The sequence below is a fragment of the Macrosteles quadrilineatus genome, unplaced genomic scaffold (genome assembly GCF_028750875.1).
Source record: "Macrosteles quadrilineatus isolate MER2022 unplaced genomic scaffold, UCM_ALF_1.0 Scaffold_8__2_contigs__length_117827958, whole genome shotgun sequence".
NCBI lineage: Eukaryota > Metazoa > Arthropoda > Insecta > Hemiptera > Cicadellidae > Macrosteles > Macrosteles quadrilineatus.
Window position 1 is genome coordinate 52,185,020 of NW_026542601.1, and position 52,133 is coordinate 52,237,152.

Consider the following 52,133-nt stretch of genomic DNA (forward strand, 5'->3'; position numbering starts at 1 on the left):
TTCCAATTACCTGATTCGTTTTTAAATTAATTCAATTTAAATAACATTAGGTTTAACGAGTACCTAGGTTTGCTGTTACAGGGAGGCTAATAAAGCGTGAATGTTAGTAGAATATTAATATCTTAGTTTAAATAAATAAGTTTACCAAGTATGATCAAAATATATCCATAAGCAAGCAAACTACAAGAGTTGACGATATCATCCATAAGAATAACATGGGAATTTTAAATTAACACTTTTTTGAATTTTCTCCGTAACCAATAAGGGTACAAAAATACATTAATATACTAAATTATTTGTTTTTTTAAGTTCTTTAAAATGGTTTAGAGAAAAATAGGAAAATTTTGTACTTTGGGGCAAAGATAAGAAAATCCCATCTTTACCCCATAAAACCACCATAAACCACCGCTTCCATGATCAGATCATGCTGGTTCGTGAACCCGTTCGAATGAATGTAAGTTTAAACGTTTATACCAAATTTCATCAAAATCGGTTCATTTTAGCTCGAGTTATACAAAGATCAAACAGTGACATCCGCCATTTTGGAAAATGGCGTCCAGAAAAGAGAGTCCCACTTATACAGAGTGAACACCGGTCAAAATATCATCTCTACTACTATACAATATCATCTAGCATAGTGTTCACCGGTAACCTTTCGGGGTGAGCCAACTTTGGAATTTTGGCCATTCGCCTCCCCACTATCTAAACAACTAAACATACGACTTGGGAAACTATACTTTTTGTGTCATTGACATCAGCTGTCATAAAAACCATTCGTATTGATACATCTGTTTGGTTTCTCGTAATCACATGTTATTATGATATAAAAAAATCACCAATATTCGGTACAAAGCCACAGAATGTTAAGTTGAAGGTCATCATGTTTTAATCCACAAACACGTGTGAAGTGTTGTAATTATCTTTGAAAATCCTTGACATTATGTCCGGAAGGAAAGCTAGCACGACGTACAATGCACATCACATTGTTCACAGTGTATCCACCATTGGCAGTTTATAGTCATGTAGCAACGTTTATAAGTGTTAAAAGTCCGATAGCTTTTATTTTACGGCATAGGTAAGTTTTATCATTGACTTTGAAGAGCGTAAGAAGAAATCTCATTGTAAATCATTCTACTTGGACTATTCAAAGTGAATTATACATAACATACTAACGACAAAACAATAGTTGTACTGCACTTCGGAAGGTGTAAGAACGAACGAAATATCAGAACTTACAAGGTAACTCAACCAACTGAGAGCATTTTACTCCTGTTCTCATGGATCCCAGGATTACAATAATTCTACTTTCAAAACGCAGAAGTTGCAGAGAATCCGTCACGCTCGACCTCTACAGACTTATCTTCCACTAACAACTAACTGGAGTAAAGGTTACGTCAGCTGCTACTAGGCGACACGACATGGCTGCATAAACTAAAACTGTGCAGGGATGAAACACGAGGAGCCTTCGGACTACTATATGTGCTTCCATAGTGAATATATTACCATGGTTTATATACTACACTACAGATGTAAGGCCTGCTAGCGTCGTGGTGATTCAAAAGGCGAGGGGTGAGTATACTTCAAGTCATAGCGCGAAGTGAGAGTACTAGTTTTAAATGACTTAAAATGACAAGATTGTGAACAAAATCATGTATAAATAGCACTTGAGCATGATAACATTATTTACTATTTTGTTGTCTATATACAGGGGTTAGAAAAAAGTGTGGAGACCCCCTGTTATTTTTTTAACGGCCCATAATAGAAAAACCAAACTCGGCACACCATTATGGCATGTTAAGAAGTACTTTTTGGGCATAACCGCCACTTGGTGTTCATCCCCAAAATGGGGGATTTTGGGGGGAAACTCAAAAGTTTCAAATACAAAGACCCATCGATTGACCCCTAATTTTGAAGGTCCTAGTAAAAGAAAACCATCAACGCAAATTAGAGGTCTCTAGCTCAGTTCAGTAAAAAATTGCAGCCAATTGAAATTCTCATAAGTTCTCAAACCCAAAATGGGGGATTTTGGGGGAAACTCAAACATTTTAAATGATAAGCCCCATCGAGTGACCCCTCATTTTGAAGGTCATAATAAAAGAAAACTAACAACGCAAACTATAGGTCTCTATCTTAACACAGTAAAATATGGCAGCCAATTGAATATAAAATTGCAAGCTATTTCCGATTTCTAAAGATTTCAACCAGCTTCCATTTTTTACTGGATTGAGATAGAAACCTCTAGTTTGCGTTGTTAGTTTTCTTTTATCAGGACCTTCAAAATGAAGGGTCACTCGATAGGGCTTATCATTTAAAACTTTTGAGTTTCCCCCAAAATCCCCCATTTTGGGTTTGGTAAGCAAGTGGCTATTAGGCTTAAAAGTACTTCATAACATGCCAAAAAGGTGTGTAGAGTTTAGTTTTCCTAGTGTAAGCCGCTACAAAATTTACAGGGGGTCTCCAGACTTGGAAAGCTGTAAGTTAAATTTAACTTCTGAGAATTTCAATAGGCTGCCATTTTTTACTGGATTGGGATAAAGACCTCTAGTTTGCGTTGTTGGTTTTCTTTCACCAGGACCTTCAAAATGAGGGGTCACTCAATGGGTCTTTGTATTTGAAATTTTTGAGTTTCCCCCGAAATCCCCCATTTTCGGGATGTACACAAAGTGACGGTTATGCCCAAAAAGTACTTCATAACATGTCATAAAGGTGTGCCGAGTTTATTTGTTCTAGTATGGGCCATTAAAAAAATAACAGGTGGTCTCCACACTTTTTACTAACCCTGTATATAAAATCCAATGTATGCTTGTTTGTTTGTTTGTCCTTTATGGACTCCAAAACCGGTAGACAGATTGTAATGAAACTTTCAGGCATTATTGAGCATTATTCAAGGATGGTTTGTGTGAAGTTTGGTGCAGACCCGTCAAAAGGGCTCCGCCCCAGTGGCTCTGGGGTTTCCCATGTTAACCTTATGAGTACTCATATTTAAATGGAATTAAAGAAGCTTAACAGCTGGTTCAACTAAACAATTTGATTCTGTGATGTTCAATAGCATTAAAAATTTTATAGGTTTACCAACAGGGTGCAGCACTATTGTTTTTTTATATTTATGACAACAGCTAATTTGCAACCAAAAGTGAGTAAGCGTAGCAAACGAACTTCAACCTGGAGGCGAGTTAGCGTAGCGAACGAGCTAACCTGAAGGTGAGTACTAAAGGTGAGTAAGCGTAGCAAACGAACTTCAACCAGGACGTGATTGAGCCATGCGAACGAGCTCATCTTGAAAATGAACGAGCATTGACATAAAACCACATCAGGACAGGACGACGTCTGTCGGGCCAGCTAGTATTACATATTTTAGACTGTATTTAATAGCATTATTGTTCGTAATGAAACCAAATCTGTTGTAAATCATTTGTACGTACTATTTTTTTACCTCCAAACAAATTAAAACCCACGATCAACACTAGGTCCCATGGTATGTATATTATATGATATCTAACAGCAATTTGAGATGTAATGATTGTACACGATAACAACAGCTATGGGAAGGGTTCTAAGCGCGTGCGCAGCCCGCTAGACACTATACAATTTTCTATCTATACTAAGTGCCCGTCGGCGTTTCCATTGATTTGTAAACTATGTCTTATTGACCCCTCTCCGTAAGTATTGAGCTAATTTCAACGATTAAATGTGAGTGTAGGATGAGTGGCGCGAACTTGTAGTCTTGTTAGTGACTAAAGCCGACTTATTCCTTAGACACAGCTGTTAAGCTGTTAAGCTGTTAGCCCATATAGCTAATGGCAACTAAGGGAGCTACAGTTTATAGTGGAATCCGAACCACATTTTTCCCTTGATTTATACGAATTGGTATAATTTTCAGGATATTACTGCGGATAGCTGTAGTACTCACTCGTGCGGACGTTAATCCACACCAGGGTTTATGGCATCCACAGCACATGCCTATAAATATCCACAATTCGTAACCTCCTAGTAGCTGGATTACAGGACGATTACCCGACCAATTTATAATGTCATGAAATGTTGATTATTGTTTTAAAAATGAATTAGTTTAATGGCTAAAATAGAGATAAGAAAAATAAAATTAATTTTTTAATAGGCGGACTGTAGCCTATTTTGTATTGGTGAATTTTGTTTACACATTAAAGGAATCACTTACTGTTCTTGGTTAAATCCTCTTTAGGTTTAATGCACATTTTATAATAATTTTTTTGAATTTAGTTTTTCATAGTAACACTTTCTTCATACATCTTATTTCAGTTCATTCTGCCTTCTTTATAATCTGTTCATAGGTGTTTTGAATTTACAATATTTTTACCTTGAAGAGCAGGCCACCCTTCAGTATAAGAAGACTAGTGCTGCGATATAACCAGACAGGGTGGTAACTAGGAGGACTTCGTCGTCTTAGTATTACCATAATAATTATCTTAGTCTCGCAGTATTTTTTGTTCACTTTTTGCCCTAAAGCTGGTTGTTAGAGTAAGTATTTATTTAATAAGAGAGTAAGAGAATGACGGGGAGCATCATGGCCCACAATTTACAGTGTATAACAGACTAGTGACTGACGATGGTGAAGAATCTGAGGGGAATTGAAGGTTTCGTTTTACTATCGAGGTTATCTTAATTGGGGCATGTTGGCGGGTCGAACTTCCTTTTAAAACAGAAATATTTAAACAAAAGGTATATGAAAACAATGAAACATTGAAATAGTTTAACAAAAAATTAAATTTTAGGACTAAGATAGAAGTAATAATGAATAAAACATACGTGTAAACTAGTATCGTTGAACACTTTATTAGGTGCGTATCATTTCAATATAGATATTACAAAGTATACAGGTAATAAGCTATTGTATTTCACAGCAGTTAAATTAATAAGAATTATAAAACGAGGCTAAGGTGACTCCAGTTGTTGGTAGTTAACCTGCTTCCCAGCTGCAGGCTGCAGCGGGTGCAGTTTGAACATGTACAATTTACTAATTGTTCACAGAACTACAAGCCAGCTATGTAACATCGTTGACTACAGATACTGCAACTGTACTTCTTACCTTAGTGTAACATCTACAGCTACCGACTAAGATTAAACATACATCTTGGAAATATATCATCTATGGCAATTTGAGGTCTAGCTCCGTGCGGTCTATTTGAAAAGCTTGTCTGTTGTTTACAATACAATTATTTTGATTGAAACAGTTTTAAAATCATTATATTTACTTATGATCTATTGTCTGCATTCTGTTATTCTAACCAAAGTATAAAGCACGTATGGTAAATTCTACCCTAAAAATACACAAACATGTTTTTGAACATCGCCCCATCACCAAATCAACACTAGGTACATACTGTAATTTATTTTTTGGAGCATTCTTATGACTAAAAGCGAAATAGGTAAAGTTTTTATCAGCAGTCTTCGTTAATCCAAACATACAAATTTAGACCCCTCAGAAACAGGTTTGGAGTATAACAAAGGAAAACATAAAAATGACTACATCAAGTCATGACAAATTTACTTTCTGCTATGGCGAAACAAGAACAACCACAAACAGGGAATATCAACCAAAAATATCAAAACTCATCTTTCCAAGTTTCATGCATAATTCAGCAAATTAGTGAATTCCCCTATAAATGTCCGAGAATGTCAGTGAAGGTGAAATGTCGTCAAAGGATTCGAACCGGTCACAAGTAGGCGGTGATTCAGGAATCTGCATTCCGCGGTGGTCCCTTGACCGAGTGATAGTGAAGGATTCCTTGTATTTAGCTGCGTCAGATAAAGGCTTCACGGGATTAGATTTTCCAAAATGATACTAAGAAAGTAGGGTATAGACATAGGCAATATTGGTCTAACCCCTAAAGGGATTTTCCCTTTTCCCACCATGTATTCAGACAATTCGAGACAATCTTTTTGGGTATAGTCTTGCAAGAGTTTTATGTCACTGGTTTATTCTGCAACGTTTGTTCATCGAGTACTTAAGAATTTGAATTCAAGAACACCTTAGTTAACAATTAAAAGGTTGCCGGTTCGATCCTAAGAAAAGTCAGTAGTTTTTTGATGTTTCGAAACTAGACCCAGCTGATTCTGATTATTTAGATTCAAATCAATGATCTTAGCTAAAGTAACAGCTGATTTTAGCCATTAAAAAGCTATACGGATCACCACCCCACACTTCATTCTACATTATGAAGGATGGGTGTAGAACTAGGAGGATTTAAAAAATCCTCCTAGTTCTACACCCATCCTTCATATGTAGAATGAAGTGGGAGGTGGCGAATTATGAATATGGGTTAAATACGCCCCTAAATGGCGTCCCCATCTCAATTGGTAATAATAATAATATAATTGAACTAAACTGCTTCAGATAATAAAAGTAATCTAGACACTTTTGAATTAATTCATTTGTACTATTTGTACATCCAGTTTACATCAATCATCATTTTTCCTGTACATTATTTTTAAGTCCTGCAAGAGTTTTCACTGAACCGATAAATTTTAACTTAAAAGGATAGAAAAATATGATTTTAATCAACAACAAAGCTACATCCATCCACAATTCTACACTCATCCTTCATTTAGATTAAAGCCCGTAGTGTTGCCCGTCTAGTTGCGTCTCTTCATGTGGTGAAGGTAAAACCCCAAAAATAGCCGTGGTAGCTTACGTGTTACAGTATTTTAAATACCGGACATTTTGTCATAATTTAAATCCAAATCTCAGACTCCACCAGCTTAAGATAATCACAATAATTCTAGTGTGTATAGATATCTAAACGAAACAGGTTAAGGTTGAAGGTCTATTTACTAGTATTTCAGTATTTTCTAACTATAATAGATATGCCTGCCTATTACATCTCCTGAAGAACGCGGTCGTCTTCCGGATAGAACTGCCATTTGCCATCATCATTCCGCAACAATATGACGGTGAGGAGGCAGCCAAATGGTGGAAACATGGTAATTCTCCATGAATATTCCTAGCTCTTAGACAATGTGTTGTGTAAAGTATCCGTGGATAGAACTCTTACGAAACTATCGTATCGTCGATTGTGTTTCTAGCAATAGTAAGTTGAGGTCCGATTTCTGCCATGGTCTGCTTTCCCGAGTGCCTTGTGGAGGATTCGATTCCCATTGCTGTAATTTTAAAGTCCAAATTTCAATACACGGTATTTCAAAATTTATGTCTGAGTTTTTATGATAACTGATATCACAGAAACATCCTTGTAGATTTACACAACTGATTAATTCATACCGAAGGACTATCTTTGCTCTCACACCTAATGCCTCCCTTGTCCAGTGATTCGTGTACCCTACTATAGTCCAACCAAAAAAACTTCCGGTCGAATTTTCATAATGAACACTTTGTAAACATATATGCAATAGGGTACCACACACTCGATATTTTAAATACACATTAATGAGTGGATTCGAATAATTTATTCACTGTGACCATCTTTGAGACTATAATTCGATTCCCAGCCTTCGATCATTGAAGGTTTGTGTCAATAGATTCTGAACACAAGTGCGGAACTATGACCTTTAACCTCCGTACAAGTGCAGACGACGCTGTAGGCAGAGTCCCGCCTTCCCGCCATTCTCGTCCAAGGTTCCCGTTAATTGTTCAAGGTTTGAGGTTATGTTGATGAGGGATGAGTCGGTGCTTCGGCTGGCTTATGAGTCAAAAGAGACCAGTTATATATGTCAATACCTTATGACAGCACGCTAACTCAAGCCAGCTCCAGCTATACTGTTATCCATCAAAACTGCATTATTATCAGGGATGAACTTGTAAAAGATAAGTTTAATGGTATTTATATGAAATTATTCTCATAAAGGGCTACAGCACTTATGCATAAAAGCTAATGGAATGTTTAGAAGCCGAAAGCAGGAAATATATTGGTAGGCTTGCCATAAAAAGGTTTGCGATGATTTTGTCCTATGCTTGTCCACTTTAAAACTGTATGAGTCAAATATACAAAAATTCTTACAGTTTGTTAATGAATACGATGAGATTTATGCTTCAAGATAGACTGGCTACATAGCAATACCCAGTAGCAGCAAACCCGACGATCCAAGAGAGTATACTATGATAACTTGCCTCGAATTAGCCTTATGTTGTGACCAAATACAGGGGGTTTGGTCCATATAGATTTTCCCAGTGCAGCGGTTGAACACAAGTCTATGTTTCGTGTTTGCATGTGAAAACTGTGGCTTGTACAAAATTAAAACTACGTCTTATGGACTAATTTCTTAGTCTTAGAGCATATTCCTAGCAGGGTGTGATAATGACATATTATATGTGATGAACCCATGGTACCTAACTGCAAGAGTTACTTCTACGACTGAACATTTGTTTAACAAAAGTATCACACATTTTGTTTGGTTCCGGTTCGAATATATTCTTATAGCATCAGGAGATTGTCTCAAATTAACGGGAATGACTTTCTAGACCAGATAGTTTTGGGCTGTTGGGTCATCAAATAAGGCTTTGCTTCTAGGTTAATGGTCCAAATTATTAACCTATTGGCAGCATTTTACTCATGGAAACTTTTAGCTAGCTCCTAAACATAATTTCATTAAATAGTTTACTTAATTTACTAAAGTAGATAATCACAAATACTATGTCCGGAAATGCACACTGCAAAGTATCATACGATAACTTACTTAATCTTTAACATGCTCATACATTTAGGTATTATCAGGAACATTTCGTCAAATTGCTCATCTAATTTGGTTGCAATTTGTAACATTTTTAGCTTAAACCATAGACAAATTCTATTTGTCTATGCTTAAACTCACCATCAACAAGTTGAAAATTGCAATATCATAATTATTCGCCAGATTTGTCTATCTAAACATGATCCCATTATACTTTAAGGAGCAATTCTTGCATAGTTGTTTATATGAATTTTCTATCCCAAAAACAGCTCTGTGGATTTGGATGAACATTTTCTATATTGATGTACTTGTATCTTATCTACATTTCCACTTCATCCCTTACAACACGTTATTATGGAACATCATCCGTCATCCCTTGCAAAGTTTAAGATTGATCTTACGAGGTTTAATATTTTAGTAAAGATCGATTATTACGTTGCTTTATGTTATAACATTTTTTAAATTATATATGGTGAAGTGAAGGAATTCAGAGGGGGTCTTAAATATTTACACGATGTTATTCATATGGTCTATGCTGACTCCTGTTGTTCTTCAGCCTCATTTGCACAAAGCTAGGAGAAGTTTCATGCAGTTCGTGGTGTGCCTGAAGAAGAGAGATAATTGAGCTAACTGGGACGTCCTTACAATACTATCAAGAACTGCGGTCAAAACTGTAAGTCAATCACTGTTACGATGAAAACTGATGAACACTCAATGCCGGCCTCGTTTAGCAAATATGTACGATCTTCTACGCACTCCCCAGGCTACTAATGCACATTTTCTACAGTACTTCGAATAACCTTTCTGTATGCACTTCTGTCAACTGGCAGAACTCACCATGGGTCTCATCATGGGGCTTCCTACAGAAACACAACTACAAAATTCATACTTGACCGGAAGGTTATTTTTCTTTTACGACCCTTTTTAATAACATTTCCAGAGTTAACTTCCAGTAGAGGCCGGAATAGTGGTGAATGAAGTAGGTAACATTACGTTGGTCTTTGTTTTGATATAGTTGTGTCTAATTGCGATGGTAGCATGACGGGAGCTTGACGCGAGCTCGGCGGGAGCTCAATGGAGCCCTTTATTTCCGGACAACCTCGTAACAATTATTAAAATATCAAAATTTGAATATTATGGACTACTCATTGGTTCAAGAGGAACGATTCCTAAACAAGTCCAGCAATTTTGGAACAAATTCAATTTTGAAAATCAAGTGCTATATCTAATATCTTTTACAGCCATACAATTTTCTATTAACATTAAAAGAAACCACCTTCATAACGATAACCATAATTAGGTAAACAAACTTGTAAAATTGTTATGGCGTATTATTCTTTGTTCTACAGCAGACTACAATGTGTAGTAAGATGTCAATTTTTAAAATAAATTTGAATTTATAAAATTATATGGTTTGATTTTATTCCCATAGCTATAGAACTGGAATATCAATCATTTATACAACCACGATACGTGTGAAAAAAAAACAGTTTTTGGTATAGTTAGGTGGTTATGTTGCGTTGACATTTAAGTATTAATAATTGTCTCTTCAAAAATCAATGAAGTAGGTGCTTTAGGGTTTTAACTATAAAGAATTTCTTTGTAATTTTGCCTTCCACTTAGCAAGAGTGAAATCTCAGCTTTGCTCACGAATACTAGAACTTAGTTCGTAAAATCCACCGTTACGAAAACAAAAAGAACACAAAAGGAATGTGTCCGTGGAAATAATGGATATGAATAATCTGAGTGTAGGTTTAAGTGTGTTTGATTCTGAAGCAATCTGTGATGTTTTCAAAACCAACACTCAAACGTTACGAAATAACTCCATTATCATAGACAGCAGTCTACAATGCTATCATAATGTTTCTCGTATTTTTCCTGGTATACAGCCTATATTAGCATAATTGTTTTCCAAATGAACTCAAAGAATGTGCATAGTTTGGTTACAAATCGATAGTTTGCTTTACATCATAGTGTCGGGTTGAAATTATGCCATTAGATTATCTTGTATACTAAAAAACTTTTGCAAAATTTATGACAGCTAGCCTGGCCATACTACTGGACCGAATTACACGCGGTTGGTACCAAATAAAAGATATTTTCCTGTAGATATGCAGAACCCCTTTATAAATGATAGGCTTCCAAATAAGCACAAAGAATGGATTTAAATAAATAAAAAAATTACATGGGTCTTATGGGTTGCCATGTTGGTGACGAAATACAGTAACAACAAAATATGAAGAGAAGATCTAAACAAATGGAAGAAATTCCAATCACATGTTTTATTTACAGCGCAGGGTGAAGAAGAAGTTTGCTCAGTACATACTTTTGGTCAAGTTTTCGATCCCGGGGCGAGCTCTCATTTGGTTAACCTAAATATTAATTAGAAGTTCTTTTAGTTTAGTTTAAAATTAAAATACCACGACTTTCTCGCCTCACTTACTGAAACATAATGTTTAACACTCCGATTGCAAGTACAAACCTTAAACCTAAAGTTGTTAAAGAATCTTACAAACCTACAAAGACTGGTAAGTTTATTACGATTGTTTTAAAAACCACTGGTTCGATTCAGCTCTGTTTTACTGAAAATAGTATACTTATCATAACTAGAGTGCCTAAAGAAGTGGCTCTTTTCGACACGAGCTTGAATTTAAGAGGATCGAAAAGAAACTTAAGACTTGTTTAATAAACTACATTTTACGTATAACTGCACGATTCTGGTAGCCTAATGGCTTTACAAAACGAAAATTACGTTTGGATGTTTACCTTCCAAAGTTGCTTCCGAATCGTTACGCTGGGATTAACGAATATGTCATTCTAACATTTGGTATCAAACTTAATCTGTTTGACCTTGACCTTTAACTGCATCATATATTACTCTGCTTTCGTACTTAAAATTTAAAGTTGAAATTACTGATCATTATTTATATTTAAATTATTTCAGAGACGCTAACTATTTTAAATTACAACATAAGGTGACGAATAACACAAACAATTTTTAATTACTAAGTTATAAGATATTGATAAGTCAGTATTATTATTACACGAAAATCTAGGTCAATGTAAACAAATGGGAAAATATTTATGCAATCGTACCCAAATACCGAAAGGATAAAAAATGTAACTACTTTGTCCTCACGACACATGCATCGAAAATATACTTTTTGCTGCAGTATTAACACATTTTAATCGTAAACAAAATATCGTAAACAAAATAATTATAAAAAAAAACAATAATTACACAGTTCTTCTGTTCAAGAGCCAAACAATTTTTAGATCCTCTTATTAACTCGTTTTCCTTGAGTGAGACATTATTTGAACATAAATGTGGTAAATTGAAGTGTTTGTCAGCAATGCTAAGGTCGTCAACATTCTTTAACTAACTGTTGTAAATTGAACACGTTATTAACAGTTAGTTGTCTCTGAATCATTAAAATAAAAATATTTCTGTTAAAGAAAATCGTTTAGTACTTAAATTGATGTAGTAATATGTTGGTGTGTTTATGGGTAAATAATAAAAAAGTTAGATCATAAATGGACCAGATATATTTGTACAGGCATAAATAATATTTTCAGAGTTAATTAGTGCTTTTTGCAATGGGAACTAATCAATAACGAAAACCCAACCACTAAACGACATTTAATACTTCCCATTTAATAGCAAATAAGTGTTAGGTAAACTTTAAAATTGCGTGTTATACATATGTTTTTACGTGTTTACAACCGTCATAGTTTAAAAAATACAGGTAGAAAGGGTTGTCATTAGGTTTCTGATCTTTGCTGGTGGCTAAAATGTTCTTTTACTATTTTTGTACCCCAATTCTTATTATTGCTGGTGGCTAAAATGTTCTTTTACTATTTTTGTATCCCAATTCTTATTATTGCGTCAAATCTTAGATTTTTTATAGTCAATTATAATTTGAATTGTAATTAATATCAAAATTGCTAATAATTTTTTTTTACAATATTGAGTTAACAATCCTAACAAAGAACTGATGATATAAGTTTAGAGTTTAAAAATGGAATTTGTCTTGTGAATACACACAGTTAATCCTATATTTTTTCAGCAAGAACGAATAAAAAAATAACTGTCCCGATTATTGCAACTGCGAACTAGCAAAATATACCTTATGAGTAAATAACAACAGATAATAGGGTAAATGAACGTATAAAATGAGAATTACAACATTTTTAATATAGAAAATATCTTATAGACCTACATCAAAAGCTTCAAAATACAGCCCAACTACTGTATTTGTTTACAATATTACACGATCATAACAATGTCTTGAAAAAAATACTGATTAAAAAAACTCTAAAAACTCTGATACTTTAAAACCTAGTCATGTGTAGCCATGTACAAATTTCAAAGCTACCATTGCGCATTGCGCCACCCCGTTACATTTAACTTGTATTCACCAAGGCCACAATACTGTTTACGCCTTTTCAAACACGTTCTTTCACAAAAATCAAACCAACGATTCACGATGTTAGATTGAGCTGAATGCCCTTGCTGTGCGTCATGTCAGGGTGATTTCATGGTTTCATGACATGCCTGTGCCTGGCTCGTGACATTGATAACGTTGATAACACGTAATCTGGCGGCTATCGTGATAACTACAGCACGAGAAATGACTTCATTATGTCTTCCGAAGCTCAACCAACCCAAGGCGTATACCAACCCACCTGATTCTGTCACCACTAAATCACTTCAATAAGGACTGTATGTACATATTTAGGAAAGAGATCGAGTGTTTATGTATCGTGGCTGAGTGAGCCGTAGGACTCACATAATATGTAAGAATTCAGGAGGCACTAGGGCCAACACAGGGAGGGAGATTTCTATCTTGTACAGGGTATCTTGTAATACCCCGGGGCCCGGAGGCCCTGGTTTGAATGCCAACAATCCCTAAACAGGCCTAATGGCAGTTAGGTAAATGATAGGCTAAGATCTGTGTTTCACATCATCTTGAGTGACGTTATTTGTGTACTTATTTTAAAATGGATATGAATGTTAATTGAGTGTCGAATGAAACAATTCAAACTACAATACGTTATTGACTTTTCTAAAAATCGAACCGGTAACCTTCTATTTGTATGTGGGCACTGTAATCAACCTGCTTTTCCAGCTATATGACTGAATGATCCTTAAAAAACCACTGGTACTCAAATCCAACTCCTTTCTATACTTTCCTCTTGTTCATTTATTTAAATACGCAGCATTATAATATATCTGTATAAATTTAATATCAAAGTAGGCCTATGTGTTTTCAAATTTAAAACTTTCGAAATATTTCACTCCATAAAATAAAAATTTTAGCTCACTCTGGGTTGATAATTCAGTTATGTTCTATTTGAGAAAAAAAAAATTACAGCTGGTAAGACGTCTACCTAAGAGTTAACGGAAGTAGCTTGCCTCGTATCTTGCTTTTGGCGCTTACCGCATTATTATTCCAGATGCTGTTAGTTGTTAGTACACTATCCTTACTTCCCGTTTTTACTGAATGAATTCCTTTCCTACATGAATCTTCTTCTACACGACTCAGAGAGGACAAGGACCATTCCGAGGAGAGGAAGGAAGAAGAACTCATCTGCCTTGAGTCTCCAGGAATCATTCCCACTTACCTCAATAATTTATTCATTAGCTGTCGTATCGGAATCAATTAATAGCAGACTTGGTGTAAAGTAGCGTAGATTTACAATCAATGTTTACCGAGCAGTTGGAAGTTTAGGCCAAGGCGAGGAGAACAGCTGATTACCGATGATTAAAGGAGTGTTTCACCGACCTAATGACAAAGATATCTTCTGATTTGCCGGCGAGGAAAAGATACAACTGAAAACTTTATGGTTGGATAGCTGAGTTATACAGGGTGACAAAAAAGTCTGGAAACGGCTTGATATCTTTTTGAGTAAATTCGTTAGAAAAGTCAAACCTTTCACATCAACCTATATGTATGAAAACTACTTTTTGCAAGCATTACCATTTTTTTACCTTCACCAGGGGACGGCCCATGAGGAGTAGGTACATAATCTTTAATGTAAGCATAGGTTGATATGCACATAATTTTAAAGGTCTGGTCAAGTGGAGTTCATTGCCGGAAACCGCGTCAAAAAAGGTTTATCCGTTACAAAATGGCGGCATTTCAAAGCTCTTGCGGAATATACATACACAGGTCTTATACTCATAGTCAAAATTGGCCGGGAAATCTGAAACCCGGTTAAATTTATTTTGAAGATTGAATAAACTTAGTCTATGAGCTAGTTGACTTTAAAATACAATTTCAGCTCTCAAGATAATGTTTAATACGAGTATTTACCAATATTAAGGCCTGTAAAGGTATATTCCACAAGAACTTTGAACAGCCGCCATTTTGTAACGGAAGAACCTTTTGAGACGCGGTTTCCGGCAATGAACTCCACTTGACCAGACCTTTAAAATGATGTGCATATCAACCTATGCTTACATTAAAGATTATGTACCTACTCCTCATGGGTCGTCCCCTGGTAGAGGTAAAAACATGAAAATACTTGGAAAAAGTAGTTTATATGCATGTAAGTTGATGTGAAAGGTTTGACTTTTCTAACGGATTTAGTTAAAAAGATATTAAGCCGTTTCTAGACTTTTTTGTCACCCTGTATATTTCCTCCCTTGACAAATAGAGGTTGCAGTATAGATCTTTGGAAAAGTCAGTAGCTCAAGCTGGGATTTCAATATACATCCCTTCCCTGGTTACAGAAACAGCTGATCTTAAATGAAGCTAATACTCTTTCGTTTAGCTTTGCCTTGATTAGATAGTGATGTGACGGCGTGGCATGGACCTGATCTACTTTAAAAGTTTGTAAATTACTTAAAGGATGTGTTCAAACAAATCACATAAAATATATCCGTATGTAAATATCCATACGTTTAATAACAAAATAATAGTTTTTAATATACCATTTTGATGGTGGTTAATTTTCTTACTAGTCCAACTGAAAGTTCTCTGCCTTGTACAATTTTTGTTATTCAAGCCAAACTTAAATTAAAACTTATCGTACCTAAAGCTTATTTTACAAACATCACAGTGAATAAACTAAGGGATAAAATACAATTTTAGACACACGCTGTGAGCGGTTTTACATACGGCGGAGGTACATTCAGCCGTTTTATTTTTATTTCTAACAAATAAAGCTAACTGATGGGATGTCTACATCAGTATCCAACAGTCAGCGGCTGCATCCAAACCCGGTTTCCAAAGAGTTCGCATTCTAGCCCAGCTCGGATACAGCCTTGCTCTTCCATGGTACACCCGAGTATGTAGGTGTCTGATGAAGGGGGAGTGTTCCTCGGGGGCCAAGGTCGTGTCCTTGAGATACCATTATCACTATCTTGACCTTGAATGATGAATGTGTGACGGCATCTGCTCTCCATACTGCCTTCTCATCCCACTCTCCGGCTGTCTGGGGTCTCAACACTTCAGTTCTTACGCAACTTATGTTTATGTACGATTGAAGGATTTATTTTTCATCGGTACGATTCTAGTACACCTGTTTGATAAGTTTGAGAATAAACCTATTTATAAATTAGGCCAGTATTCAAGTTTATCATAATCAATGCTTATATGTTTATCATATTATGTGTTATGTTATGTGTTTATTATGTTATGTTTATCATAGCAACACGAAATAGATGCATACTGTTCTGTTAATACTGTTAATACTGTTAATGCATATTCCAGGCTGAAGTATCCCAGGACCTAGCTTTGCTCAGTTGCCATCGAAGGTTAAACAGTTCAAACAATATAATACCCCCACCGCAGCAAAAATTGTTTCTTGACCATACGTCAATAGTATAGGATGAAATAAATAAATTTGCCAAATTTTATCAATATATATCCATAAACAATTAACTACAACAATTTTAATTTTCTCCATAAAAATAACATGGGAATTTTAAATTACACTATTTTTTAATTTTCTCCGTGACCGTTAGGCATACAACAGCGCTTCAATATACCAAATTATTTCTTTTTTTAAGCTCTACAAAACGGTTTAGAAATAAATTGCAAAATATTTTGTTTTTAGGGTCAAAAATGGGGAAACCCCATTTTACCCCATAAACCCTCGTTCCCATGGTTATGCTGGATCGCGAACTCGTTCGTATAAACGTAGGTTTACACGCTTGTGCCAAATTTCATGAAAATCGGATCATTTTTGCTCGAGTTATCGCGCTAACGGACATATATATATATATATATATATATATATATATACAATATATATACAATATATATATATACAATATATATATATATACAGGTAATATCATAGATAAAACATTCTCCCTTATTGTTGGTTAGTCTATAGTAATATGCACGTTCCTTATTTGTACTCTTGGTAAAATAAAAAAATATATAACATTAGGCCTACCAACACAAACATATCTATGAATTTGAAGGCTGGCAAACCTTCTAGATTTTTATGATAATACCGTCAAGATATTTGCTGCCACCCACTCACACTAAATTAATACCTGTGTCTTTAGCTGTCTCACATTTCTAATTTAATCTAAATTTAATTAATTTACTAATTTCAATGGTCTCTCGGTGGTCTTGCCGATTAGCACTCAGATTTTGTTAATATAAAAAATAAGATAGTAATAAATAACCTGGGGTTAGTTTTAATTTGCTGATTGAAATTGTTTGAATTTGTATGTTCATTCTTAAGCAAAGAGTGATAAACGATATTTTTCCAGAACTTGGGCGATTGAACGTTGTTTGAGAATAATGACCAAGTAATATAATTAAGATTTGATCCAATTTTACAAACCCACAAACGAACAGACATAGCTAGTATTAGAGTACATAATATAAATCAAAGAGGAGGAGAATGGTGCAAGATGATCTGTGTAGTTTTATTGCTAACTACCATGAGCCATTTTCAAAATTAAATAAAACTCAAATTGTCAAGGGTAGCTGGGCCCAGTTTTGAACAGTTAAAAAGCTACTGACTCTCCTCGTGACCGAATCTTTAACATTCTGATTGCCAGGTGATCAATATACTCAGCCACACAGCCTAATATAACCAGCATTGAACTTAAAATTACAGGACAAGTATGTTTTATCATTTTGAAAAATCTGAAGCGTGTTTTAATTTGTGTTTCGTGTAGGTTGTTTGAGTGTGCTAATGTTGATTAGATGGATAATAGATCATTCTGGGGTAGAGTTTACGATTTATACCCATCGGTTACTAGTAACATACAGAGGTGATAGTGCCTGTTTTTGTCTGGGTTTCATAATAATTATGTTTGGGTGCACCCATATTAAAAAATTTCTTCTCATATTTTAAAGTAGATTTTAGGTAAAAATATTATTATAAACTCACCTCTCATGAAAAAGGTTTTTGAAATTAACGACGAATCTAACCAAACATCAATGTCCAATTACAAAACATTAGCAGTTTATCTTTGCATAATCAAAATATCTACAAGCTTAACATTGTAGCTTCTAATTGAATTACATTGTATACGGTAGTACTGTATATTATTTTCAATGGCAAGAGGCTATATCTCATTGCCTAGAGATTCATCAGCCTTCAGTAATCTTGGAAGCAGCAGTACTTTGCGATTCCCTCAGACACCTTCAGAGGCAAGATTGCGAAGGTGGTAGTTAAGTTACATTGTAGCTGCACGACCAATCAGCTATCAGCTCTCAGATATCCATCAGTCCAATAGCTGTGACGTCATAGCTATTAGTGTATTGCAGCTCGTGCAACTCTGTTATTCATGGAGAGCATTATATGAAGTTATATAAAATAAATAGTTTTTAGCTGAATACCTTAATTACTATATAAATACAAAGAAGTGCATCATTTACGTTTAAGCGAATTTCCCATTTAAGGTATAAGCTATGTACCCGTAGGTGGCCCGGTAAGACCTAAACCCGGGACCGATTTAATTTTTCGTTTTATTGTCCCCACAGGCCGAAAACACCATTTGTTTACACTTACATTACTTAGTATTGATATTAAGCTAGTCATACGTTGCACCAAGTGCATCACTTTTTGAGTAGGCCTGCAGTGATTAACTTATTTCCCATATAGGGAATAAGTTATTACCGTGGGTATCATGGTATGACCTAATAATGTATATAACTTTGTAGAAAAGTAACTTAGCTCATAGCTAAATAGTATGACCTGGACCAAAGTCCGATTGTCTTTTACATTTTGATGTCCTCGGCTAGAGACCGAAAACGGCATTCGTTCGTGCGTGTGTGTGTCCGTTAGCGCGGTAACTCTAGTACAAATTATCCAATTTTGATTAAATTTGGTACCAAAGTGTGAACCCACGTTTATTCAAACAAGTTCGTGATCCAGTATGATCGGACCACGGACAGGGGTCCTTCGGGGGTTTGATGGAGTAACAGATTTTTTTTTCAATTTTTGACCCTTAAAACAAGATTTTGCAATTTCTTTCCAGACCATTTTGTAGATTAAAAGAACCAAATAATTTAGTATATTAAAGGGTTGTGTGTGTATGTCAGGTTACTAAATAATAAAAAAAAAAAAAACACTTTAAATTTAAAGTTTCCATGATATTCTTATAGAGAATAAATAAACTGTTGTAGTTTGCTTGTTTATGGATATATTTTTATCGAATTTGGCAAAATTGTTTATTTTATAAATAACATTTCAATAAAAAAAACACACACACACACACCTTTTACCTTCCCTGTAATCAAAAACCTAAGAACTCATTAAAATTAATGTTATTTTCATGGGAAATGCATCTGACAATTTTAAGGGAATAATATAGTGGAAAATCAAGAATTTAAATGGAAAATCCCTTAGTCTGCAGGTTTGCTATGGCTGGGTATTTTTTAGATATTTTCTTGCCGAGGATGGAACTAGATCCCGAATCGTCGTGATAATATTTTTTATCTGGATAAGAAACTCCTGTTTTCATCATTCGCATTACCCAAACTTACCATGAGCAAAGATGGACTTCAAACAAAGATCAGACACATCAATTAAGAAATTTTACCCAAGCCTCCCTCAGCATCCTCTATCCTGTACCCTCGTGGTCGCAGACGCTGGTGACCTTGAAAACGAAGAAGCTCGGGTGAAAGTGGCCAAGGTCGGGAGGGGGGGCTTTGCCCCCTCCTATATATACTAAGCTCTACGTTCTCGGCGAATTTTATCAATTGCTGTGTACCCCTGTTAGTGTGTGTGTCGGTTTAATATCATTTAAATGTAAGTATCGTGTTTTATTTACAACATTAAAAATAATGTTTATAATAAGGTTTTCATGTAAACAAACTTAAAAATTAGGATTTTAAAAATGAATTTGTTTTGTTGTAGCTTTAAAAAAACGTATAAATACTGAGGAAAACCTATTTTCAAAATTGAAGTTTTATTTTACGAATGGAAACTATTTTAATCTAGTTTAGATTTATTTGCATTCAGTTACTATAAATATTTTTTTCCTAAGCATAAGAACTTCACTTTGTTTCCCCAATCATTGAGGTCACATTAAAAACCATTATATGGACTATACTGTTACTGATATTTTTGCAATACTTGCCAACAAATCCCTAACTAAAATCACATGTAGAAATCATAATTATAACTACCACGATATGTGAATTCTCAAAATAAACAAATAGTTACTTAACTTATTCAACTAAAGATTAACTTGAAATTAAATATGTACTTTTCGATAATAGTAGTACAGTAGTGTGTCTTCAGGAATACGTAAAGTCTTTAATTCACACCATTAAATTTAGATATTCTTAGTTAGTAGACTTTTCATCATATTTTGAAATGTAAAGCTTGATTTGGCTAGTTTGCATGTTCAGAAATAAATGTTCATAAAAGTAATAAACTTAGATCTAATACCAGTCACGTTGCGTTTTTCTTGTATAATTTTAAAGCTAGTGTGAGTTAAGTACCCGATGAAATAGAAAGAAGCCATCAATGAACTTAAAGGTTACTTGGGATGACAAATCTTCAAATTGTCTTCAGCTGATACATAAGTTATCTCCATAATTTCTTTTCTATTGGTTTGTACACTTTGCCTTGAAGTGTATTTGATTACCAAAATTTTAACAGATTTCGCTTTGTTTTACAAATTATAGAAAAATTAACATCGATATTTAGGAGATAGCATTCCGACTAAAATTGGGACGATTATGTAATCAAATACCAGACGCCGGCGCCAATCCCTCCTTTGATATTTAGGAGAATGTTGATTTGTCCGGTCGTTGTGGGATTTTAATATCCGCAAAAGTCACAAGAAAACACTTACTATGGCTTTAGATGTTGACCAAATAATTCAATTTTCACAATTCTTATATTAATTATTCAAACATAACCCTCCCAAAGTGGAAGACGATAAGTATAGTTTATTTCTAGAGTTTTGTTCTGATCTTTCTGGATTTAATTTTTTGTGATAGTTTTAATTTTATCTCACACCTACTCCTTTCCTCATATTGTTTTAACCCTTAAGCTTTTGTATCTGGTTTGATTTTGTTTTGCATGATTATCATCATCATCATAATTTCATTGAGATAGGACACTACGAGTTTGTGTGTAAAATTGAGAGAGATAGACTGTGTAGCTAAGATCAGGTCTTTAGTTTGATATGAAGAAAATAATTAGTTCGTTTTAACAACCAACTCTCGTAGTAATAATTTTCTTAAATATATTAAACTACCTAAATTATGCTTCTTTATGTTAGGAAAATCGTAATTACAGTAAATAATAACTGTATTGTATAATGCAAATATACAGTTTAATTCTTTATACTCAAAGCCCATAGCCGATAGAGACATCAACGAACGGTCAAACCGATATCGGCGCTAAATGTTAAAAAATCAAATAACTTTTTTTATTTAATATTAACGTAGTTTAAAGTTAATTCAACAATGAATAAGTATAATAACATTCAATACAGGACAACAACTTAGACCCATGAATACACGTAGCATAAGGTTAAGTTCAAGTGAAGTATATGTGTCTCGTATTTAAGTAACTGTGTTAAATTTAATTTCTTAAATGCTTAGTGTTTTATGAGTAGTCCTAAATACTACATATACTTTCTTTCAATGCATTTAAATATATGTCCATGTTTATGTTTTCATTTAAGCTTTGAATGTCAACTCGTAAAAAGGTATTTAAACTTCAGTATTACAGTTTATTTAAAAAATTATTTAAAAGATTAGCTACATAGGCCTAATTGTTTGTAGTTTAATTAAGAACAAAAGTAATGTTCATTGTATAGAACAGTTTATATTCTGAAAATTAATAAAATAGTAAATATTAAAAAAAAAATTAAATCAAAAATTCTACCTATTACAACTGGCAAAGAAATTCAAAATGAAAATGAATAACAAGTAATACTTGTAAATATAAAATGTTATATTACGTACACCTCATTTCTTTGGTAATATAAAAAAATAACATCAATAGTTTTAATAACAGTGATTTATTTTTTTACTATTACAATAGTAATGGTTAAGTATTTTTAATGTGATCAATTTACTGTTTTAAGGCCACCCAAGACAATGAGTTCCTAACCTTAATTAAACCCAATAACAAATCCAGTTGTTCTAGAATCAACTTCATTTAACAATTTTATAATACTCGTTCAGGAGTTACCATTTTTGTGCTAAGCAAATTATGTAGAATTGTATGAAGCTAGAGTGTTAAAACAAACTATGAAATTGATTTTAGTTTTGATTCAACACAAAAATCAGGTAAATTCCTGACAATTTTTATCGTAAAACTAAAAGTACCTTCAATGAAAACTATTTCAGTTTAGAATTATTTGGAAAATGTAGCCTAGTGTTCTTGGATACAAAGGGACGGAGAATTTTTAAATCCCTAGAATGTAATATGATAACTCAGGAGCTGTCTGATTTCGTAGCCAATATGCAAAAAATTAATTGGAAATTTATTTTTTATAACATCTTATAGTTAGTTATATTTCATAACTAGTCGGAATACTTGATGAACTGTATCAGCGATTCCCGCAATAAATTTGTTTATTTGAATCATCAATAAGAAAAACTAAGAACAAGCTTATTTTTTACTAAAGACAATTTATACTTGTATATCCTACTTTTAACAATGATCTCTATACTTAGTGGGTTACAAATTAAATAAAATGAGTAAAATAATACATTTGTGATAAAAGGTTTGTTTCTGTGGTATCTGCGGTGTGTAATACTAAACCAATTTTGAGCATCTTTGTACCATCAAATCGTTAAAATTATTTGTTGCCGATTGTAGAACAAACATTTCAGTTATTTACAAGTTTAAAATATGAAAACTGCAATTTTTCCACAAAAGTCGAGAGTGGCTTAATAACGTCGAACCATTAATTTTGCAATTGTAATAATCCTAAACATGTTTATGCTTTCGTTTTGATATCGAACGAAATGTTATAACCTTGATTAACTCTTAGCTTCATAGCTTAGTTCAAATTATGCTACACAAAACAACCCAAGGTACGAGTATTTACATATTTCTGTTCTTTATAATGCTTAACAGCACGGTTTAAAGTATTTTTTTTTAGAAATAAAATATACATTATTTTATTTAGATCTAAACAATGGTTCCTAAATTTAAATTAGCCTACAAACAAAACAAACACCCAACAATTAAATCAACTTTTTTCGGTTCTAACTTTTTATCAAATACAACTAATGAATCATTTCATGCTGGGTAACTCAGTGGAGATAGGGCTCGCTTGGTAGTTTGTAGGTCTTTTGGTTCGATCATGGTTCTTTTGGTTTTCGTCGATGGTTCGAAACTGGACCCGCTGTCCAATCAGAAACGCAGCTGTCTCATAAATTCAGCACTTATCGTTCTCAACTTCACCTTAATACACGCACCTTGGTGTGTTGGTGTCGTATCAATATAATATCTAACGTATATTAATATTCACCGCCTGCCAGTGTCTATGATTGCCCAAGTCACCAACTATCTGTCACGTGACAGACTTTGCCCATTTCTCCACAAGACGGATGACATCGTGATCGTCGCGTTATTCCCTTTGTCTCTTATCTAACTTGACCTTTATCATCTCCCCACTACCTCTAGCGGTCGTTAACTCCAAAGTTCAGAAGGTCGTTTCTCTTCTTCCGGTGTGTCGGGGTTCGTCAAGTGTCTATTCGATATTTTGTAACCAAATTTTCAAAATGGTAGATTTCGATTTTTTAAGATTTTCCAAATCCTTAAGTATTGTCTTCGACCATGAGTTGAAGATGATATTTTATTACCACAACATTTATCGTAACAAGTTTGAGAGCAGCAGATTCGAACAGTAAACAAGTGCGTAAATGGTTGTACAGACCATTCATTGTAGCCACACCCCATTGTGTGTTCATTGTTGTGTTTCATTGTGTGTTCATTGGAGCCACTTATCTGTGTATTTTGAGGTGGACGATTTAGGGTAGAACGGGTAGATTGTTGAAGATAGTAGATAGTGTATGGGATGGTATATGGTAGAATATAGGAGGCGGATAGTGGAACGAAGAAGGTAGAATGTAGAGGATATAAGGAAGGGTTGCATGTTAAGGTAAAAGGTGGAAAATATAAGGGCGAGGGTGTAAAGTAGATGGTAGAGGATAGAAGGTGGAAGGAGGAAAGTATGGCAGGCGCAAGTGTGAGGAGGATTGACCTATGATGTAACGGCCACGGTAGCGCCGGTTCCCATGGTTGCGTGGTAATACCACAGCAACGGATAATTAAGTCAACTCCTTATCAATGGCTCAATCGCCATTGTAGAGGACGCATATTAGAAAAAGTCGTGGCTACAACAGCCTTCATTTGTCTACGATTATTTATTATTTAATTCTACTGGAGGGTACCAAAGGGAATGTTGAAATATTCGTGCGGTGCTGTGGGTGTTGTGTGGAATTTTGTGATAAGACTGTGATAGACTGTTAAAAAGCTATTTTCTTGTTAATGTGGAGAATCTCTTTATAAATTAAAATAAACTCAAATTAAGCACAAAACAATGAATTTAAAATTATTAGGAATTAACATGGGCCTTAAGGGTTGCCATGCCGGTGACGAAATAACAAAGAAATATGATCAGAAAAAAATAAATGGAATTAATTCCAATCAAATGTTTTATTCACAGCGTGGGGTGAAAATGGAGAAGTATGTACATTACATAATTTTGGTTGAGTTTTTGATCATTGGACGACCTCTAGTTAAATATAAAAATGTTGGAACTTGTTGCCATGTTCATGTTATAAAAAAGTTTTGGCCTTAAAAAAATAACCCCCTACTTTTGCAATTAGTAAAATATTAGTAAAATAAGTAGTTTTGCAATTAGTTGCTGTACTGGGATTAGTAATTTCAAAAGTGTTGGTAGATAAGATGGAATTATATGTGTAAAACAGCGCATTACACAAATAATCACAGCCTGCTCATACGCACAAGCCGATGAAAGCAAAAGTTATCGTTATTGGCAAATAGCCACCAACAACGAATTATATTACCTCGAGTTTCACCAACAATTGTTCGCCAACCGGAGAAAGCAATGAGCAACTTGTACGAAACGCCACCGTTTGACCTTCGTTCGACTGTTAACGAAGAAAGCGGACGTTTGTTGGATTTTAAGTGATTGTTTTGTAAAGTGTTTGGTGTTTTGAATCGTGTGCTAAGTGATTCACTAGGAATTTTATATTTTTTTTATACGCAGTCTAAACAGCGGCGTGTGGATTCCACGAATACTAGAAAAATACCGGTATGGATTATAAACATAAACAAATGACGTTGTTGGCCCGAATTCTATACTAATAGCATTGAACATATGTTTTGGCAGTTCCATTTAAGCAATGTTAAATAATGTTTATTTTCGGGCCAAAAACGTCATTTGTTTATGTTTATGATCCATACCGGTATTTTTCTAGTAATCGTGTGTGGATTCTAAGGTGAAGATGAGCGGAGGATGTGTATTGCATTGATGAGATGACCTTCACTGTTATCACTGACGGGATAAGAGATACGCCCAAACCAAAGTCACGTAAAGTCTCCAGTAGGTCTGTGAGCGAAGAACAATGGCTACTAATTAAGGCCAAGGCTCTTACCCGCTACTTAACGTAATACTGTGTGAATATTATCTCAAACTTGGCCAGACTTTTGGTTAAGTGGCAGCATTGACTGTAGATAAAACGTAGGCCACTTCCTTAGAGATTTGTCCTCTTTGAGACTCAGCTGGAGACTGTTTTAAGATTCATTTATAATATTTAACCCTTCAGTGAACAGATGTATTCTATTACTTTATTGATAGTTTCCTATCTTTAACATTATTACAGCCAGATAAGAGTGATTTTAAATTAAAATATGGATTGTTTTATATTATTACTAAACAGTTAAACACACATTTTAAAGTTTACCGGATAATTGAACAGAAATATCTAGTCACCATCATCACTCAAATATGTAACCAATATAGAACATAAAAGAGAATTCAGGCTTATAAATAAGATAAAAGTATACTTGCGGAATCCATAATCAATTTTTAGATTAAACACATGCGACTTCTTAAGTAACTAGACAAACCTTTTCATAGAGTAAAACACATCCAAAATATTCCTTAGAGATCTATGGTGCTTTCTGTTCAAACGATACGTAAAAATAAGCATGTTTTGTCCTAGTATTATCTGCATTGTCTTTGTTAGGAAATGCAACAGTATTAAAGTTAATATGCTAATACAAAACGGGATTTCTCTGTAACAACCTTTTTTTTACCAAACCGAATTTAACGATCGAGGTGTCATTTTTCAGCTTATAATTCAGTGAGGAGACGAACGGTAACGAAAAAGGTAATTTCCTTTAGGGCTTCGCCTCGTGTTTTATTTATTTCTAGAGTTAACTTTCATAAAGATGTACAACCAAAACATTTAATTTATTTTAAATCTTTTATCGTCTTTATTTCTCTCTTAAAAACATATAATTATCTTTGAAAGGTGATTAGCTTTATTCGTTATTATTTATTATTTCGATATTGTTCGTTATATTATTTAGCCTTATTTATCTTGAAAGGTAATAATTATTGTTTTTTTTTCGTTTTGCCTCGGAAAAGAGTTATAATAAAATAAGGGATATGTGCGCGGGTCCCTCGTTTCTGATAAATCTATGAGAGAGTATTTTTAGTCAGTTTCAGCGTTAAATAATTATGATTAAATTAAAACAAAAAAATCAGCCGACAAATGAACCAACTGACGCTAACAGTAGCCTACATCAGCGGGAGAAATTACAAGAATATTCTTGTGTTGCACAACTCAGTATTTGCCCGCCTTGCTATAACCACTTATCCATTGTCCACTTTATGTAATGATCGTACACCTGTCGTATCACTTACTAGCGGTTACATGGTTCAACGAAACCGTCAAGTCATTGTCACTCCTAATGTGCTGTACACAGCAATACAGTACTATGTCCATTATCCTTGGTTCCAAGCCAAGAATTCCACTAACTTCCTCACATTCGAGTTTTCAATCTTGTTGTCAGTTTGGAGTTGATGTATTATGTGTTTTGTAGTTTCTTTACGTCGTGAGTAGAAGAGGACGTAGGAGAGAGTCAAATGGTATAACGTTTGCAAACATTAAAGTAGAATCGTTAAAGGCGAAAAATGTATATATTTTCTTTTCGGATGGTTTTCGGTCAGTTTTATTCTTATACTTGATGTCACCATTTTAATTATTTTTTTCTGAGCTTTATTCCAGTATCCAATTAAAGGATGTCTGTTTTCAAAATGTTATTGTATTTTTTATTTGTTTGGTATAATTGGTTTGTCTCAATTTTCTTGGTTTTAATAATAATTTTATACCAAAAATAACTTACATTCAAGAATAATAATTCTTGAATGTAAGTTATTTTTGGTCTTTAGATGGAGGTTTAAATGGTATGAAACCTAATTGGTAAAAATGTGAATTGTCCTTATTTTAAGCGATAAGTTTTGTCCTGGAAATTTACCAGGATAGGTCTAAAATGGCTTTAAAAAATGATGTCTTAATAATTTCATTTAACTGTTGCATAGCATGTAATTCATATCTTTGCTGCTCATTACATCGTATTCATTAGTCTAGGTATTTCAGGTTGCCCTTCAATTTGTATTTCCTTTGGTGATTTTTCAAGAGAACATCATATCCCTTATCAAAAATTGTAAAAGAGTTAAATGCTAGGGATTATCCTCTCCTATGAGGTTATGGTCCATTTCATTAAAACCATTTCTAAAAGTTGAATGAATGAAACGCTATAAGCTGTCTAAGATTTTTACTTTCTCCCCCTATACCATAGTATATGGAGAAAGTATTGTTTTCGTCAAAATTTTCGAGTTTGAGTTTTGAGTGGATATATTCGTTTTGGGTCCCCCTGGACCCAAAAAAGTGGTTTTCGAAGTGATGTCTGTGTGTGTGTGTGTGTGTGTGTGTGTGTGTGTGTGTCTGTGTGTCTGGATGTGTACAGAGCTAGAGACCACACCTGTGGTCCGATTTCGATGAAATTTGGTATGTAGGTTCTAATCCATGGTATCTCCAGGCGTTTTTTTCATTTTTTTGAAATTTTTATTTTTAATGAGGATTTTCCCATAAAAACCCATAAAAAACAGGAAAAATCGGATTTCCTCGAAATTGGCCCGAACGATTTTGATAAAAATTTAGTATGTTGTAGCCCTTTAAATTCTGAATAAAATGGTACAAATCCCATATCTGTAAAAATTACGGTTCAAAAGTTATGGGCAAATATGTTATTTTCCCATAAAAACCCCATAAAATAAAAAAAATAGGATTTTAGAGAAAAATCCGGTTTTGATTTAACATAGTATGCTATAGTCCTTACAGTTTTGATAGTTTTTTTTTAATTTTGTAGAATTTTTTTTAATGGGGATTTTTCCTTAAACCCCATAAAATAACAAAAAAATATGATTTTCCCAAAAAATGGCCCGAACGATTTTGATAAAAATTTAGTATGTTATAGTCCTTTATATTCTGAACAAAATGGTACAAATCCCATTTCTGTAAAACTTACGGTTCAAAAGTTATTGTAAATTATGTAATTTTACCATAAAACCCCCATAAAATAACAGAAAAATCGGATTTTCCCAAAAATGGCCCGAACGATTTTGATAACGATTTAGCATGTTATAATCCTTTAAATTCTGAGCAAAATTGTACAAATCCCATTTGCGTACACAGTTATTTACTCTCACTACTTACACATGATAAAGGTTTTTGACAAACTTATGGGAGAAAGTATGTGTCAGAATGCTGATACCGTTTATTTGAGCACGTTTTACTTGAGGTTTAATCTGATATTGAGGATCTTCTGGAACACTGAGCTAATGTAATTGTCTGTTTCGCAGATGCTGGGAAGTGCCTTATTATCCCTGGTGGGAGTCATCGCCATAGTATCAGCTGCCATCAACGAAATCAGACCAAGACAGACAAAACCCGGCAGATTCCTGTCGCTGCCTGTACCACAGAAATGTAGCCAGAGTAAGTAAAAATCACAATAATACCATGTTAAACTATTTTACCTAATTAATCATTACGCAAAATTTAATAATTTATAATGCTGAAACTGGAGAAAAACTATATAAAGTGGTCTATAAAATAACGGATAGTTTTGAAACGGAAATTAAATAAAAGAAACGTCTTATAAAACTTAAAACATATATTTACGCTTATACTGTTACTCACGAGACGGTAAATATACCAAACATACATTTTTAAACATATGTTAATCAGCTGTTGTTACTACTGAATTTGTATTGTTGTATTAAACAACAACAAATGTCATGCCATTTGAGTAATCATGGATCGTTGGACAGTACAACACCGTGACTTTTGCATTGAAGCCTATTTTAATTGTAAGTGACATTATAAGATGCTTCAGAAGGTAAAAGAGCCTTCAATCAGCTGAGTCTTTGACAAAACACCAGACGTACCGGTAATCTAGGAAAACCTTGATTGATCTTATGTGCAAAATTCAAATCTTAAAGTAAAATACGATGTAAACTGGTCCTAGAGACACATAAAGTAACATAATTCTTTTCTTACCTATCTTTTTGGACTTCGGAGAACAGATTCCCGAACTCTTGCATGTCCTCATCGCTGTCTTCAGTCAATCGATAATAATGAAAAATCCATTAGTGTTTATTCAATCCATGGCAAACCTTACGTCGAACACGCTTTTTATTTTAAAAGTTTATTATTTCCCACAACCTTTTACACATATTACCGCATTTCACATAAAGTACCTCGCGCCACGCATCCGCAACATATGATGGTCTCGGCCTTGGCCCGTCCCATGCAGCAGTTTAATCACCACTGCAGCCTCACAGCAAGGACGAAGGACTTATTCCTGGAGGATGGCTCACTGGCTCAGTCGTGATGGCAGCGTCGTCGACAGTTAATGTGGTCATGGACCTTGAGACTCTGTTTTAATTAGAATCTTCTTCCTCGTTGTATTTAACGTTCCTTCGTAAACGGCGTCCTTCGAGCGTGTTTATGGAGCCGCCGATTGAATTGAATTTTGCTTGTATTGTGTTTGCAAGTACAGGTTTTGACTTTGTGTACTGAAGTTGATATTCCATATAAACAGACTAGTTGTAGCCAATTCTTAGCTCAAAGAGAACATAGAGTTGTGCTTCAGACTATGGAGATAAGTATATCCAGTTTAACATAAAACCAGTTACAACGTACATTTTCAAGAGGTGGGATTTTCCAATTTTTGTAGGGAGGGCTGAAGATGGGGTTTACCGATGATTTTTGCCCAAGTCCAACTTACGTAATGTTTACCAAGTCCCTACAGTAGTTTGATTGAGACCAAGATTATGTTTATCCTCTATAAGAATAATATGTGGGCATTTTCTTTCTAAAAAGGGGGGTTAAGTAAGGAAATTCAAGATTTTAAAAAGATTAAAACACCCTTACCAATTTCAAAATTTTAGCTCTATACAATTGGGTTAGTCCGGTTACCCTCCAAACCCATAGACACGACTTTTAAAAGGAGGTTTTTGAGGGGGTTTAAATGAAAACAGGTCAAAAACGTAATGGGACAAAATGTTCAATATTTAAAGGTTCTAAACATAAGTAGGTTTTGAAAAAAAAACTTAATTATTTAACCTACTTTTAATTTGAAGGGAATTTGAAAAAATAGGATTATTCATTTTAACTTGATCTCCCCCCCCCCATTTTAGAGTAATATGTGGTGTATTTAAATTCCGAGGTAAATTAAAATAAAGATCAGACATATATTAAGTAAGATATGAAGATAAACATGCCCAAATCCTTTGTTAACGTACTCCGGCGCAGCAAAAACCACTTTTTCAAGTGCTTAAACACAACAAGTGTTGTCAGGTTCTGAGGCCTTACATCATCCTCGACCTCGGAAAGATTACCCCTCATTTCTAAACGCCTATTAGCCCCAAAATTTTGTAAACCACCACTCGGGAGCGCGGCGCCTCGGAAAGGCCGTCACCTTCAGAGTAGCGTTGTGCAAGCCGAGTACCTCCTCCGCAGTAGAAACTACGCTTCGGGTGCAGTGGAACTATTTACGAAATAATAATTATGAGTAACAGAAGGGATAAAATCTGTGTAATTTGGTAAAAAGTTATGAATATCTTCCACAACTATGTTTCAATGCGCCTTTAAAGTGTAATGCAAGGTTTTTAACCTACCATAAACTGTTTCCATAAACTAAAAACTCCTTTATCTCTACTGTCGGACTTTTAACCTAAGGAGTTTTTTAAGGAGGGGGAAATGTAGAATTCACCTATAAATTAAGAGGATATCATTTAGACAACATCAGTTTACTCTTAGATACCAAAGCACTGGGTGAAACCATTAATCCCAAAAGAGGGAGTAAAATCAAAGAAACTATATGATCTTTGCGTAAAAACTGGCTGCTTACAAGGGGCTTAAAATATTTTCTAACATACTGTACACAGAATTAGACATCCTGTCTAAATGGGCTAATATTTGTAATTAAAATAAGGATCGTCGGAATTTTAAACCCCGGAGTAAAACTGGCGTCACTGTAGCGTAGTAGGAACCTGAGGGATCTCAAGTTTGTACGCGGGCTGAATGTAACCTCTGGTAGGGTAGCTGACTAGCTGAGGTGTTCACCTAACAATGAAATGGTTGCCATCCTGAGAAAATTCAGAAGCTTTTTGATATTTCAAAACTGGACCATAGACAAAAAGAATTGGACCCAGCTGTTCCTGACCATTGGGCCTTAAATCAATGATCCTGGCTAATGGAACAGCTTGTCTTAGCCAGTAACAAAGCTGTGATCATCTCACTCCATTCTACCATAGACTAACTAACACAAGTAGACTTCTCATTAAATTTTGAAGCTCGTTTTTCGTGTCTAGTTCATTGCCGGCGACACTGCTGTCTAGTGTCGACGAAATTGTGTTGCTATTAGTTTAGAGTTAATTCCATGGGTTGTGCTTTACTGTATGGTTGTATAGCTAGAGGATGAGTTATTGTTTATGATTATATCGTTTTATTTGGCTAAACGTGGTTTTAAATTACTTAAATAATGAGAAACAAATTGTAAACAAAACACGACATCTATAATGTGCACCATACAGAACTAACGATTAAATTGGCTTTAGCTGTTCCATAAGGATGGGAAATCTACCAAGGGTTGTATGTTTTATCTATGATTCTACACTCATCCTTAACTCTATTTGGATTAAAATACGAACATAGGTGGCGTCCCCATCTCAATGATTGATTTAAACTTATAGTTACCATCCATAACATTCAGTTTTTTTGTGTGTGCGCCTCTTATATTTCGTACTAGGAAACGCAATAGTGTTTAACCATTTATCTGAATTAAAATAAAGAAATGTTTATCAAAATAAATTAAGTATAGTTAGATATTTTTTCTAAAACCAATGGTAGGTGTGTAACTATTTTATGCAGCATAATTAAAGAACAGCATTTGTCTCAACCGCGGCCTTTCCTTGTGAAGCAGTGATACAGAAAATTTCGTTTGAGGCGTGCGATATTCAAAATACTATACTGTACATAATAATTCTTTCGGTGAACAAATAAAAACATAGCCTACCTAAAATAGTATTCAACTAATTATATTGTCATTGGTGTTTGAATAGTCAACGACAATGCAGTAAGAACAAAATGTTGCACTCTTTAAAAAATTTTAATCTTTTACTCACCATTTAAAATGTTTACCCTGAAACAGTTATTTCATTACTGACATGTTACCAAACTCACAAGAAACCGTTTCCATGACGCACAAGTCTCGGAAGCAGACCTGTTCCCGCCACTTTCTATAACCGGTTTCCCGGCATTTTTACAGTGGATTATGGCAAAAACAATGTTTAATGAATTGCAACCTATAAGATTACACGTTTCTTTAATGAATGTTTCCTAAATTTTAATTTAGACTGTGGGTATTTTGAAATAAATTTATTTATTTTGAAATGTGTGAACATTTTTTCTAATGGGTAGGACTTTTAAATTGCTATACTGCTAGTATGTTGTGGGTGCTTTTTTGTGTTGAGTGTCTTCAAGACCTTTTTCTTTAAAAGAAAGCTTTGTCAGAACCAGCATGATCGGACAATGGTAACAGTGGATTATGGGGTATAAATTAGTTTTCCATTTTGGCCTTAAAAACAAAATTTCACAATTCCTTTCCTAACCATTTTGTAGAGCTTAAAAAAGACTTAAGTTTGTATATTGAAGAGTTGTTTTATGCCTAATGGTTACGGAGATAATTTAAAAAAAAAATTGTAAATTTAAAATTCCCATTTTGAAGCGTTGTTTTATACCTTAACGGTTACAGAGATAATTAAAAAATTTGTAAATTTAAAATTACCATATAATTTGTATAGTTAATAAATAAACTGTTGATGAGGGAAGTGAGTATGCAAAACTGCAGTGGTCTGGGCATTGTAAAGTTGGGCAGTATTGAGAAGATGTCAATGCCAGCATTGAAAACACAACTTTGTATGGTTTTTGGCGGAAGAAATTTCTGCAAAAAAGGTATTTCGTGTCTGAGTCCGGTATTCTGTCTTTTTCGTTTTATAAAACAGGTGGATTCAAAGTTTAAGGTAGGGTCTGGGTCTCCGTTATCACATTGTCAAAACTGTTGGTGATTGGAAGAAATTGATCCCGGGTCCTTAGTACAGAAGTACCACGCTCAAACCACTAGCCACGCCTGACCAGACTTAAACAGAAACACTACCTGATAGACATTGGTAAGAATTGCCAAATTTCTCTTTAGGTGTTAATTATGCCACAATTAACTTTCGGAAATATTCGTGAAGACTGCGCTTACAGTAGTTGCTTATTACACTTCCTACGAATTACAAATTACAAAGTAATTCTTCAGTCGTGGTTTGGAGAAAGCTTGAAGCAAATTATAGAAATATTATTTAATGAATCTTGGTTTATTCAATCATTTTCATTACCAAAATATCCCACCAATTCTTCAATATGGCTTTATTTCTGGTATAGTAAAGTGAAGACATCCCAACAATAAATAATTAGATATGGAAAAAACTCTGTTTTTTACTACATCAGGGTGGTTTAATTTTAGTCAATTCCAAAATATAGGGGTCTTAGGACTACCATTTCACAAGTAAACATTTTAGATATTACATACAAAATGTTTCCTCCAAATACAGTAAGTCTTTGCAACAACGAAGGTGATACAAAAAGTCATTCAACTCAGCTCAATTTTCACTTTCTTCTGGTCGGGTCTTTTGGTTGGTTTGGTTCAATTGCATTTCAAGATATATTTTAAAACTTGACTGTAAATATGTTTACATCTATATTTGTTAAGTTAAATCTTATTTTATGCGTTTATGCTTATTTATTTTATACAACGTTTTTAGTCCATGAACCCATCTCTATTTTGACTTACAAGAATTAAATAAAAAAATTCACTTGTTATTTTCATCAGAAAACAGCAATGAAGATTGAAATGGGCCTGGTTGCCCTCAACGAATCTATATATATGGCATTCAAAGAACAATGAATCCAAAATGTACCAAATTCTATTTTAAATTTGTGTTTATCTACCCTATTGGAATTTTTCGCTTTTTGTAAGGGATTGGTCGACTTTTGTAAGATGTCATAACTAATTAATTTATAGTCCAATATATAAAAAAATTGTCTATGTTCATAATCGAACCAGCGATTTGAAGGCTATAACAACTCGGCTATCCATTACTTGTTCGTAACTCCGCAATACGCAGCGTACAATGTTAATCACATTGTGCAATTGTTTTCTCTCACTTAGTGTGTCGTCGTGTTAGTAACCTTATAGTATCTGTGTCCCCTCTCCTACCACACACACACACATACACACATACAATATACATACTCGCAGAGTGCAGCCAGTGAAAGTGACCGGTGCGGCGCGCTGCGGTCGACGCGGTTGTGTGGAGATTCTATGCGTTTGGTGTGTGGTTTACCGGTCAACGCTTCAACACATTTGAAGGTCATTTGCGTAAGCATGATGTAACTGCAGAGGATAAAAATATCCCTGAAGCTCAACACTTATAATAAGGGCAATAGCAGAGGTATAAGGGAAGAATATAGTCAGTAGTTGACGCAAAAAGATTTGAAACTGGACCAAGCTATCCTTAATCATTGGGCTTTTGATAAATTATCTTGGCAAAAGAACCGGCTGATCTTATCAGTAATGATGTCATCTCATTCATTCAACAGTACAACACTACAACACTACAACACTACAACACTACTACAACACTACAACACTACAACACTGATCGCTTACTAACCTCTCCCTTAAAATAGATCATCTAAAGGCAGTTATGTCAGTCGAGAGATCATTGCATTCATTTACTGTCCATATTATTCTATATAAAGAAAAGTTTTTAAAACTTCTCAGAACAGTCTGTGGAATTTGACACTATCTTCAGGTGCAAAACATCGTGACAAATGTTTTTACTAGTCATACGGAAGATACTATATGTTCTAAGTATTTACTTCAAACAAATCATTTTAAGGTGTGTCCATCTGGTTTATGTAGTTTATATAGAAGGTTTGTTAATTACTATTTGTTTCTTGTTATTGGAACAACCTTAAAAATATATGAACTAGATAATATATAATGGTTACTTAGTATATTATTGGCTATTCCATGGTGTTATGCCCAAGAAGTTAAGTACAAATTACTCTAAAATGAGAGGAAAAGATTTGGTCGATAACGCACTCAATCATTAGCAACAAGAAACATACAAAAAAAACCCTACTTCAAAATACGACAATTAGCTGACCTGCAGTATCAGAGATGAGTCCCTCCATCTATACTCTACCTAAGGGTCAGTTTGGTCATAAAAAGTAGTGCAATTGTATAAAACATTTACACTTTAAAATGTTGCCGCGTTATGAAAAACATTGAAGTTTCTATTATCAAATCTGTGACACGTTTATACTCAACGCTTACAACATGATGGTCCTTAATTAGTATTAGCGCTAATGTAATGTTGGAAAGGTACTCGTTAAATGTAATAACCTCATGGGAAAATAGGAGTGGTACTTCAAACTGCTTATCATATAATATACCCATGGATGTTGTCACACCAATGTTTGCATCCTGACACTAATCAGCGAACCCTCCCAAGACTGGTGACCTACACTTATGATATTGTTTGTAGACTAATTGGCTAGACACCAGGAATTCTCTAAAATCACTGTAAATGTCGCTATTTATATAACGAGATGTGTAAGTAACCAAGCCATGTCTCAACTCAAATGGAATGGATCAGAATTGAGTGATTGAAGATGACTTGTGTGGTCCAGGGTAGAATCACCATAAAACAACTGTTTTTTTCTTTTCAGAATAGAACCAGAGGCCATCACATTTATACAGGGTGGTAAAAAAGTCCCTGGACAGTTAAATATTTTAAAAAATAATGTAGATAGAGCTACAATACTTGGTACAAAGTTACAGGGCATAATACTCTATTTTAACACATATTAAGTGATCCAATAACTCTTCAGGGGGACGGCCCACAAGGAGTCGGAAGAAAATCTTAAATGTAAGCATAGGGCAATATGCACATCAAATTAAAGGTCTTTTTTAGTACTGTAGAATACAATGCCGCAAACCGCACTTCAAAAGGTTGATCCTGCGCAAAATGACAGTTGTTCAAAGATTCATTTAATTTACATTGCTATTATAAGCTTACTCGTCAGGGAGCACAGCCCTAGGAATCGGAAGAAAATTGTTAACGTTAGCATAGGTCGATATGCACATCAAATTAAAGGTCTTCACTAGTAGATTACGATGCCGTAAATTCAAGCTCAAAAGAATGCCTGAGTAAAAAATGGCAGTCGTTTAAAGATTCAAAATGGTGGATTCAAGAAATCTTTGAACATCTGCCATTTTGCGCAGAATCATCCTTTTGCAGTGCGGTTTGCGGCATTGTATTTTTCTAAAAAAGACCTTTAATTTGATGTGCATATTGACCTATGCTTCCATTTAAGATTTTCTTCCGACTCCTTGTGGGCCGTCCCCCTGAAGAGTTATTGGATCACTGAATATGGGTTAAATTAGAGTTTTATGTCCTGTAACTTTGTACCAAGTATTGTAGCTCTATCTACATTATTTTTTAAAATATTTAACTGTCCAGGGACTTTTTTACCACCCTGTATTATGACACCCTAGCTCCAATTATTCTACTTCAAAGTGCTTTCTAAGTTCGTTAATCTTGCTTCATCCCCTTTTCCTCTATTATCTCACAAGGCTTCATAAGCGGCCAGTGAGGTTTTCCAACCATTCATGTTTGACTTAAAATAGGCCGAGTTGGGCCCCCTGCGTTAATCATATTTGCGTTTACTTTAAACATATCTGCATAACAAACCAGCATATAGTTGACTTTCCATGTTGGTTTCAAAGTATCTCATACTACCAACGTTAACCCGAGCTCACTATTATACCTGACCTTACAGTTTGCATGCAACGTGTAATTCCCGCCAAAACAAAGCTCATTACCCGCGCATTACTCCAGTTGCGGTAACTGTAGGTCATCACTCACGTTGGGCAATGTCTGGGATGCTGAATCTCGTGTCTGAAAGTGTAACGTTACCCAATGTCGTGAGCACGAGTTGTAATGGTTGTTGGTTGTTACCTAACCGTCCGTGGATCCCGTACTCCGTGTCTTTGTTTACCTCCCAACCTCCTTACAGAGCTCAATGGATCAAGTAAGACTTTTGACGTTTTAAAATAGTCTAACCATACCAAATTATACTTATAACAATACCGTGTGTGTCCCTTTTCTGAATGGCAACTGGCATTGGGGTATGGATAGCTGAGTGCTCGCCTGGTAATCAGAACTAAGAAAACTAGAATTCGATTTGACACATGCTTTTAGATGCATTTCATTTCATGTACTGTTGTATATCAAATGAGTTATTTGATCATTAAATTTTTTTTATTTCTTGAAAGTTTATTTATAATACTATCAGCTACTGTTTACACAAAAATATTTTTTTAAATAATTCTCATAAAGCTCAGGATAAGAGCCTAGGTTGATACGGCAATGATTGTAGAATCTAAATTATTTCTTATATCCATTAATAATTTTACAAAATTACTTATTGACTGTAAAATATTATTACGGCATTTCACAAATATTAGGACATACTCAATATAGATCATAAAAAGTACAAATGACGTAACTGGAAGAAACCTAGACAAACACAATTATAGATAGGAGCATGTTTGAAATTATTTTGCTTCCAGTTGTTATAGATTGCGGTGAATATGATTATTGTGAAATGCAATGGTTGCTGCGTAATAGGTATACGGGTAATTAACTGGAAAATAACCTCTTGTTTACACACACTCACGATGCTATCGACTGTAGTTTTCATCAGTACTGGTACTAACAAACAAAGAATTTAAATAATGCATCATTCATAGTCTGTTTTGTAAACCAATATATCCGGACACATCTACACATGCACGATTTATTTCTTTTAGCATTATCGGAATTCTTTATTACATAATTTCGTAACAATATTGTCGTTAATACTCTTGAAAAACTTGTCACATTCTTTTTTTCAATGGTTGTGCATTGTTGTGGTTGTACTATGGTAATTGAACCACTGTAATTACGTCGATGAAGTAACCAGTTATTTTACAGTTATTTATCCATGATTGTGTTAGTAATAGAAGAAAAACGTTCGTCAATAGGGATTTACCTTTGGGAAGGTTTTTTTGTATGAACCACCTTGGATTTTGCTGGAATAAAACTATTTATATAATTTTTTTCTGGTTATGATAAGGTTATGTTATATTGATGGAAATTGTAGTTGTAAATTATGAAACGTGTAAAAATTGTCAACGTTTTGCCATCTAAAAACGGTGGTGGTATATTTAAAATTTTCTCCCTATAAAAATAGTTATGAAATGTTGTGTAGAGAAATGAAAACTAACAAATAAAAACTATAAAATAGTTTACGTAAATAAATATTTAGACGAAAGGCCACTATAAAACTTTACCACGCCCACCATAAATATAAATATTTTAGGTAAACCAAATCTAATGCGTCTGCAGCCTGTTTTGATGTGTTCATGTTGCTGACTTTGAGCATATTGATAACTAGTATTTTAAGGAACTAAGGTAAATTAATCACCTAACCACTAATACACTTCAACAGTACAGTTACGTACTTCATTCATACATTTCTTAAACTATTTATGCTGTTGTACATCTTAGTTATTGTAAGTTACAAACTGACCGTCAACATTTCATCTCACACATCCTCACCACTCCTCGGTGTTTTGCTGGCATTTCGGCGTGGTGGGAGATTATGCAACCCTGATGCAACTAAACCCTCGGACCTAGCTTGCAGGAGGATCTATCGTTGAGTTACGGTCAATCTTGGGGTTTGCTGCAAAATCAGTGAATTTGTGGTAAACTTGAAGGATTTGTATTTCACCTCCGGTGAAAAATGAACTCTTTAACTATGTAGGCTATATTTTTATGCGAAATGGATTCATTAGGTTCTGACGTTGTATTTTTGATACTGAAGAAGAAGGTCCCACTGTTGAAAATGCTTATTCAAAAAGGATAAAGTTGCATGAGGGAATTATATTTTCCCCATTTTTTTCATAAATTTTAACTGCGTATAGTTGAAACTGTATGACAAAATATGATATAATTTACAATAAATTGTTGTTATTTTTTTTTTATTATCTCCGTAGCTGTTAGGCATACAACATTGCTACAGTATGCTAAATTATTTCTTTTCTTAATCTCTTCAAAATGGTTTGGAAATAAATTGTGAAATTTTGTGTTTTAGGGTCAAAAATGAGCAAAACAAATTTATACTCCATAAAACCCCCCTTTCCTTCATAAAAGTTTATACCCCATAAATTTCTGTTCCGATAGTCCGATCATGTTGGTTCGCGATCTCGTTCGAATAAACGTATATTTGAACGTTTGTACCAAATTTCATCAAAACTGGATAATCTTTTCTCGAGTTATCACATAACCTCAAAAAAATAAATGAAATCGGTTCCGGATCTAGGTCTTGTTATGAGGCCTACGGTAATAGCTTATTCCCAATACGGGTAATTCGTTAAAACAACGGCTTGTGATTAGGCCTATTTCAAATACACTCTCAATCAGCTGTCCCGACCTCACCTTGGCCATGCTTTCATATGTTTGAGCGGGTCACTCCAGAGCTATAAAAGAGAAACTTCTGGCTCACTACGTGTGTTGCACGTGACAAAAATTGACAAACTCAGTCCGGTTTAGATTTAATCAGACAGGCCAATCAAGTGTAAATAGATCTAGTTTAGTTCGTGTAAATCTTACAAACACTAACCACTAACCAGTCCTGCGCACTTAAAATGGGTTTGTCTTACTTTAACCACAACTTTTATGGATTAATCTAACTTCTTTGTTCAGTACTAAAGATAGTAAATTATGATTAATGAATTTAGATAGAGAGATTAAACTTGGAATAGCATTTTATACCCTATCGTACCAACAAATCAGCTGATAATTTTATTAATAGCCTATATTGTAACTGCTGTATCAGACGGCGTGTTTTAAAACGTTTTATTAGCTTGCTTTCTTCTCTGTTCGGTACAAATTTTTGCAATCGATTTTAAACTAACTTTTCGATGAGCCTGAGACTTGGAAACTTCATACATAGCTCACAAATGGATGACGATACAATATTATATCATTTTATTTTCATATTTCCCTTGGGCTACGCCCCATAGGCTTCCAAATGTTCAATGTTTACATTTTGGAAGAATGTAATATACACAATGTAAATATATAAATCGAAGTCAGCTGTAAATACTTTAATTTGACAGTTTGTTCAAAGAGCAGAGGTTCAGAGGTACAGTTTCTGCTTCTGAGAGATTTAAAAGTTTTAGGATTATGAGAATATTAGCAAAATGCCTTATTGTAGTTCGGCCACGTAGAAAGCGACCTCCTCCAGCATTGGTTTAGCATTAGCGCGCAGGTCGTTTTCTAAGCGGCCGAACTATAGCAGGCTATATAAAATAGATTTCATTTATTTACACATTAAAGACTAAAAATTATAAAATAATTTGTAAATAAAAAAGGTTTTTTAAATACCACGTTTTTGAATGAACTAAAAAGTAGAAAATAATGTATAAATATTTAGAGAGAATAAATACTTGCAAGATCTAAAACGAAAAACGTGGGGCGCATGCAATAGGTGAAGATAATTGTAAATTAGCTATTGTATGCGCCCCACGTTTTTCGTTTTAAATCTTACAAGTATTTATTCTCTCCTCATATTTATAAATTATTTTCTGCTTTTTAGTTCCTTTAAAAACGTGGTATTTTAAAAAGCTTTTTTATTTAAAAATTATTTCTTACTGACTTCTTGTTGTTTCACCAACATACAATCTTGTAACAAAATACATAGCGATGTATTTATAAGTTGGGGGTTTTCGTATACTGTATAATTATAAAACTGAGTAATAAAAGCTCGCTGTAAAAGTTACACTGAATTATAACAAACACGAGGCTTTATCAGCACATTCAAATGTGATTGGATGTAACAGACATGAAAATATTTTTAAATCTGCGTTTAGTACACAGTGTCTTGATGAAAGTGTGCAAATATAATATGCAATTATTGCCCTTCAAGGCAAAGCGTCTTTATATATAAAACAAATCTGTATTATTAATTTAATCCCATAACTCATCGTTACAAGTTCAGGATTAATGTATTCATGGATATCAATGACCAAGAAGGTTTATTCAATACTTGAGATACTTCAAGAAGGTTATTGTAAATTCTTGAATTCATTTTTGAATGTGTTTGAAGTTCAGTATCGCCTGAGATGGTTGATATAGCCTAAAATTGTATCTTTTGTTTAGGGTAAATTTGACAAAGTGTATAATCGTTTCTTATAATGTTAGAGAAAAACAGCAAGCTACAAATACATTGTTGTACTTGCTCGTGAAGATTGTATTATATAAGTAATAAAATCCATAAATAGACTTGACAAACTTAGCGTTAGACGACGAACAATACAGCTACAACAAAGCTGACATTTTCAACTAGGATGACAATTCATTTATGCAAAGGGACATCAAATATAAACATACAATATAAATTATACTAACGATGCTGACATTTGCTCGCTCGTTAAGCGAGCACGCTAAGGTGACTTATTGTGAGCAACTAGTGCGCAGCGAGCAACGAGCACCTAGCCGTGCGCAAGGTCTGTGCAACAGTGTCGAAACGGCGGCTGTTGGTGCGCACGAACTTTTAATCTGACAGTAGACATGTCGGTGACCTTTGCACACTTGCTGTAGTTGGAAATCAAAAGAGTTTCTTGCAATTTGTATAATGTACATTTTCCAACGAAAGTATTTACTTAAATACACAATAATAAATAGTGTTTTTAACAGTAGTGTGGGTAATCCATTTTCATTATATTCCACAGATTAAATGTAATAACTCAACCAACGTTAATCTATAGGCTCAATGCTGAGAAAAGAGGCTTTTTTTGATTTTTATAAACGGGCCCAGCTTTCCTTAATCATTACGGTTTCAATAAATGGTTCTGGCTAAATTAACAGCAGATGCCTTAGTAACAAGGCATCTCACACCATTCCGCACTTATGTAAATACAGGGTGACAATTAAGTTTGGAACCTATTTTTTCTAATGTTTAAACTACAAAAGAAAAATACCAAAGTTCACACGTGCTCACTGGTGATAGTAACGCACACATATGTCCAATTACCGACCGGATAACCCCTTTGGGAACACAAGGAGTCAGACAAAATTCTTAAATAGAAACATAGGTCGAGCTTGGTATCAAATTAAAGATCTCCGTTAGTAAAATACAATGCCACAAATCCGAACTCAAACGGACAACCAAGTCAAAAATGGCAGCCGTTCAAATATTTCGTTTAATCTGCCATTTTGAATCTTTGAACGGCTGCCATTTTTAAACCAGCTGATATTTTGAGCTATTATTTGTGTCGTTGTATTCTACTAATTAAGACCTTTAATGCGATGTTCATATCGACCTTTGATTACGTTTATGATTTTCATCCAACTCCTAGCGGGCGCCTCGCAGTATGTATAAAGCATTGCAAATTCAAGGAATATTTGAACAGCTGTCATTTTTGACTCCGTTGTCCGTTTGAGTTCGGGTTTGTAGCATTGTATTTTACCAACGAAGGCCTTTAATTTGATACCAAACTTGACCTATGCTGATATTTAAGAATTTTGTCTGACTCCTTGTGGACCGTCCCCCAAAGGGTTTATCCGGGGCAGATGTATGCGTTAACTATCACCAGTAAGCACGTGTGAACTTTGGTATGTTTTTTTTCTATTCTGGGTTAAAAATTTAAAAAAGAGGTTCCAGACTTAATTGTCACCCTGTTGTAGGTAGAATAATAATTTTAAAATCCGTCGAAAAAAACTCAGAGAGAAGGATATTTGCTCTGCACATCAATTTAGTATTAATCGCAATAGTTGGTTGTCAACTAACTTATAAATATATTTTCCCACTACTTTTAATATTGTTGCAAAATAATTATGTGTTTCAAACACAACAACGCCATCCAGATGCTTTGTAAGCTTAAAGTGAATACAAGATAAGTGTAAAATGAAGTGCATCGCTGACTACTCCCAAAATCGAACCGGAGAACTTTTGATTGTCAGACGAGATAACCACTTAGCTGCCTAGCCTGTATTTATCTCAACCTCGACACATTCGTATGGTGAATCCACCTCCCACAGTAAAACCACAAACTTCCTATTCTCTTTTGTAATTCCAAAAGTGTCCAGACTGTAGAGTAGAATGTGTAAAGAAGACTGTGGTGACAATGATGTAAGAGAAACACTTGGTTTGCATAACAGTCGAGACAGGTGGGTTAACTAGATAGTGACACACACACATACGCGCGCACACACACCTACACACACCCAAACACTCGCACAGTATAACCATTGGTTTACCCGGACCAGACATCCAGCAGTTGCTTCACGAAAATCAACTCTAATGGCTAATCCCAGTCTGACAATGCTTTCCTAACATTCCCGAGAGGCGACGAGATTTGGAGGCACATTAATGTAAGAGGCGCCTGGATAGAGGCTAATAACAGACTTGGTGACGGACAGTTCTCTCCTCACTGTTCGAGGCTAATTAATTTGACTTCAAGGATTAGGTTTCCTACTTCGTCAAGAGTACAGTAATTGCAAATTGCAAAACAGTTCTAGACTTTAACCATACAGTCCACGCATTTAGATATTCGTCTGAATTTTATGTTATTATAAAAATCCTCATAACACAAAACATAAACAAGATTAAAGGCACAGTTAATGAAGAAATTGTTTAAGGTCACGAAGGGAAATTACAGGTTTACAATGCAACTTTAATTTTATTTTATAAATGTTAAGCACTAGTATGAAAGTTTATCTTCTTGTTTGTCTCTTAATCTGTCTTTTTTATTTTTTTTATTTGATTGCCACTGACATAACGACAATTACAGTCAACTAGCTGTTACCCACGGGCTCCACCCCGTTTTACTACATTAGTATTAATAAAACTATTGATTGGTTAAGTTAAGATTAAATAAACAAAACAGAATACAGTAATGGTAATGCAAACAAATAATAACAGCTGAGGTATTTTTAACATTAGGTAACTGGAAAGTTCCCTTTGGAAAGCAATTACGACCTTATAGGGCAGTTTATGAAATAATGAATAATTTTGCGCAAGGTTTCTCGTCATGACGAACATTTTAAGTATATGGTTTATGGGGGTGTGACTTGTAGTTTTCTCAAAAGTTCATGGGTACTTTTGACTTCACATATAGATATTCGCCAAAAACGAAACACAAAATCCCGCGTTATTCACAATTATAATCTGAAGGCAATATGAAAATTGTACCTTCAAAATTATATTTGACGTAGGTCGGAACTTTTATTGTGGTTTGAAGTGTACATCCCATCCCCTTGCCATGTTAAAGCTGTATTCATTTAAAAAAAATTTAAAAATCTTTGTTGAATAAAACTTCCGATTAAGTGTTGTTCTATCGAACTCACCTATGTTCAACCCGATCCAAAGTGGAAGGACGACCTATTTTAACAAACGATATAGTCTTTCACGGCTTATACCATAGCAGCTACTCTAATGAAAGAAAACAAGACAGCTTATTTTTACAGCATCACACTCTGGCCAACTTCATTCTTCTGTTTTGGTAAAAAAAAACCTATACAGTTGGTCCAAATAGATGGGATATGTATAATTACAGTATCCAAAGTCTATAGTCAGATATACGGAAAATAAGTTTCAAAAGAAATTAAATTTTGTATAGATCTAATGACAGTTTTTAAAATCGGAAAAATAAATATTCAATTGGGCCTTAAGCCAAGTTGTTTTAACGAAAGGTGCGAGCGGAATCTTAGCTTGTAATTGTACAACACATTATTAACTCAATTAACCAGATTGTGTAGGCTATAACCAACTCAAAAATATTATAACGTTAAAGCAATTTAAAATAAAAGATATCTTTAGAATTATTGTTCATATCGTTTAATGTTCATATCTCATTTTCTTAGAAAATATCAACGGGTTTTATCAACAGCAGGTTTCGTTTAGACGCCTTCAAAGGGTATATCGGCAATCCAGCTACTGCGTGTAAATTGCGTCGCTTAAATCAGAAGGAGCGTTGATTTAAATCACTTAGCATTGCTATTAATTTTCTAGGTAAACATAATACTCGTACCAAGGGTTTGTTTATAGACAAAGTTACGAAGGTAGGCTATTTAAATTTGACTTTACAATTTTGAATTTGTCTCTTAAATACAAAAGTCGATTTTCAACCTTTATTAATATGGTTTACTAGCTCTTAAAGCATTGTCATGTAAATTACCTTACTAATGAATTGCATTGTTGATTTACAAAAAAAGTACATCTTTAGGAATGGACAATAGGTATATTTGACTTTCATTTAAAATATATTTAAATCTAATTTCTCTTCACCATCATTCTTAATATTCATAGCTGTCTAGCTAAATGATTTTGCCTTAGGTAGTAAAAAAACTACAAAATGAATCCCACCCATAGTGCAGGCTCATTTAAAGATTCGAAGATTCGTTCTTTTTTTCAATAAAAACTTAATATATTTTAATAGATGATTAGGAAATTTAAGAAGATTAAATTACCTAAAAGAAAAGTATATGATGTACAGTAACTATATCGGTTCAACCATTTTCAAGATATAATAAATACATTATTCAAATTCTCCCTCCATAAGAAATACATGTAAAATAAATGCTAAACGTGGCAAAGCCTATCCACCATCCATAGTCTAAGAGTTGACAAATTAAATAACTTTTTGCACCAATAAGTGTAGTAAAAAATTTTCTTAGAAAATTTATTCATACAACGCCACCACACAGCTGAATTTGGTCAACACTAAACCTGTTTTTTATCAAACTCAGTGATATTCATAAGAAAATACTGTATGAGTGATTTGTTACGAGTAATAATTTTAAGGTATTTTCATGTGAACTAGCAAATTAACCATTCGAGACAACATTTTACAAACCATACCTAATTTATTGACACGTTTTTTTCAGGACCAAAAGAGTTCTTCTACAATGGACACAACTACTTCTTTAGTGGGCATCTGCCGCAGTATCGCAACACCAAGGTGGACTGGTTAGACGCCCGTAATATCTGTAGAGAATACTGCATGGACCTCGTCTCCATGGAGAACCAAGAAGAGAACAATCTTGTGTTCCGACTGATACAGCAGAGTAAGGACTATTTTGTAATATAAAGCTGTAGAGTGTAGAGAATGTCACATCTTTGGTTTGGAGAAAACGTCCAATTCAAATTTTAAAATTGTATCTAGTTTTAGAATGAAATGAACATAGTTGAATTGAGCGCCTATCAGTCAGCTTGATGTTGAATACTCTGATTTATGTTGAATACACTCACTCTTTAAACAAGCCAAAATGAAATGACAACTTGTTGAACTGTAGAATTGTTTATGCAACCTCAATTGTCAAAGTAGGTATCATAAATGTAAGGAACACACTCTATTTTGGACGTTCGGTAAAAATGGCCAATATATTATAACAATCCAATGTACAAGCGTTTATTTAGTGACATACACCACTATGAATGCAGTACCCCGGATTTTTACCGACATTGACCACTGACCAGTGGTTGGCGAGTGTGCCATTTTTTAGCGAATTTCCCATATAGGGAATAAGCTATTACCGTAGGTCTCATGGTAACCCCTAGAACCTGGACCGATTTACTTTTTCGTTTTGAGGACCCCAGAGGTCAAAAACACCAACCGTGTTAGAGGTACTAAAACAGTTGACTTAAATGTGTGAACTAATTAACCTGAGCTTGCAAAAACAGCTGATTATTAATCCAATTACATGAATTAGGACATTGTAAATCTAAGTTAAATACTAGCCCGTGCTTCGCAACGGGGCAAGAGTACTTGACAGAATGTGGCCATAGATAAAACAATTGGTTAGTCTATAATGTGGCTCTCTAAATCTACTGTAAAAAAGCTAGAGTTACACACACTCACCATGCAAATTATACTGGCAAATCAAAATCGTCTTATTGCTTATTTTAATGAACATCTCTTTTGTATTTGTCATAATTAAACTGTGTGGCAAAATCGAAACTAATAACTTTATCGTAATGTAGGATCAAAACTAAGAACTTCATCGTAATATAAACATCTATAATTAGAATTAAAAAGTTAACTCAAAAACAAAAACAAATCTAACAGCTGATTATGTATCTTCAACGTGATTACTGCCCTTTTATCGAGGTTCGTACCCTTAGGAGAGGGTTTATCGAAAAACTGATATTTTACAGGGAAGTTTCACATAAAGACCATTCATTCAAGTATGCATTTGGTAGGTGTACGGCTTATGGTTTTCTCAAAAGTCCAATTCATTCTTACTTAGCTTTATATATTCAATTCAATTATTTAAGATGGGGACGCCACTATGTGCGTATTTTAACCCAAATATGAGTGAAGGATGAGTGTAGGATGAGTGGCGCGATCTTGTAGTCTTGTTAGTGACTAAGGCCGACATGTTCCTTAGACACAGCTGTTAATTAATAGCCCATACAGCTAATGGCAACTAAGGGACCTACAGTTTATAGTGGAATCCGAACCACATTTTTCCTTGTAATTTACGAATTGGTCTAATTATCAGGATAATACTGCGGATAGTCGTAGTACTCACTAGTGCGGACGTTAATCCACACCAGGGAGCATCGCATCCACAGTGCATCCCTATAAATATCCACAATTCGTGACCTCCCAGTAGCTGGATTACAGGACGACGCCACCCGTCCCAGTCATATATACGGGTCATATATATATATATATCATATATATATATATATCATATATACGGGTGCGGCAAAAGTCAGTATACCACTGCAGGCCGGTGAGCGTCATTGTTTATCTCTGGCGCTATTATTATCTCAGTGTTATTCCTTATCTAATCTGACGTCTAGTCGTGGTTGATTTTGTCTTTGTTTATTCTTTATCGATGAATGTTTGTTTTGTTAGTATGCCACTAGTGACAGTGAAGTTAAGTTGGTGAGTGTAGTGCTTGTATTATTAACTTCTATTATTGGTGTTTTTAATCATGAATCGTAAACTAACTTTAGAGCAACGAGTTTTTTTTTTTAAATTGGTGGAAATTCGATCGTGATTATACGGATTTTAGATGTGTTCTTAAAGTTGGAAAACAGTCCCACTTTTGAACAGTTGCGTCGTCGTTCGATTATTTGGCAGCAAGACGGAGCACCTCCACACTATGGCCTAAATGTTCGAGCATTTTTAAATGATAACTTCGATGAATGGATAGGACGTAGAGGAACTATTGAGTGGCCTGCTAGGTCCCCAGACCTAACTCCGTGCGACTTCAGTATGTGACGTTTGTTAAAAGAACACGTGTTTTCGGAGAAACCTCAAAGTTTAGAACATTTAAAAGAATTAATAACAAAACATTTTGATGTTTTATTCACACCACAACTATGCAACAAAATCTGTAAGTCAGTGTTGAAAAGGTGCTACAAGTGTATAGACAATGATGGTGGTCACTTTGAGCAGCTTCTCTAACAGGCACATTAAAATTATACTTTTATAGTTATGTTTAATGCTAGCTACAGTTTAACTGCTTTTTCGGTATACTGACTTTTGCCGCACCCTGTATATACTGTAGATTTCTCTGTCACTTCAGGTAAAACCGTTGATTATGGAAACTACATATTTTACTATAATTAGTCATGCTTCTCCACAGTGGGTTGGAAAGAATCTATCTATATTATTAATAGGCTACATGAAACTTTGTGAACAATAAGGCTTTTTTGTTTTAAGATTTAACACCACATATTATATACCAAAATGTTTGGTCTAGGTGTGTAGATTTGCAAACTGACTTTACATTTTTGAAAAGGTCCCTTGGTCTCTGCCCCATTGGCTTTTAAAGTTCCCATGTTATCCTTATGAAGAGCATAGGCCTATTTGTTTATATTTTGATGAGCTGGATAATTTAATTTATGTTAATATTTTAGTTACAATTTAAGGATACGTGTGCTACAAACATTTCCTCACTTGGTTGAAATGAAATATTTCAATACTATTTGAAATTGGGTTTGCGTAAATATTACAATAGAAAAAAGCGAGAAAGCCTGGACAATTTGATATACTACAACTGAATTAACACTCTGCTGCATTTCTTGAGCAATCATTGAAAGAACCGATTTGTAAACTATGGAAACATAGGAAAGTCATTGAAAACCACCAAGTAGAAGAAATGGGGATAATTTTTTTTTATATTTATAATCGTTATTATGGACAACCTAATGCGGCTATGAGTGGGAAACATTTGTAGAAAACATTAAAAAACAAGATGAGCTTTTGAAAATGATAATATTTATAAGAAATTTTGATTATATCGAACTGTTATGCACATCTTGAGTATTTCTGTAATCTTTGAATCAACTCTTTTAAAGTCATCGGAAATTATGACTGTTATTCGTTTTAAAATAATTCCTGTAATACTTTGCAATTGCTCGAATTCGAGCAAGAGGTACACTAGTAATATTTTATACTGTAAGTTTATACGATGTGAATTGTAATGCTAGTAATATGATGTAGATTTATCACACAAGAAGACCATCTAAACAGCAATAAAAATTAAAAACTAAATTCCATTCAGCGATGACAGTGGCTTCTCCTGATATCCAACCGCTTCAATATAGGAAGTCATATAGTAGGATGATATGTTAGGATAATATAGTTAAATTGGCCCCACCTCAGTGTAATAATACTAATGTAGTAATAATGCAATAATAATGATTCCTGGTTGTTCTAGACGACGTGCCCTACATCTGGACGAGCGGACGTCTATGTGACTTCAAGGGTTGCGAGGGTCGGAAAGACTTGGAGCCCAAGAACATCAACGGTTGGTTCTGGTCAGCCACCAGGGTGCGCATGGCCCCCACCACCCAGATACCTCCCGGCTGGGGCTACAACGCGTGGAGTTCTACCGGACACAAGAAGACGAGGCAACCCGACAACGCTGAGTTCGACATCAACGGAACCAACGAATCTTGTCTGTCCGTGCTCAACAACGTTTACAACGACGGGATCGCATGGCACGATGTTGCTTGCTACCACGAGAAGCCATTCATCTGTGAGGACAGCGAGGAGCTGCTGAACTATGTCGCCAGCACCAACCGCGGTATCCGACTTTAAATCAACCAAAGTGTTTCCCTCTTCCTTCTGAAAATTGTCTTGTAAAATTATCCAATTGAAATTACTGTCCGTAATAATTTATACCCATTGTTCAACTATTTATCGATCTTCATCCTCATTTTGTACAGAAAATGACCCTGGTGTTCATGTGAAAAGTGATAATTGTAATAAACTATTTTTTAGGTATGTTGTATTTTTTACTTCCTGCGCATGTTGGCTTACTTTAGTTGAAGAGATTAGTTGACAACTGAAGGGTTAAGATGTTGACAACAAGAACCTTGCTTTCTTGGGATTTTTCCAAACATATTCCATCACATACTGTATTTTGTTAATAAAAAACAAAGAATTTTGCGATGAACCTGATCCTGACCTCAGGCACAGAAAACATACTACTATCCGGAAACATAACAAGATTTAACCCCCTCAAATGTCGTACCGGTAGAAAACTTGTTTTACTGATCGTGATGGATAATTGTCCGGATGAATTTACAGTCACCAGAAATTATTTTCTAACAAAGAATTTTGCTTTGACAAACATTTAACATTTCATGCCAGTCATAAATAATTGAAATTTCTAAACATATATTTTGTGTCTTTTCAATTAAAATTTTAGTTTTGGAGCCATTATTAGGTTATTATAGAAAATCGATATATAACAGACCTTGATTGTAAAGAAAGATGTTTTAAACTAGGCCACAGTTTTATTATTTTTATGTCATTATTGGCTTAAAGGTGACTTTTTTTAAAATAACCACTTGTAGAAAACATTTAAAAAAACATAAACAGTTTATAAAGTTTACAATTTTTTGTAAAATGTATCCCTTCATCAAAGTAAAAAAAAGAAATACGGACAAGTTTCATTACAAAATTAAAGATTGTAAACAAATAGCTGCTGCTTTTGCTGTCCATTTGAATATCAAATTTTTTTTAGAATGCTCTCGAGGTTTTGGATCAAGACCGAGAACTGTACTAAATTTCAATTCTCAATAAGTACATTAAATTAAAACATTATAAGAATTTGCATCCTCTGTTAGTGAAATACACAAGCGGCTGTATAATATTTACACCCAATTTTCACCCCTTCAAATCTCTATAAATAACAATCCTAGCAAATAGGTGCATAAAACATTTTTTGTAGACAATTTTATGTTGATCATTCTTAATCATGACACACTTTTAATTTT

At 34.4% G+C, this 52,133-nt stretch overlaps 1 protein-coding gene across 1 annotated transcript; it reads left to right on the forward strand.

Annotated features, from left to right (window-relative positions):
* The first annotated feature begins 19,826 nt into the window (after window positions 1–19,826).
* Window positions 19,827–51,135, forward strand: LOC128999800 (uncharacterized). The gene is made up of 4 exons (XM_054426479.1): window positions 19,827–19,890; window positions 29,021–29,153; window positions 46,775–46,954; window positions 50,567–51,135. Exons 2-4 carry the CDS (start codon window positions 29,021–29,023, stop codon window positions 50,947–50,949), a joined length of 696 nt encoding a protein of 231 aa, XP_054282454.1. The 5' UTR covers window positions 19,827–19,890; the 3' UTR covers window positions 50,950–51,135.
* The last annotated feature ends 998 nt before the right edge of the window (window positions 51,136–52,133 follow it).

Coding starts and splice junctions, on each gene's coding strand:
- LOC128999800 (XM_054426479.1), top strand. CDS start 29,021: ATGCTGGGAAGTGCCTTATTATCCCTGGTGGGAGTCATCGCCATAGTA. Junction 29,154..46,774: donor ACCACAGAAATGTAGCCAGA/GTAAGTAAAAAT, acceptor CGTTTTTTTCAG/GACCAAAAGAGTTCTTCTAC. Junction 46,955..50,566: donor GTTCCGACTGATACAGCAGA/GTAAGGACTATT, acceptor TGGTTGTTCTAG/ACGACGTGCCCTACATCTGG.